Below are 72,089 nucleotides of genomic sequence, written 5' to 3'. Positions count from 1 at the left end.
GGATCACAATATCAAGTGTTCCTTTAGAGGCAAGGAAAAGTCACACCCACTCTTCTTTCCCGATGACATAATTTATGTATTACTTAGTCTTTTGTTTCATGCTTTATAATTCCAGATGGAAAGAAAATTTCAGTGACTTTTCAAGTTTAAAATTCATCATAGGTAAATTATGAATTGCAGTATAAATAAAATAGGTGTGATTCCCCCCACGTGGATAAAATCCAAACACGAAGTAGAAGATGCGGCAATGAGAATTCAAAAGTGAAAAACAAAGAAGTCAAGATCACAGCTCATTCTTTCAGAAGTTTCGATCTCAGCATCTTAGTCGCTCTCACCCACTGGGCGCCCACTGTTCTGTTGCCTGTTTGAAGGGGCACAGCCGTCAGGAGGCACGGCCAACCTCCTCTGGTTCCCCCGGCCTTCCACACCCCACAGCGTTGAACTCCAGGGTACTGTGATGAGTTCTCTGCTCCTTGCCCTCTGGCCAAGCTGGCCACAGGACCGAGATCTGTTTTGCAGCCTGGAGTCCTTATGGCTGTTTCTCCTTAGACCAGATGAGGTCAGCCAGAGCCAAGCTCCTAACACACCCAGGGAGCCGAAACAAAGAGAAAACGGGAGGAAGTTTGTGTGCAGGGGAGAACAGGATTACTATACATACGAGGTGTATATATATACATACATATAGATAAATATAATATCGTGTACATATGCGGTTTGACTCATTCAAACTAGGTGCAAAATGCTGACTTCAGAGTCTGAATTAATGTCTCTCCACATCCCCGACCTGCTTGCTGGTCAACGACGTTACGAAACCCTGAAACGACAGGACATACATACATACCAGAAACCACAGATCAGATTAGACATGATTCTCCTTTGTGTGCAAAGTCAGAGTGTCCTCGGTTGCCAGTTGGGAGCATGTTATTTAAAAAAAAAAAATACTCCATGAAATTTCCTTGCGAGAATTCTGCCTAGTTTCTTCCCAGGGTGTGTGCAGTGTTAATCAGATTCCTGCGAGGTGTTGGAGGGTCCTGTTCAAGCCGTCGGCAAGTGCGCTCTCTGGGTTCGGGCTGGAAGATTCTTTCCGGAAGCAGCCAGAGCACGTGGAGGGCAGGAGCCCCTCTGACAGGTTCTGTGCTTCAGAGCTGTTCAAACTGCTGCTTGTCCCACACATCTTGCCTTTCTTCAGGCTAGCTGCAATAATTTTTTTCTCCTGTAAAATATTTTGTAAACAACCACAAAAAAAGCTACTATAAAAAAGGGGAAAGAACGCTGGCATTATGATCAGGAAAACCATCGTCATCCCCCCATCCATCCGTCTCGCCACCCCGCCACATGCTGCTGACATGAAGTAGGTGCAAACGACCTTTTTGTACAGAGATATATTTTTTATGAAGAATTTGTAAAATTATTAAATATGCTGTAATTTTTTGATTAATGTAGGTAACTTGTTAAAAAATAAATGTTTTTACAATACAAAACTGTAATTTTCCCAATAATGTACAATGTACTCTCTCTAGCTGACGTTCAGTTCTGATCCTATTACACATGTATTAATATTAAAGTGACCTGTTAAAATGAACAGTATCCTTTTTGTCAAAAAAAAATTATACAGAGAGTGTAATATAGCCTGTGCAATGCCACCTATCTTTAAAGCAAATCAGAGTTCTAATTAAATATTTAATTTTAGATTTCTATTTTTCAGTGTGAATTTATTTTATCTTTAATAGGTGCATGCGAGTCTCTGGAAGGGAAGGAAGAGAATGAACATGTCATTGATGGGCTTTCACTTTATTTAGGACGAGGGTCGATGTTTTCCCAAGACACAGCGTCACCGTCATGGTTAATAAATAGCACATTTATGAGAAGCCGTGATACAGAGAACAGCAACGTGGAAGCTGACAGAATTCTTGACAGTTTTTGCCTTAAAGTCAATGAGAGCTTTTAGTTCCCTCCAACCCAAAATCAAGCCTAAATTTTTATGATAAAAAAAAAAATTGGGGGCTTCCCTGGTGGCACAGCGGTTAGGAATCCTCCTGCCAATGCAGGGCACATAGGTTCGAGCCCTGGTCCGGGAAGATCCCACATGGCCGTGGAGCAACTAAGGCCGTGCACCACAACTACTGAGCCTGTACTCTAGAGCCCACTAGCCACAACTACTGAAGCCCACGCTCTAGGGCCCGTGAGCCACAACTACTGTGCCTGCTCTCTAGAGCCCACGTGCCACAACTACTGAAGCCCGCGCGCCTAGAGCCTGTGCTCCGCAACAAAAGCCACCGCAATGAGAAGCCCGCGCACTGCAACGAAGAGTATAGCCCCCGCTCGCTGCAACTAGAGAAAGCCTACGTGCAGCAACGAAGACCCAACGCAGCCAAAAATAAATTTTTAAAAAAAAATTGGGAGTTCTTTCTGTAGGCCTTCACAACACTGAAAATGCCATGTAAGAAAATTGTAGACAGATTTCACGGAACATTTCAAGGATCACGAGTGAGGAAGGCTCAGAGCATCACCCCTCAGAGCACCGTTAGAGTTCAGAGCCAGCTCCCCACTCCCTCCTGGGCTGAGAGAGACAGTGCTTTCCCAGTCCTTAGTGGCCCGTCAGGCGGGATGTCTTGCAGTTAAGCACAATGATATACTAATTTTCCTGAGAATCAAATTATTACAAAATAAAAAACAACCAATAAACAAAAAAATAGCCCCAGCGTGGCGTCCAAGTAACAGTTTTGACATCCAACCTAGAGTCTGGGTCTCGGTGGACCCGCGGATGCCTTTAAATGCTAAGGATTAGGACCTACTATGCAGCAGACACAGCTCCAGATGCCCGACATACATTCAACATAGTCTAGCAAAGTGGGTTTTACCACTTTGATTTTATAGATGACGAAGCAGAAATGCAGAGACATGAGTGACATTACCCAACCATGCACAGCCCGGCAATGCTGATATTAGAGGCCAGTTTTCCCTTGCTTTAACTTTCTTCTTTTTCACCAAAAAATCGTGATTAAATTCATCAGTGTTCCCTTTTTCTGCAATTAAAAATGTCACTCTAACTGTAAATATATGTTTTGTTACGTCTGGTAAACAATGACCACAAGCTAATTTCAGGAGAAATAAATACTGCGTGTGATCAGCTGTAATACCCCCAGCACTGCTCCTATGTGATACATCTGGGAGCTCTACGATTGGCCTGTGTGATAGCCTGTCTAACACGCTGACAGCACGTGAGAGTTTACTCCTCACTGACCCCGGCCTCGGGGCGCATCTTGAAGACTGACCGGGAATTACCGAGTCTCCTGTGTCTGGAGGGTTCGGGATGTGGCCGCCCGTCCAGCACCGAGGAGGTCCTCCAACAGCCGCTGAATCTGAACCAGCTGTGGGGCTCGCACACTCGTTCTGGCCCCTTCCTGTGACGGCCCGTGAGTTTTCCACACTCTCACCGCCCGCCCGGCGAGCCCACCACCTAGTGATGCGGCCCTTCGTCCCCAGCCGGGGCTCCTGACAGCACGGGATAGAACCGGACTTGCTCCTTGTCTGGGTTGGACAGCTTCCACAGGACGGCAGGGGGCTTCGCTGAGGCGAGGGAGCCCAGAGCAGCAGCGCCCGTCTCTCTGGACGTCACCGTTCGTGGAACCGGCCCGGGGCCCTTTTCGCCTGACAGCAGAGCCCAGCGACCCCCGGGAACGCTCTCCCGATGACCGTCATTTTGTGGGGTGTCAGCGCAGGTCCCCCGCCTCCCTGAGCCAGGGCCCCCCTCGCGGGGGCGGAGCCTTGAGGGGCGTGAGAAAAGCCCGGGACACGTGCGCCCGGTCTGCCGGGTCCCCAGCATCCCCGCAGCATCCATCCTCCCCGGAGCCCAGCCGTCACTCCTCTGCGCCGCTTCCTCCCCAGGGCCGGGCGCTGGGCCGTCTTCTTGATCCTGGGCGCCACCCCACACCTTTCCGAAACTCCTTTTCTATTTTCTTCAAGTCAGTCACGCTCGGTGCTTCCACCGCTGCGCGGGAACCCGGCGGACGTAACTACAGTGGAACAGATTCAGAAGGCGCCTCCCGCTGACCCACCCTCGGGGCTCAGCCCCCGGCTGCCGTGGACGCCTCCGGCCCTGTAGCTTCGTCGAGTGCAGGCTCCACCGAGGGTCACAAGGCAGCCACTGGGGGGCTCCTCATTACGGAGGCACTGCGGTCGGAGGGGCCGCGCGGTCTGCGGCACTGCGCGGGAGGCCTGGGTGAGTTGGTGCACAGGGTCGCACAGGTCCCTACCTACCGGCCACGGGGTCCCGGACTCCGGGCTTGTTCATCCCGCGAGTGGGAGACCTCGCGCCCTTGACCGCGGCTCGTCGTCTCCCCCGCGCCCGCACCCACGGTCCTCCCGGCCGGAGCGGAGGAGGTTTGCCCGCGGGGGTCAGAGGAGGGGGGCCCCGGGCGCGCAGTCGGGTCCCGGGTGCCCGCTCCCTGCCGGCGCCCAAGCCCAGCACCTCTGATCCGACGCGGCCGTGGCTTCCCCTCTTCCGTCCCAGAGAACTGGTGTCTGCAGCCCAATGTTTCCATCAGCAACGCAGAGCTACCTGACTTGATCGGAGTTTCGTCGATTTAGCCACAGTGGCTAGTTGTGTTTGTTTTGGTTTGGTTTTTTGGGGGGAGGGGGGCAGATGGATCCGGAGCCCGCGGGCTTTGTGGGGCGGGCAGAGCGCTTTGCCCCGCGAGGTCCTCCTGGCCCCCGGCCACCTGACCGTCCTCCCTCGGCCTTCGCGGCTCTGAGACCCCAGGGCCGGTCTGTCTTGCGTCTCCTCATCGCCCGCCGGGGACGGCGAGCCCAGGACGGGGCCCTCACCTGCTGCGGGAGCGCAGCCGACCTCAGGCCTCAGGCAGAGACCGGGCGCTCCTGCAGAGCTGGGCCGCGTCCCCGCGCCGCTGCTGAGGCGCGCGCCGGGGTCCCTGGAGCCTCAGTACATGCTGCTTCTCTCGGGCGCAAAGAGGAATGGGCTTCCAGAACATGCTCAACAAATGAATCACTAAAATATCAATTTTATCCTACTTTTTACTTGCTTGGTAAAAGTAAAAAGAGTTTGGAAATACCATGTATTGTGGAAGGTGGATATAGTAACTAGATCTTCTTACAAGACATTATTGGTAGGAATTTAAATTAAGACCTTACAGGATCAATTGGGGAAATAACCGGTCCTAAATATTCTCACCCCAGAAAAGAAATGGTAATTATGTGACATGACACTTGGCACGGTGGTGATCATTTTGCAATAATGTATCAAATCAGCAGGTCCTGCGGCTTAAATCTACACAATGTTATATGTCAATTGTATCTCAATAAAGCTTTAAAAATTCCCTCCGCGGAACAATTCCACTCTAAGTAACGTATCATGATACAATATGCTCTGAGGACGAGGGGCATGTGTACGCTCCAGCCCCGCTCCTGAGAGTGAAATACTGGCAATAAGGTAAAAAAGCCATTGGTAGAGGAGAGATTAAACATGGCACAGCTCTATGATGGAATACAATGCAATTAGATAAAGAAGAAGGCAGTGTAAGGTGTGCCGATATCTAATGATGTACAAGATTCATTTAAAGTGAAAAAGCGTCACGCAGAGCTGGGTTTATGATACACTTGGATGTGTGTGCCCGCAGATGCTCTGGAAGAGTATTTAAGAAATGGCAGCAGTGGGTTTCTCCGCTAGGGAATCCGAGGGAATGAGGGGGAGGTAAGGAAGAGACACACCTCACTCCCTGCAGCTTTCTAACCTTCGAACGTGCATGTGCTGCCTACTCAAACAATTGAATACATTTTCCTCAATTAAATAAAAATAAACGCATACGCTGTTGTTAGACTCTTGTGCCTGCCTCCCATGATTTGATCGCCAATATAGGAAGAGCGATAATCCTGATTTTAAACCTGGTGCCTCCTGTCTTGGCTCAGGAGCACTAACAGGACGAGTAAACAGTTCATCACGGGGAGGCACTCACCACAGATGAGCGAGAGCCTGGGTCCAGCAATGTTCCCCAGATGGTCAGCCTTTCTCCTCCAGTGTTGCTGGAAGTTCATGGTCATTAAAAAGTCCAGCTAAACTATTATTTTCTCTCCATGACATGGTGTATACTGGAAAATTCAAGACAGCACTAGAAAGAAAATTTAAAACAAAAAAAGATTGTCAACAACAGCTACTAGAAGCCGAAGTTGGGCCAGTTAAAAATGTGAAGAAATACTCCATATTCAAAGTTTGTTCTCCATGGGATATGAATGCATCTTATCCCAGATAACTGTCCTGGCTAGACACGACTCACTCTGAGCAACTCTTTAGAGCAGATAACTTCAGTATCTTCAGTGAAGATATATAAACTTCAGTGAAGTTTATAAAATCCACTCATTTGACAAGTTTTTATGGAGCATTTACTAAATATTAAAACTTAGATTAGGTCTGGATAGCTCAACATAAAAAAAGCAGAGGCCAGGCTCCTTAGAAAATTACAGTTCAAGCAGAGGCAGATACATAAACAAATAGTTACAGTAAAGTATGGTACATGCATTTTTCTGTATTTGCACAGAGTAATGCATTATAGGACCAATGGGAAAGGATGCCTAAATATCTCTGGAGGCAGAACAGGGGGGCAGATTATTAAGGAAAACTTTCCCAGGAGCTGTGGCTATTAATGGAGCCCTTCTGTTGCTGGAATCCTAGTGTCCCTGTGCCTCCTTAGTAGATGAATGATACTAGTGTCCCATTAGCATCAAGATTCCACCTCTATTGGCTCAGTGGCTCCCCCTGCAACTTTTCAGTTTGTTAGTCCTAAAAAATACAGCCCCTATCTATTTTGGGCATCCCTAGAGCTTGCCTTACACATGTTTCCAAGGTCTTCCATTTCACATGTTCTGTGATGTTTCTTTACTCCTCCTGTTCATCAGTGATTCATGTAAGGAAAGGGAGCTTCTCTCAACATGCTTGCCCTTGACCTCATGACTGCAGACTGGCTGCCATTGCTCCAGTCATTACAGCCATGTTAGGCAGGAAGTTCAAATGTGTGAGGTAAAGAAAAGCTGACACCAGCCTTCTTTTGTTTCTTTTCAAGAAAGCCAACAATTTCACAAAGCTCCCCATCTCCCCCCACCACCTCCAACAAACTTCCATTTCCATCTCATGACCTAGAATCTGGCCACAAGCCACCCACAGATGCAAAGGAAGCTGGAAAAATAGACAACAGGAACTTCCAATAACATTAAGACTCATCACCTGGGGATCAGTCAGCAAGTCCCCAATGACAATGTGTGTTTTGATGGTAACAAAAATAACGAAGATAAATTGCTTTAAGACAGTTTTTTCCCTTTGAGAATAAATAAAGGATCCCACATGTTTACCCCTCTAAATAGAAATCAGACTCTAAGACTTAGTCGTGGGGATCAAGTCTCACTCACTCAGCGATTTTGCATCATTGTAGGATCTCATGATGCATTTTACTTCTCTCTAGCCCACCTTCCCCCACATTTTTTGATAATTCAAGGCTTTAAAACAAAATGACACAGACAAAAATAAGCTTATGAATACATGCACTAATTTAAAGAAATTTCTTTATGGGTAGTGTAGCAGTAGTTCAGTAGTGTCCCACCACTAGACAGAATGTACATAAATAAGATTTTAGTGGGAAAATGATTTACACTGAAGTTACCTTTTCTTATTGTTCTGGGGAAACGTGTGTGTGTGTGTGTGTGTGTGTGTGTGTGTGTGTGTGTGTGTGTGTGTGTTTAAAAGACTTAAGCAGATGTTTTCAAAAAGAAGAGTGGCAGCATTATAATAGTGCAAGCCTCTGTGAACATTTAAATGTGTTGGCACATGGCTTTTATTACTCAGAGAGAAATTTAATGGCTTATGGAAAAATCAAACATACATTGTTCTAGCTGTCAAATCAACTTCAGAAGTAGTTACATAGCTTCCTATGTATTTGTTCTGAGTTGCAGGTAGAAAAACGAATTCTCTTTCTCTTATTACTGTGTTTGAGTCATAGATTCTAGTGGCAAATCTGAAATAAAAAGAAGACCTGAGCTTTAGAGCTTTGTATCAATTTTATTCAAATGCCTATTGAAAATTTTCCAAAAAAATAGTCAAATATATATTTATGCTTTAAGGCATTATTCACACCCAAGTAATATTTAGCTGGTGATGTCTGTAAATTAAAACTAATTATGTAAGAAAGTCATAGACTATTTATGAAATGCATTTGCATTAACTACTAACCATGGAAGGGAAGAAAAGTTTATCGTTTTAAACAGAATGTGACAGAAACAGTGTGGCAGTAAAATAACTGCAAGTTAATACACTGAAGTGCTATTGTAAACCAGTTCAACGAGAAGAAACAATCAGCCTGTCTCCCAAAGCTGGTGAGGCTACAGTAAAACTGACATGTCTCTATATGTATGTAATTTGGAATATAGTTTGGCAATGTGGATCAATACTCTTTATGGTGTTGACATAATTTGACCTGTTGACATTATGGATGAAACCAAATCCTGAAAAATAAATCTGAAAGAAAACAAAACACAAGCCTATACACTAGATAGGTAGATATCAATATAATAGATGGATACACGTGTATATTTGTAAATGGCTAAATGGCAAAAATAAATGAAATAAATATTTGAGAGCAGAAAAATGTCACATAACTTAAAGTGAAATTGGAGAAATACTATACAGCCATTAAAAATATTAAATAAAGACCCCATAGCATCATAATGTAGTTACAAGGCACTGTGAAATTTAGAACTGATTTATGCGATAATTATAACTGGAAAGCCATCGCATGACATAAGTATAGACCAGAAAAGGCAGGAACTAGAGGCTTGCTTGTCTTATTTGAGGGAAGCAGATTATGGATGTTTTTATTTCCTTCTTAAATATTTCATTGGGTTTTCTGTAATGTTTTGTGTGTGTGTGTGTGTGAATCTTTATTTTTTTAATTTAATTTTTTTAGCAGTCATGTTGCTTTATTTTTTTTCTTTTATTTTTTTATACTGCAGGTTCAAGTTCTTATTAGTCATCAGTTTTATACACATAGTGTATACATGTCAATCCCAATCGCCGAATTCAGCACACCACCACTACCCCCTGCAGCTTTCCCCCCTTGGTGTCCATACGTTTGTTCACGTCTGTGTCTCAATTTCTGCCCTGCAAACCGGTTCATCTGTACCATTTTTCTAGGTTCCACATATATGCGTTAATATACGATATTTGTTTTTCTCTTTCTGACTTACTTCACTCTGTATGACAGTCTCTAGATCCAGCCACGTCTCCACAAATGACCCAATTTCGTTCCTTTTCGTGGCTGAATAATATTCCATTGTATATATGTGCCACATCTTCTTTATCCATTCATCTGTCGATGGGCATTTAGGTTGCTTCCATGACCTGGCTATTGTAAATAATGCTGCAATGAACATTGGGGTGCATGCGTCTTCTTGAATTATGGTTTTCTCAGGGTATATGCCCAGTAGTGGGATTGCTGGGTCATATGGTAGTTCTATTTTTAGTTCTTTAAGGAACCTCCATACTGTTCTCCATAGTGGCTGTATCAATTTACATTCCCACCAACAGTGCAAGAGGGTTCCCTTTTCTCCACACCCTCTCCAGCATTTATTGTTCGTAGATTTTCTGATGATGCCCATTCTGACTGGTGTGAGGTGATACCTCACTGTAGTTTTGATTTGCATTTCTCTAATAATTAGTGATGTTTAGCATCTTTTCATGTGCTTCTTGGCCATCTGTATGTCTTCTTTGGAGAAAAGTCTATTTAGGTCTTCTGCCCGTTTTTGGATTGGGTTGTTTGTTTTTTTTAATATTGAGCTGCATGAGCTGTTTATATATTTTGGAGATTAATCCTTTGTCCGTTGATTTGCTTGCAAATATTTTCTCCCATTCTGAGGGTTGTCTTTTCGTCTTGTTTATGGTTTCCTTTCCTGTGCAAAAGCTTTGAAGTTTCATTAGGTCCCCTTTGTTTATTTTTGTTTTTATTTCCATTACTCTAGGAGGTGGATCAAAAAAGATCTTGCTGTGATTTATGTCAAAGAGTGTCCTTCCTATGTTTTCCTCTAAGAGTTTTATAGTGTCCGGTCTTACATTTAGGTCTCTAATCCATTTTGAGTTTACTTTTGTGTATGGTGTTAGGGAGTGTTCTAATTTTATTCTTTTATATGTAGCTGTCCAGTTTTCCCAGCACCACTTATTGAAGAGACTGTCTTTTCTCCATTGTATATCCTTGCCTCTTTTGTCATAGATTAGTTGACCATAGGTGCGTGGGTTTATCTCTGGGCTTTCTATCTTGTTCCATTGATCTATGTTTCTGTTTTTGTGCCAGTACCATATTGTCTTGATTACTGTAGCATTGTAGTATAGTCTGAAGTCAGGGAGTCTGATTCCTCCAGCTCCGTTTTTTTCCCTCAAGACTGCTTTGGCTATTCGGGGTCTTCTGTGTCTCCATACAAATTTTATGATTTTTTGTTCTAGTTCTGTAAAAAATGCCATTGGTAATTTGATAGGGATTGCATTGAATCTGTAGATTGCTTGGGGTAGTATAGTCATTTTCACAATATTGATTCTTCCAATCCAAGAACATGGTATATCTCTCCATCTGTTGGTATCATCTTTAATTTCTTTCATCAGTGTCTTACAGTTTTCTGCATACAGGTGTTTTGTCTCCCTAGGTAGGTTTATTCCTAGGTATTTTATTCTTTTTGTTGCAATGGTAAATGGGAGTGTTTCCATAATTTCTCTTTCAGATTTTTCATCATTAGTGTATAGGAATGCAAGAGATTTCTGTGCCTTAATTTTGTATCCTGCAACTTTACCAAATTCATTGATTAGCTCTAGTAGTTTTCTGGTGGCATTTTTAGGATTCTCTGTGTATAGTATCATGTCATCTGCAAACAGTGATAGTTTTACTTCTTCTTTTCCAATTTGTATTCCTTTTATTTCTTTTTCTTCTCTGATTGCTGTGGCTAGGACTTCCAAAACAATGTTGAATAATAGTGGCTAGAGTGGACGTGCTTGTCTTGTTCCTGATCTTAGAGGAAATGCTTTCAGTTTTTCACCATTGATATTGATGTTTGCTGTGGGTTTGTCATATATGGCCTTTATTATGTTGAGGTAGGTTCCCTCTATGCTCACTTTCTGGAGAGTTTTTATCATAAATGGGTGTTGAATTTTGTCAAAAGCTTTTTCTGCATATATTGAGATGATCATACAGTTTTTATTCTTCAATTTGTTAATATGGTGTATCACATTGATTGATTTGCATATATTGAAGAATCCTTGCATCCCTGGGATAAATCCTACTAGATCATGGTGTATGATCCTTTTAATGTGCTGTTGGATTCTGTTTGCTAGTATTTTGTTGAGGATTTTTGCATCTATATTCATCAGTGATATTGGTCTGTAATTTTCTTTTTTTTGTAGTATCTTTTTCTGGTTTTGGTATCAGGGTGATGGTGGCCTTATAGAATGAGTTTGGGAGTGTTCCTTCCTCTGTAATTTTTTGGAAGAGTTTGAGAAGGATGGGTGTTAGCTCTTGTCTAAATGTTTGATAGAATTCACCTGTGAAGCCATCTGGTCCTGGACTTTTGTTTGTTGGAAGATTTTTAATCACAGTTTCAAGTTCATTACTTGTGATTGGTCTGTTCATATTTTCTGTTTCTTCCTGGTTCAGTCTTGGAAGGTTATACCTTTCTAAGAATTTGTCCATTTCTTCCAGGTTGTCCATTTTATTGGCATAGAGTTGCTTGTAGTAGTCTCTTAGGATGGTTTGTATTTCGTGGTGTCTGTTGTAACGTCTCCTTTTTCACTTCTAATTTTATTGATTTGAGTCCTCTCCCTCTTTTTCTTGATGAGTCTGGCTAATGGTTTATCAATTTTGTTTATCTTCTCAAAGAACCAGCTTTTAGTTTTATTGATCTTTGCTATGGTTTTCTTTGTTTCTATTTCATTTATTTCTGCTCTGATCTTTATGATTTTCCTTCTGCTAACTTTGGGTTTTGTTTGTTCTTCTTTCTCTAGTTCCTTTAGGTGTAAGGTTAGATTGTTTATTTGAGATTTTTCTTGTTTCTTGAGGTAGGCTTGTATAGCTATAAACTTCCCTCTTAGAACTGCTTTTGCTGTATCCCATAGGTTTTGGATCATCGTGTTTTCATTGTCATTTGTCTCTAGGTATTTTTTGATTTCTTCAGTGATCTCTTGGTTATTTAGTATCGTATTGTTTAGCCTCCATGTGTTTGTGTTTTTTACGTTTTTTCCCTGTAATTGATTTCTAATCTCATAGCATTGTGGTCAGAAAAGATGCTTGATATTTCAATTTTCTTAAATTTACTGAGGCTTGATTTGTGACCCAAGATGCGATCTATCCTGGAGAATGTTCCGTGCACACTTGAGAAGAAAGTGTAATCTACTGTTTTTGGGTGAAATGTCCTATAAATTGCTGTAATGTTTTAAGAATAAAAATGGGAAAATTAAATGTAGAAAATAAATGAAAAAGAGTGAAATGATAATCTTTTCCAATCACTAAATCTACTTATAACAACTGAAAATTTGGTTTCTTTGAAACAACTGAGTATGGAAGGTTCTTCTCTGTCCATATTAGAGTTGCCGATGGGAGATTACAGATCCTCAGAGAAACGTGGTCCCAATTTACAATTACTTACCTTGTCACACTTCAATTGCACAAAGCTTTCTTTTTTACAGTCTCGCTAATTTTTCAGTTCTAAGCAATTTTTATGTCATGATATGAGCTCCCAATTAATATTTATATTTGGCCAACATTTCACATAAAAGAACTTAATCTTGGAGTACTATCATAGTTTATAAAATAGTCTTACTGACTCTGATCTTTTCCAACTCCAGTGCACACCAGATGATGTCATTCATTTTGCCATTTTCCCGCAGACACACACACACACACACACACACATTAGTCTCTTCCTTGTTCTAGGCGACCTCTACAACTTGATCTCATTATTGCCTTTATATACTATTTCCCCATTATTCTCTAAAATGTGTCCTATTTTTGGTATAGAAATGGTGTTTGTAATTAGAAAATTTTGGATTTAAAACCCAGCTGTGCCACATACTAGATTCATGATTTGGGAACATTACATATTTCACTAACCATAAATATTCTCATGTATAAAATGGGGGATAATAATGCATTCCATTCATGGATGTAATGAGAATTTAATGAGCAATAGAAACTACTCAGAATTCAGAAACACTATTTTGGGGCATGGAAATTGGTACAATCTTTTCAGGGGATGATTTGACAATACCTATTTTTTAAAAAGGTGCATCGATTAGGTTAGACCAAGTTGGAGTAACACATAGATTGCGATTGCTATGTTTCAGTAAAACAGAAGTGTATTTCTTACTCACCAAGAGTCTGGGGCAAGTGTTCAGGTGAGAAGGGTTACCTTCCAGGTCACATTCTGGGACCCAGGGGGTGCCAGTTCAGCCACTATCGGAACTGTCCTCCCAAATGAGAAACAGATTAGGGAAATGTGCATGGGAGGACTTTGAAGGGCAGAATGGGAAGCAGAAAAATCACCCTACACTTTCCTCTGGAGAAAAATTAACCATGAGACCACAAGTAACAGCAAAGGAGACTGAAGTACTTAGTCTGACCCAAAAATGGGAGGAGTTTTGCAGACAGCTTGCTGTGTCTGCTACAATCACCTGCAATAATAGAGACGCATGCAAACAAAGGTATTTGCACAAGAAAATATCCTGCTAATTTCTAACAGAAAAGAACAGAACCAACGTAACTATCCATCAACAGGTGGCCAGTGAAATAAGTTACTGCACATTCATAAAATGGATTATTATGAAGCTAGTAAAAGAAAGAATGGATAGAGTATGTTGTTTTAGCACAAAGCTAAAAATGTTGTCTGTGGAAATAAAAATAAGAGGCAAAACAGTGTAACATGCCCACATCATCTATGTACATATGTATTGAATAACAGGATGCCTTATTTTTTTCCAGCTTTATTGAGATTTGACATTATATACATTTAAGGAGTACAATTTGATGATTTGATACACACACACACACACACACACACACACACACACATATATAGTGAAATGATTACCAAAATAAGATAACACCTCCCTCACCTCACATAATTACAATTTTTTTGTATGTGGTGAGAATATTTACCATCCATGCTCTTAGCAACTTTCACGTATATAACAATATTATTAACTACAGTCACCATGCCGTACATTAGATCCCGAGAACTTACTCATTTTATAATTGGAACTTCATGCCCTTTGAACATTTTCCCAGTTCCCCAACTAGCCATCCCTGGCTACACCATCATACTCTCTGTTTCTGTGAGTTTCTTTTTTAAGATTCCACATTAAATGAGATCATATTGTATTTGTCTTTCTCTGTCTGACTTCTTTCACTGAGCATAATGTCCTCAAGGTCCATCCATGTTGTTGCAATTGCAGGATTTCCTTCTTTTTATAGTTAAATAATATTCCATTATGTATATCCGTCAGTGGACACTGAGGTTGTTTCCGTATCTTGGCTATTGTGAAGAGGGCTGCAATAAGTACAGGGGTGCATACTACTCTTCAAGGTAATGATTTGATGTCCTTGTGATATATATACTCAGAAAGGGGATTGCTGGATCATCTGGTAGTTCTATTCTTAATCTTTTGAGGAACTTTCATCCTGCTTCCCATAGTGGCTGCTCCCATTTACATTCCCAATAGGGCACAAAGGTTCCCCGTTCTCCACATCCTCACCAGTACTTGTTATTTCTTGTCGTTTTGATGATAGTCATTCCAGCGGGTGTGAGGTGATATCTCATTGTGGTTTTGATTTGCATTTCACTGATGATTAGTAATTTGACATCTTTTAATTTACCTGTTGGCTATTTGTATTCTTTGGAAAATGTCTCTTCTGGCCCTCTGCCCACTTTTAAAATAGGGTTATTAGGTTTTTTGTCAATGAGTTCTATGAGTCCCTTATACATTTTGGGTACTAACCTTTTATTGGAGATGTGGTTTGGAAATATTTTCTCCCATAACATAGACTGCTTTTTCATTTTGTTGATGGTTTCCTTTGCAGTGCAGAAGCTTTTTAGTTTGATATAGTCTCATTTATTGATTTTGTTTCTGTTGCTTGTGCTTTTGATGCCATATCCAAAAAAATCATTGCCAAGACCCATGTCAGGGAGCTTTTTCCCTATGTTTTCTTCTAGGAGTTTTAAGGTTTCAGGTCTTACATTTAAGGCTTTGATCCATTTTGAGTTAATTGTTGTGAGTGGTATAAGATAGGTGTCCAGTTTTATTCTTTTGGATGTGAGTATCCAGTTTTCCCTATAACATATATTGAAGAATAACTTTCCCCACTGAGATTCTTGGTTGCCTTGTCAAATACTTGGCCCATGCATAGGGGAAAAAAAGGGGGAAATCTTTGGAAAACTTTTCTGCTCTTTATTTCTTAGAATTCTGAATTGTTGGCACAATGCCTTATGAAAACAACTTAATTAATTGCTTTCAGGGAGATTAGGTCTAGAAAGAAGCAATTCCTGTTGCTTGATTTGTGGCCCCAAAATTTCCTCAAATATTCCAGTGCAGTTGTCTCTAAAATTAACTGTGAATAAAATCAGAATTCTAGCAGGCTGTTGAGTAGCTGTGGAGTCTGAATGTATAAGGTAGACTTAGAGCTGGAACTGGGGATGGGAGAAAGGGAAGAATTATCACTGCAATAATTCTCTGAGCACCCAAGACACATGGCTGGTTGGGGGGAGGGGGTGGGCTGGAGGATTCTTCCTCAACTCAGGCACTTCCTCCACGCCTCCAGACATGTACATGTAGGATGAAATGTCATCCTCCGTAAATCAGTCCGGATTCAAGGGCTCAATACAATGTACAGGAGAATAGTTCATCCACAGAAAATGGTAAAAGAAGGGATACGGGCATTTTGAAAGAGAGAGTTTTCATGTATGTATCTAAATCCCCATCGGACACCCCTAACTCTCAGAGGATGGTCTTCTTATTGATATGCCAAACAAACAAATTAAAACAAAAGAACAGCAACAAACAACCTACTTCCTTAAATGGCTCAAAGATTTGCCAAACCCTAAAACTGGAACAGTTTACAGTGGAGTAAGTCTGTGATAAGAAATCGCTAGACTGTTTTGCCCACTGCGTTAGAAGGTGGGTGTCTGGATCTTGCGCCTCCCGTGAGGCCATTGTTTAGTCTATTCGGAGTCACCGTGTCCAGTTCTGACAAATCGGTTTTGGAATAGCATCGCCCCAAATTCGCAGTCTGCCTACTAGTTACATGTGATTTAATAACAGTCCAAAAAGTGCTAATGCAATGAGAAGAGGCGAATTTCTCAGCAAGCAGAGCAGCTGCGGCTGCCTTGGCAAAAGCCTTGACCAACTGTCAACCAGGATGTCAACACTGCAGGGACCCAGGCCAAGGGAAAACATCAAGGTAAACACTCAGGAATCTTGGGCCTGAATTCTTCCTGTACCTGGACTGTAAGGGACCTTCTACGGCATCACCAATAATTTGTGCTGATCCAACTGCTTTAGGGGGCCCCTGCCCTCAGAGCAGTGACCACAGCTCCCCTCAGGGAGAATGAAAAGCCCCAGGAGCCTTCCTTCCAGATTCTTTATAAGATAGCTCTGGAGAGACCCCACACCCCATGTCAACTTCCAAAGCCAATATTTAGGAATTTAGGGGCATGGTCAGTACAGGGCCATGGGAGACACTAATTCTGAGAAACCTTGCACTGATGAGTTGATCCATTTTTATCAGAGGCCATTGAGGGGGGAATATTTACAGCAATAAAATCCTAATGTCATTGCAAACTGGACACAGGGAACCAAAGAAAATGGCACCCCTGTAATGGTTTTGTCATTGAATTACTTGTGTGCTGAACTCGATTGATTCCAACCCTGGGAAGGAGGAGCCCCTGTGTGAATGTGAGGGGCACACGGTGCGTGACACTGACAGATGGACACGCCAACCCAGCCAGTGGGTTCCCGCTCTGTACTATGTTGTAAATATAAAACCGTTCTGCGTTTCAAGGGGAGAGAATCTAATCGGCAGTATGATCACAAAGGTAGAAGAATCTGCTTTTCCAGTCTCCCACTGAAAACCTCAGTCCAGCAGATTACGAAGTTAGAGGGCTCCTCGAGACTAACGTGGAATCCACCCAGAAATGTGGGTCTCTGTGTCAACCACGCTAGCACTGACCACACCTAGCTTCTCTGTTGCGTGGCCCTTGGTCTGGCAGCTTCATCCCTCCCAATACACTCACGTTAGCCCCATAGTGGTGTGCCTTCCCTTGGCCGGATTGCAGCTTACTTTTTTTTTCTACCATAAAAACACTTAGATTCCTCACCATATTAATATGTTTTGTAAGAGAGTACTTAAACTGATACTTGAGCCCTAATTCAAATGTTGAGTGTCCTACAATATCCCAAAGCCACAACAATGATTTGGGGGTCATTTTGTCTCACATTCTGTCCTCTCCTCTTGATTTTGTGACTGAGATGGAACAGGACAGGCAAGTATCCGTGAGCTGTCTTCATCGGGAACCTCCTAGGAACGCAGTTGTCTCCACTAGCAAGGCCAGGCGAAGAGTTTTGTTCCTGCCACTTCCTACTTGAAGGAGGAGGTGTGAAAACCACTGGTTATTGTAGTCAGTTTATCTCACACCTGGTGTTACGCACTAGTTACTTAAGCAAGTGGTTAGAAGTCATCATCCGGGTGGTGTGTCTCTAAGCCTCAAAGTGTCTCAGCAGACCCCAAAGTAACAAGCACCTTCTCCCACGCCCGTGATCCGCAGACCGCAGCAGGTGGCCCGGAGGTCCAGCCTCGAGGACACGGAGAGTCAGCCCCTCAGCCATCGGACGGCTTAGTCTTAAGACCCAGAGGAGGAGCCCTGGGAATCCAGAGACACCTCTGGGCATCCCTGAGGAAGAAGGGTTCGCGGTTTACCACTCCCGAGATCTGAGCTGCTCTCGGGAACTGGATCATTTTACTCCACTTCCATGCTTGGGACAGGAAAAGGAGATGCGCACTGCAAAATGAAAGAAGCACCTCGGGGAATGACACGCTGCCAAGAGCGTCCACAAGACCCCGTGGCTGCTTGACCACCACCCCCCGGCTGGAAGCACGTTCATCCTGGCACCCAGTAGACTCCACCATTGACTGGACCCACCACCCAAGGGTCACTCTCCTCCCAAGGGTCATTGTCTTACATTCTGAGAGTTGCTCTGTTCACGGGTCACGCCATCAGTATCACTTCCACATGGAAGTGTCTAGGTATGTTATCAGCCCAAACCAACATCACACTTCTGGGGTCATGTTGAAGTCCTGACAAATTCAGGAACGAGACAAGGATGGTCTCCTCTCCCCCATGTCACTGATCACCTTAATGGAGACATTAACCAATACATTAGACATGAGAAAAGTGAACAGTAGAGACAGGAAAATTTTATAAGGAGGAAGCAAAGAAAACAGTTGGAATAACTACGTTCTTGGAAACTCAATTGAGAAGGAATTGAGAATTCAGTAAATTAGCGAGACATATAACAAATATAAAGAAATTAATAGTCTTCACGTGTAAAAATAATGAGAAGTTAGAAGATAAATTAGAACAGAAGATCTCATTTATAATGGCAACCAAAAATATAAACTCCTATAAATAAAGTTACAAATAAAATGAACAAAACCTATATTACCATATTAATACTCCTGATGTGCCCAAGAGCAGAACTGAACAAATAGAAAGACTGACCAGATTCTTGAATAGGAAAATTCACTATCATAAATATTTCAAAGCTCCTTATATGCAAATTTATTATGAATCCAGTGAACATATAAACAAAACACTTTTTCCCCTGAAACTAGAAAAAGAAACAAGCAACAATGGTGCAGAAAAGTCTTAAGATGAAAAACTGAGTGAGGACAGGACCTACCAGGTTTTAAACATAACTACGAACCACAATAATAAAAACACTGTCCATTTGGCATTTGAATACACCAGACTGATGGAAGAAAACAGAAAAGGAGTAATGCATAGAGAGGAATTTTCTATCAGAAAAAGCCCTACAAAGCATCTGGACCTAAGAATGAACATTTCAATAAACTGTACGGGGCACACAGATAGCAATTTGGAAAAAGATAATGTCTCTTCCCTTCCTTCTACAGCCGAACCTCTAAATGGATCATACATTGAAATGTAAAAACAAAACCATAATAATACTATAAGAAAACAAGAGATTTTTTTTTAAAAAAAGTAAAATTGACATGGGTAAAGGAATGCATTTTTTACAATAATTCAATATGCAGGAGCCATAAAAGATGGGAAATTTGGACTATCTAGAAATTAAATTTTTTTACATAGCAAAACACATGATTAGCAAAGTTAAACCAGCTGCAATTCCTATCACAAATTAGGTCTAATTTCCCAAAAGTATGAAGACTCAGTGGAGGTCCAAAAGAATACACACACGTACGGACACAGTCAAGGGACAAGACCACATTCCAGGATGTACTGTTAGCTGAAGCACGTATTCACTGCATGGCACAGAAAGTAACAGCTTTGGGGAATGAAAGGAAAAAGTATGGAAGAAGAATATATATTTGTATTTGCATCTGCACTAATAAGCATTACAAGACACTCATTAAATGAATAAAAGTGTTTCCTAGAGGAAATGAGGGAGAATGTCAGAAAGGGATGAGATGGGAGCAACAGATGTTTAATTGTGTTTGTTTTGTTGTTGAACCACGTGAATCCATTTCTTATTCAGAATAGGAAATAAACGTTTAAAAGATTCTTAAAAAGAAAACACCAGAGCACTTAGAAAAAAAGGAAAAATATAGGAGACAAATAGCAAAATTTTAGATCAACTGAAAAAATAAACATGAAAGAAATATCAATACTTGAAGAAAACTGAAGACAATATTTGAGATAACAGTGGTGTAGGAAAAGACTTCCCAAGCAAAATGAAAATAACAGAAGACTTGGGGGAAAAATTCGCCAGTTTGATGAATGAAATATCCTATAAAACAAAACACTCAATAACAGAAGTAAAATTAAGAGAAAATATTTATAGCATATCCTATTTTCCAAGATTATTCATATTTATGTGTAGGTGCAGATACACTAGAAACATAACCTACTACGCAGGCAATTTAAGGAAAGGAAGACTGGCCAATAAACACATGCAATCTGCTCACCGGGACTGGGGACTTGAAAGGCGCATGAGAAGCCTTCGCACTCGCCCGTCGCGGGAGCGGGAGGCCGGGGGCTGTGATGCTCGGCGTCTTCGGGCGTCTGGGAGTGGCCTTCCGTCCGCTCTTGGAGGAAGGGCAACTGTGAAGTGCACAGCACTGACGAAATCGTCAAGCAGCCGTCGCTTCTGGACACGACCCTCCGGTTCTGAGCAGTACCCGGCACACTCAGGCACATGTATTTCAGACAACGTCGTCAGTGAAGGGAATGCAGCAGATGTGCAGCTAGAAACGCTGGATCCTAAACGCCAGGAAGCAAAGCGGGGACAATGGGTGGGAAACAGCATGGCGGGCGGTAGGGAGCCTTTGCTTCAGCGGGGCCCTGGGTGGGGTCACCCGCAGCCTGACATCCCAGCTGAAATGCTCAGGAGCCCAGGGAGAGATGCCTGCAGGGGGCAAGGCCCGAGCTGGGACCCGCACCAGCAGGCATCCCTGGGCAGGGGCAGGGGGCGAGGCGGGCGTGAGCAGGAGGGTCATGGGGCCAGGAGGCCAAGGCCGAGGCTGTCATAGGTTGTGGCGCCTCGGCATTTCGCAGAAGTGTATTTACTTCCCTGGCCCCCGCTGACCAGCCCCGCCTCTGCCGGCCGAGGGGTTCCTTCTGCACCTGATCCCAGGTCGTCAGCGCCCACCGGGCGCCCAGGAGGAAAGTCAGGACCCCGGAGCTTCCTCCTCCAGCTCCAGACGCAAACAGCGATGCCAGTGCCACAGCGATCGCCACATTTTAAGGTCAGTTCCTTCAGAAGCAAGTGTCTAATGGTGGAATTGCCGACAACTGTCCTGTGGATGAGGGAGCTAGTTCATCAGCGGAATTTGAGCTTTCCACGTGGGTCATGTCAGCCCCGCCTCCTCTGTCTGACGCTGTTGGTGCTTTTCTAACTCCAGGAAACTTATGTCACAACAGGGTGACCAGCGCTCAGTGTTCAAATCAGACAAAGACATCCTCAAACGGTGGGAGACAATCACTCGTCAAAGGCTACATGGCGCCCAGGGATCTCAGATACCTTCATGGACTTTTCCACAGAAAATGTCACGCTTATCTTTGCGATTCAAAAAGCACCTAGTTCTGCCTGGCCTGGAACACAAGGCAAGTTATCAGCATTCAAATAGATCAAATAAAAAAGAGAACTGAATATAATGCATGACGCTTCTAAAAAACAAGAATTACAACACAACCAACAAAAAGAAAGGAGGGCAAAGATACATAGCTAGCTTCATACATTAGCAGAAGTGTACGTTCTAAGAAAAGCTGTCACCCTGTGTTGTCTGAGGGCATTTAAAACACCTCCAGTGAGGAACTAGAAGCGTCTTCTTGTTCTGCCCCTTCCCCCAGAATGCCGTTTCCCTGGCATGCAGCTTGCTGCCCTGAAAGTAAGATCACAGTACAAAGACAGTGCAGTGATCGGAACACTCTCAGGTTCTGTGGTCTAAAAGGGTAACTTACACAGTAACCTAAAAAGTTGCATAATGGCAATCTGACCAGAGAGCCTTCAATTCATGGTTGGGATATTAGAACAAAATAGCTCCATTACATAGAAATTATTTTTCCCCATCATGAGAGATACTGAGACACAAAAATATTTTACAAGTTGCAAGCTTGCAAAAGGTAGGTATGGAAAAGATGTAGTCATGACGGGTGGCTGATTTCCTGTATCCTTTGAAGCATGATTTCTAGCAAGATCACCCAACCCTAGTTGTTTATTTTTAGCAAAGCGAGAGGAAAAGTATATGTTGTCTCCCCAAAACTGCTTCTGCCACTCCCCCATAAATTAGCTTTCCTCATCTCCTCACATCTTTATTCATTTATTTTTTAAAAATATCTTCCTCCAAAACCAAGCAGACAGCCTTTTCACGGCCTCTAACACTAGGACCAAGACATTCTTCTGCAAATACACAATGGAATACTACTCAGCTGTAAAAAGAACGAAATATTGCCATTTGCAGCAACATGGATGGAGTAAGTAAGTAAGTAAGAGAAAGGAAGTCAGAAGGAGAAAGACAAACGCCATATGATATCAGTTATGTGTGGAATCTAAAATAAGACACGAACTTATCTACGAGACAGAAACAGACTCACAGACATAGAGAACAGACTTGTGGTTGCCAAGTGGGGCTGGGGGAGGGATGGACTGGGAGTTTGGGATTAGCAGATGCAACTAGTACATACAGGATGGATAAACAGCAAGGTCCTACTGTAGAGCAGGGAGCTATATTAAATATGCTGTAATAAGCCATAATGGAAAAGAATATGAAAAATAATATATATATGTATAACTCAATCACTTTGCTGTACAGCAGAAATTAACACAACATTGTAAATCGACTATAATTCAATAAAATACATTTTTTAAAAAGACATTTTTCTGTGTGACCTGTGGGCACCTTACCCGGGTGAAGGTCCGTGCTGCCTTCCTGGGAGAAGCCAGACCCCAGCACCCAGCGTAAGCCTTGGCACGTAGGAGACCCTCACTCACTGCGATGGTTGTTCTTGCTGGTGATGAAAGTTTAATTGATGAAAGGGAGCATATGCAAAGCAGCGGGGCCCTGAGAGGGGTGTGATTTGTTTGAAGAAATCAGTGATGCAAACAAAGGCACAGCAACAAAGGACCCCAGTATGATAAAGTCCTTCTGTGGCTTGGAGGACACAGAATGTAGTAAGATGATGGTGACAATTCCCTAGCTTTTAAATCATTTCTTCACTTGGTTCTAAGTCCTTATCCTTCCAGACCCAGTTGGCAGTCACCTGCCAGACCCCACAGAAAGTCTTTTCTGGGACTGCAACGGCATAAAACCCCTCCTCTCTGCAAACACGGTGTCCTTGATGTTCCTCTGTAATATCCGTGCTCAGTAAGGTTGTTCCGTCCAAGCTGAAGCTTCCTTCCATTAATTAAAGTTGGAAGAATCTAGATTTCTTAATAAAGTTAGCTTCCTGTGGAAATGACCCAAAGGATTGTTTTTGAATGTGAATTAGGGAAGGCCTGAGCAGACTATTGTTAAAAAATATTAGGAACTAGAAGAAGGCTTATTATTGAAAATAAAAATAAAAGGTCTGGGGCCTGTGTTCTGAAAGCTATTTTGCAGAATCCTCATCGTCTTCGTCGTCATCACCATGGCTACTGTATTATTTACTGAGTGCCTGGTGTGAGGTCAACCTCCGTAGCACCGACTATCTTCTGCTTTGAAAACAAAGATTAAATTAGAGGACAAACTGAGACAACAGAAAACGTCACATGTTCCGTCATATTATACTAAGTATTTTAAAAATCTCTTTTCCCTGGTAGGTAATAGACTCCCTGAAGCTCAGGAGGAGAAGAAAAAAAAAAACCCACCTGTTTGGCCCTAGTGGTGACAATATTTAAGTTATATAAATAAAAGTGCGTTTATTAATTATACTTTGTGGTGGACGGTTGCCGATTTGGGTCCGGCTTCCCTTCCCTTCCTTTGCTAAGAGCACCGGGATGTCTGTGTCTGCCCGTCACGGCCCCGCGCGCCCCACCCTTTGGGGCGGCTGGCTGCACCTCTGTGTCCACGACCGCACTTGTGACTCAGGCCTAACTTATCACAGGAACCCGTGTTCTTGGGCATGGCCACTGCCCCCAGGGCAGGCAGGCGGCTAAAATGAATACAGAGCACCTTTCAAAGCTTTTGTTTAAATTTTGGTGAAAAACATTCTCTTTCCTGTGCCCAGGCATCCGAGGGACAGCCCAGGTGGGCAGGTAGCTCCCTGGGGACCACAGCTGGAGAGCCACTGTTTAAGGTCATCGTCAGACCCTGGGCGGCAGAGCCGATGGTGGGACACAGACGGATTTTGGATTAAAACTCACTCCTCTAGAAGAGCCAATGCCGCCTTGCGAGCTGCCAAGGCAGCCTGGGTTGGTACTTTTTTTATTACTTGAAATAAAACGATTCCTGATGGATACAAACAGCAAATAATTCAAAAACTCCTTGCCTGATGTATTGTCACTTAGAGTTTTCTCATCATCGTACAGGTTTTAAAATATTTCAGAAAACATAAAAATTAAGTGTGAGTACAGAGAAAAATGTCTGGAAAATAGTTGTTTGACAAGAACGGGAATTGGCATCGGGGCTCTGGCTAAAGTCCTACCTTCCGTAAGCTTTCAGCGGCCTGAGTCCGCTGGCCTTGACGTGAAAGGATAAATGTTCCCCTTGGAAATAACACTAAAATTTCTAGCGCCGACCTCTATTTATTTCAGTCTTAGAGAGGAAATTTGAGCGAATGTGCAATAGGCACTGAAATTTCAACTTTGCTGAAGGTGATGTTTACAGCACAGAATGATCCGTTGCCCATTTTATAGAAATCAACCTGGACGGGGCTGCGCTGGGGATGGCAGATCACTTAACCTCCTCCTCCCAGATCATAAATCTCTGCTAAAGTCAAACAGTGGCCACAAAAGGCTGTGGGTGATAAGAAACAGGGGTCCCTCTGTCCCTTGTATCTCCTTGAAATGAAAAGCTGGAGACGGCCATCACAAGCAAAACATGACAAAGTGCTTTCATTACCTGGGCTTCTAAGCAAACAGGCCATATCAAGTGGCTCAATAAGTCTCTTACTAAAGAAAAGGTTCTTGTTAGGGCAGTGAAATAAAACGCCACTGTACATCATCAGCGTCGCCTCTTAAAACTGTCACTGCTGATGGCATCATTTCCTCCATGCTTTCACATGAGTGAAATGACTAAAACATACACACAGCCACTTAACATACAAGGTGATACTTTCTTACTGGTTAACCTCTACGTTGCGAGTCCCTGGTGATGGGGAGTGGGGTCGTAAAATAGTAGTGAGCACCACCGCCCCCCGCCGGGCCAGACCGGATGCCAGGAACGCCGCAGGCCCTCTCATCCTCCCGTCCTCACCACCCCGGTGCGTTCCCTCCTCGTGCCTGGTGTCACTGGCCGCATTCAGGCGCCCTGCTCTCTCCCAGCTGGGCCACTGCAGCAGTCCCCCCGCTCGACTCTGGAGCCAACGTGTCCCCCCAGAGCGCCCCTTCACTGATGCCGCAGCCGCTGTTCTCTCACTCACGTCTGAGCTGCTGGCTCAGCTCGGCATCCTGCAAGGCTCGCTGTGGCCGAGCACCTGCGTTTCCCCTTTGTAACGGCCACGACACTTTTTCTACAGCACATGGCCCTTGGAAGTGCTGCTTCTTACACAGCCAAGGTTAGGCAGATGTGTAGCAGACGATTATAAAAAAATTCAGGTTCCTTAATATCGAGGGGTCCTTCAGCTGTGACTCAAAGTTAGAACAGAGGAAGCACCCTCCTGGGTCTGTGTCGCCCCGTGGGATTTGGGGTCAAGGGCAACCGATGCAAATACGACGCTTATGCTGATCGCTCTGCCGTGATTAACAGAGTTTTTGTCTCTGATCCAGGAACGTGATGCATCCTTGCCGGCCGACACGTTAGCTGGCCCGTAGGGTGAAACCAGGCCCTTCAGAGTTCTTAGAAGTTGGTGAAGAAGATGATTGTGAGCAGATGTGACTTTGTGGAAGGGAAGAGATGAGCACCTCACAGACCGCTAGGGGATGTGAAGTGACTCGGTGAGGTTCAGAAGCAAATGCTCCAGCCCAAGCCTAGAGGGAGGGGGTTGGACGAGTGAGGATCCCACAGTGTCCTGCCTGTCTCACCCTAATGTTTAGGGACTGAGCAGCAAAAGGTAGAAATGAAACAAGTTTCCCTCATGGTGCTTTCATTGCTGTCACTCTCCTCTGTTAGGAGAAGACATGTTATCCTACATGGATGCCGCAAGCCTTGCAGCCTGCACCAGAGGAAGGGGGCTGTAGCTACTGAGTCAAGGCGTCCCCAGATCTGAAATAAAGGGTGTCTGCCATCAGGACACAGAGCTGTGGCTGCAACAAAGGCGTCAGGAGTTCGCTCGGCTGAGCTCTGAGCAGCCACCGGGCCGCTCTACGGCAAAGGCAAATGTGCTTTGCTTACGGGTGAAACGTTGGCCCCCCTAAGGCTACTGCAGGTGCCCCCCCGTGGGTGACACTTTTCAGATTACAATATCGATGTCCCAGTCCCAGTGGCCGGCACCAGCCACATCGCCTGGGTCCCTGGAACCAACCAGTGTCATGTGTTCTTTGCAATCTGACAGCGTGCACACTTCATCAAAAAGATGCTCAATCCTGGGCTGATGGTCAAGGCCGTCGCTGGGTATTCCAAGCTGCCTGTTACCCAAGGTCCTCTGGTGTCAGTGAGCGTGGGAGAGTCCTCCGGAAACATACACTCAGAGCGACGTCTGCATCCACTGCTTCCACTTCGCCTGGTCCTGAGCCTTGCTGGGTCCCTAATTAAAGCTGCGCCCAGAAGAGCTCATCTCGTCCCAGGTACTTGCTGAGTAACAGTCAGGACAAAAGGAGGTTCTAGAGACCTACGTTTAAATTGGAGGATTTCCCTCAGGCGGTTCTTGGGTTTTTCTTTATTTTCCAGGTAACAACAACAGTTGGGCAGCCTGGCTGGTAAATGCTCTGGGGAGATCCCAGCTGACAGGGCTCAGCAGGTGATGCTGGCTCAGCCCCCAGATTCTCCTGTTGGGCGGACGTGGTCCCATCTGTGCTCAGCACGCCCCTGACAGCGGCGCCCGTGGGGTTTGATGGGTGTCCGTGAAAAGGCCGCTGTAAACATTTATAACAAAGGCCTTTTCCTCTGGCACCTGACCTTTAGGGATGAAAGGTCTGAGTGTGAGTTAAAGACAGTTGTTTTTAATAAGGTGCAGGTTTAGCTCCTGGCAGGCTGCACACCTGTCCTGTGACGGTCGTGCTGCTGCAACAGCCCCTGTACCTGGGCCATCACCAGCTCAGAGGGTCCGCAGAGGGCGGGCATGTATGTGCGCAGGCGTGTGTGGGTGCACGTGTGTGTGCGCGCCCAGAGTGAGGGGGACGGTCAAGGACTGACAGGGCAGAGAGAAGGTTCTGCCGGGGCTGCTAACCTTCCATGTCTTTATCGGGGGCTGACGGGGCTGACGACACAGGTGCTCAGCTTGTGAAAGCTGGTCAAGTTGTAAACTTACAGCATTAACTTTTCTCCATGCAGATTATCCCCAATGAAAGATTTACAATATAGGAACGGCCTTTCATAGGAAAGTAAACTGTGGCTCTCACAGATGTAAAAATGCTCGACCCCGCTCATAATTAGAGAAATACAAATTAAAAGTACAGTGAGTGGGACTTTTCTGGTGGCGCAGTGGTTAAGAATCCACCTGCCAGTGTAGGGGACACGGATTCGAGCCCTGGTCTGGGAAGATCCCACATGCCGTGGAGCAACTAAGCCCGTGCGCCACAACTACTGAGTCTGCGCTCTAGAGCCCGCGAGCCACAACTACTGAGCCTGCATGCCACAACTACTGAGCCCACACGCCTAGAGCCCGTGCTCCGCAACAAGAGAAGTGACCACAATGAGAAGCCCGTGCACCGCAGCGAAGAGTAGCCCCCGCTCGCCACAACTAGAGAAAGCCCGCGTGCAGCAACGAAGACCCAACGCAGCCAAAAATAAATAAATAAATTTATATATATAAAAAAAGTACAGTGAATGACCATTTCTCACCTTGGTATTGAAGAGAGAAAAGAGTATGATAGGCAAGGGCAGTCCTGAGAGTGTGAACACAGATTTCACCTTTACTCTTGGCTGTGAGATTGTGAGTTGGTGCAACATCAGTGGAAAATTTCTCTTAATATTAAAAATGCTTTTGCTCATGAATTACTATGTTTTTTACTTGTAGCTATAATTGTATGTGTGTCAGTGTCCTCTTTAAAATATATTTATTGCATCTGTTGCATTTAACAGCAAAACCTTAGAAATGGCTCCATGCTCTTCAGCGGGGGAGCGTCAGGAAATGACGGGCATCCACTAAACAGGCACCAAAATGAAGCAGCTCAGCCTGAACTGGCAAAGAACACCTTTGAGGTGCATGTTATGATGGGATAATAGCAAGACATGGGTGACTACATATGGAATCCTAATGCTGGTGTAAAAATAGGAGACATAGTTTCACTGCAGATACAGGAACCTGCACAGCGAATCTCCAAAGGGTGTATAATGAACACGATGGTGAACCTGGAAGGGAAACTGAGTGATGCTGGTGGCTATCCCATGTTTCAGTGAATCTGACTCAACACCAACTTTAAGATGTGCCACTAAAAAGGAAAATCAGGAAAGAACAGCGTGAATTACAATGTCATGAATCTCTGGTTATAAGACATATCCCCATATTTCAACCTCAGACATGTTAAAACGTTAAAAAAAAAAAAAGCACAGTGTAGAATCTATGAAATTCTATACTTTTCACTTTATACCCTTTTAGTCTTTTGAATTTGATATTACCGATTCAAAGTAATATACTAAGATCAGTTAAATCTTATTGTTTATAGTTTGACTCCATTTAAAATGGAATAAATATTATATTTAAAGAGTTAAAAGTGTGCTGGGAATACCAACACAGGGAACGGTCAGAGGGACATAGTACAGTCAAATCACAGAATAACCAATCAGAGAAGATAAAACGAAACTCTCCAAGTGCTGACGCTGCAAAGGAGAATAGGCTAGTGTATTTATTACTGCTAACCATGAGACTGGCATGGCCTTGGTTGGTTACCAAAACAGGAAAATAGTGAAGCATTCTCAAATGTAATACAGACAGTGAGCTGCTTCATTTCAAGAACCTCATTCTGATAAAAAAATATTTCAGAAATAAAGAACAAAATAGTACTCATTTCCTTAAAGTGAAAAGTGTGCAAAAAGACAGAAAAGAAAGGCTTGTGACTCTACAGAACATGGAGTTTATTTGTATAAACCTCCTGCAAAGTAAATAGCGGCACCGCTTCTGGTTTGGAATAATGATTATAATAGATAAGATTTACGGGGCATTTATGATGTGTAATGAACTATTTAAGCTGCTCATACCTATTAACCGATGATTGAGGATCCAGTGTGTAAATAAATCACTCCTCTGTTCATTTTCTTGCAGAGCTACAATCTAGTTAGTTAATTAAAAATAAATGAAAAATTCTAGACCAGAAATGGAAATCTGACTCACGATCCCAGCTTAGTGGTTTAAATGACATTGCAGAGAAATCACTGCCTTCAAAACAGCATTTCGCTATTCACGTGGAGAATTTCCATTATTCATTAGCCGACCTTTTTATTTCATTGTGCACTAATTGGCTGTACAATTTAATTATGCATAAAACTCTAATTGATGATATTAAGGGTGCCCAAATGGCTCTATCAATCAGAAGGAACAAATTGTGATGATTATGTGGTTTTGTTATGTCACACACCAAATAAAGAAGCATATTTCACCATGTTGTATGCATTTTATTCCTAAAGATAATCAGGGTCTCAGAATCATCAAATGAATTATAAATTAAGATTCAGACGTGTGCTGGTCACTCACCTCATGAGCCTAGTAATTAAGCATATATTTCCTCTGTATAATTCAAGGGTCTGTGTCTCCTGATGCTCTCACTCTATTTTAGAAAACATTAAAAAAAAAAACTTAGGAGACTGTTTTGTCTCTCTGATCCACGTCCACAGCTAGCTCTCATTCTCCAGTGGAAGTAAATTGAGCTTAAGGAAATATCTGAACTCTTTATAGCCACTAGGATATCACTGTGTTATTTTCTTGCTGTTTTACTCTTAAGTCGGCTTTTCTTTTTAGTAGAATTATACTTGCCCACAATTCAAAGAGTCGCCAACTTTCACAAGGTACAGCAGCCCCTGTCCTCCCTCCCACTGGCAAACAATTCAACCCTTTTAATAAATTTCTTGGTATCTACCTCTAAAGTGTAAATATTATCCTTTAATTGCTAGTTATTGACTTTCATTTTGTGACAATATTTATTGCATTTTGAGTATGGAAGATGGGGATTTAGCTCACTTTCACCCCTCCTCTTCCCCACAATACTTTCCATTTCTTCTTTTTCCCTTTCTTTTCCATCATAATTTGCTTAGACCAATATTAACTCTTATGTTACTATGACAATGCAAATGCTATTCACAGCCAAGCCCCGTATATCACAAGACTCCTTTTCATTTCCTGAACAATGCTATTGCTTTTAAGATTTGTAAAAAATTAATAAACAGAAACTTCAGTTAAATAGATTTGGGGGGCCAGAAGGGGAACTCTCACACTCTGATGGTAGCAGAGCCCAACCTCTTCTTTCCTGGCAAGGACTTAGCCGATGAAGAGCCATGGGCTCTTTGTTCACTACGGCCCTCCCACCTGCCTTTGCCCCCTGCATAAGAGTGTTCTCCTTCCCGTGCCAGGCAGGGGCTTGCACGTGGCTCGCCATGGTGGCAGACCCCAAAATGCAGTCTCTGAAGATCCCAAATAAACCCATCTTTGCTGGAGAAATATCTGGCATCTATTTGTTTCAGGTCAACAGATTCTAACTTGCCCTCTCCACCCCATATGTACTTATTTATGTAGCCCTATACATTTCCTTTCAATTTGGTATTCTGTCAATTTCCTTCTGTATAACAAACATTGCCCAGAGGTTTCTGACCTGTTTCAATTGGAGCTGGTCTCCCTCGAGGTCTGTTTCACAGATGCTCTCCTGGATTTCTCCACCACCATCCTGAGGGCTACCTCCTCTTTTTTCCTTTATTGGATTCCCAGCTTCTCTCAGTTCAAGCCTTTTTGGAATCCCCTCTGGTTTTGGTAGCATCTACTTCCTGTATCATTCCAAATATAAGCATTTAAGAATTACACTTTTTGAGAGCTGGTTGGCCCAAATTCTCTTTAAATATCATCATACTTCATGAATCCCTGCAACTGCAAGCTTTTCTCGTATTCTTACCAGTCTCACCACTTAATGGTGCCGGGAATCTGAGTCATGGCCCGGCTGGATCACGAAATATTTCTGGCTCTGGGCATAGGTATTCCTACATTCTACTTGCTCCCCACCAGTCCACGCCGCAAGCCTCCATTAAACATTTCTTCCTTACTCACATGCCCAAAGTAGCACCTGCTACCTGAGAGCTCTTCCTCTTGTCACCTGCACCTGCTCTGTCTGTACCAGTGTCTGCCTCAACCCACGTCTACACTTGGTCCTTACCCAAGACCCTTCCTGTCTGCTTCTTTCCACATCAGTTTTCCAATTCCTAAAAGAGCTGGGGTTAAAACGATTAAAGGACCTCAGATGTCATACTCAGAAAATCATTTATTATTTCAATATGTGTTCATTTATTGGTAGTAGTGACAGAGGTCACATTAGATTAACAGCCCATTAAGAACCCTGCCACGCTCATGTATAACAACATACAATTATCAAAATTTCACCATGTTTGGTGAAAACGGTGGCACTCCTGTGCATTTTCCTCAATGTGAAATCAGTATCTTTAAACATTTCTCCCCAAGACCCTGTTTTCTGTATAAACTACTGAAACTATAAACATTATAATGACATGAATGCTAATTTTATTAATTCTGCTTGGTAAAGTGACTTATTACATTTTCTGTTTATTTGGAAATCTTAACATTTCAGATCCTGTTGGTTGATTCTGTTGTTCAGAGCATGTGCAAGTTTGTTGTTTTCTTGTCTAGTAGTTCTATCAGTTGTGGGGAGGGAGATGCTTAAGTCCTCAACTGTAATTGTGAATTTGTCTATTTTTCCTTTCAGCTCTATCAGCTTTTGCTTCATGTATTTTGAGGTTCTGCTGTTTGGGCCATAGACATTTAGGATCATTATGTCTTCCCAGTAGATGACCCTTTTATCATTATGTAATGTCATTCTGTGTCTCTAGTAATTTTCTTTGCTCTGAGGTCTATTTTATCTGATATTATTATAGCCACTTCTTTTTTTAAAACTTCAAAAGGGTGAATACCAAAGAAAAATAGATAAAAATGTACAATAGAATACTGCAGAAAAATTAACCAATGCAAATAAATAGTTAAGGAAATGTCTAATTAAGCAAATGCATAAAATATGAACCAGTTAGTAGTCTAGAACATGCTTACTTGTATATTTCAGTCTAAGACCAATTAGCTATGGATAATTTAACAATAGTTGTTGCCATATGTAAAATTTCAGATTAGATGTAAAAGATATACTATCATTCCATTTTGTCTGTGAGTTTTTTTCTTGATTTAATACTGGTGTACAATAAATAATATAGCTCAATTTTCTAAGTACAGCTTTGACATTTTCTGATTTCAATCAATTGTTTAAGTCTACCTGTTATGCATGCAAAATCCAATGAAAATGGAAATCTTTCCATAGTAAGTGCCAAGGCACATGACATTCTATCAACTAGATATGTAGACATTTGATATCTTCCCTATGAATCCTTAATATTTTAAACTCCATGTTACATACTTTTTTTTGCAGAGGAATTCATTTAGACTTGCGAACTACTTCTCTTTCATTCCGCATCCACAAGGGAAGCAAGGAGATGAAATATTGTAAGTAATTTAACTTTAACTTAACTATAATTGGTTGGCATCTATGGTCTTTCTCAAGTGATGGATCCCAAAATTGTATAATAGAATAAAATATTATCAATATTAATGAGTATCACTTTATCTTGAAGAATGATCAATTATTCAATTATCATATATTTGAACAAAAAAATATATCTAAAAGAGAAATGGGATGCCATCTATAAACCAGTAAGAGTCAAATATTGATAGTAGTAGAAATTTTTAAGTAAAGTTAAATCTTACAAACATGATAGGAGAAACTGACAACTACCCTATGCATGTGAGTTCATCTACTGCATCTCTAAGCTTTTATCAGGTGGAGATTTTAAATCATTTTTGTGTTTCCTTGATCAACAGTGAGAGTAGCCAGTAAAAAATGTGTGTTTGTGTGTATGTTTGTGAAGGGGCTTAAGATATTGACTTACTCCTGGTTGAGAAAGAATGAACACAATTTCCTTAAGACAATATGAAGGTACTTAGACTAAAGTGCAATGTAATGCATGCTAGTAGGGGGAATATATTCTTCAAAATGGGTTTTGTTGGTTTTCTGTGACAAAATGAAGCATCTTGAGTTTTATTGTTATTTAATTGATGGCCAGGTTTAGTGGGCATCTGCTAACTTTTCCAACATGCTTTGTGCCTTTTTGTCCTCCCGATTTCCTTGAGAAAATGCACGCTTCCAGGCCTGCCTGTGGTTCTTGCGGTGTGAACCCAAGTATCTATCCTGCTCACAGAGATAAGGCTGTAACCTAAACCAAAGCAGACCAGGACTCATATGTTGCCATCTTTTCAGCAGTAAAGTGTAGAATAAAGACAGATTGGGAGTGATGACCTCCTCCTTTGGATCACAAGTTTCAGGCTGTGAGGTCAGCCCCTGTCCTCGAAGTCAGAGGATGTTAATCTAACACACAGCAGAAGAGAAAGATATAAAAACATGAAGACAGAGTCCAGACTGCCACGTAAAATCAGTTCTTAGTTGTAGTCCTTAGAAATGATGTATTTTTTCCGTTCTATGCTTGCTACATTCCTCTTTTTTTTTTTAAGCTCAAGCTTCTGTCACTGGCATCCAAAAATCCTGACATACGTACTCAGGGCAGAACCAGGAGTTCCACAACTCCTATGTGGGGAAAGATTGAACTAAAATTAGATGCCCACTTCCTTCCTTCCTTTTTCTCTACTTAAAGTCTACAACATTTGTGGAAAGCCATCAGATGCTTATGTGGCTGAAGGTCAGGATCGCTTTCCTCTTAAGGAATAAGAGCCCCTTGTGTAAAGGTGATGACAACGTCCTAGGGGAAAGGGCAAGGTAATGGGAATATAAAACTTGGTCTCTCCTCAGTGTAGTTATTTTCTGAAGTTAGCTGAGCCTTGAGTTAGGAACTGTGTGTGTCCACTAGCAGCTGGAGTCCTGTATTTGGCAAATCTTAAAAGAAAAAACTCAAAATGTTAAAGGGAAGAATGAGTGCCTCTTCTACCCAACTTGATTTGGGATCAAGAATGACACATGGGACCTTTGGATAGATTGAAACTCAGAACCCCACATGGCTCTCAGCAAGAGCAGAGCAGAGATTCACAGTGTTGGAGCAAATGAAGAGAATCTTGCAGAGAGGCCACAAGGCGAAGCAACTGGATTGCCTGGGAATTGGGTAAAACGTCCACCCTTTAAGATGGGAAAGCAGAGGCAGCAACATTCAGGTTACACAGGAGAGTATCACCTAAAAATTAGATAAAGACTCAGTTGTGCATGGAAGACATAGCTAAAGAGGGTTGAAATCCTTCTCGGAAACTCCCGCCCCCCCGTGGAAGACCTCAGGGCATCTGTGGGGCCCGAAGCGTCTTAGAACACAGCTTGGAAAACACTCACCTCACCCAAAAGCCTAACTGGAAAGATAGTTTTAATTTTGAAAAATTTGTACCTTTAGAGAAGTCAGGTGAACAGCCAAAGTTAACAACTACCTTTGGTCGAATAAAACAACTGCATCTCATGGATACTACCTGTCATGCAGCTCATGTTGAGTTTCGGTTTAAACTCGTACAGACCATTTTGCCTCCAGTTCATCAAATACACAGGAAAATGTTAGACCCACCAAAAAGGAGCTTTGGAAGCTCAGATGTGAGCAGAAGCCTGAAGATACAGCTTGTGGAACAGCCTTTCCTTGAGGTGATTAAATCCATCTGGGTAGAGTGGCGATTTCTAGCTGTCGATGTTGGCAGCTGTCTGGCGAGCAGTGTCCGTTCTTTTCTGGGGTCCAGCGTTCCGTAATGGCCGCTGAAATGCCCGTCCAGAACATCACAGGTTTTTATTAACTCATTACGAGGAATCCCAGTGGTTTTCTGCATAATCAGTTGCATAAACTCATATTACTCTTCAGGAAACTGTGTGTGAATTGTTCCCTGCTCTGGACTCCTGCAGAAAGATGGTCATAATTCTAGCAGAGCCTTTACCAGCCTCTGAGAAATTAATCTGTTTATCTGCTTCCATCCAATTTAGACGCTGTTTTCAGGGAAGAGCAACATTTTATTTGTGTTCCTTTCCCTTTTCCACACTCGGCGCTTGTCACTGGGTAGGTAATGTATATTCAAAACCTAGCTCATTTCTCAAAAGAGAAAAAACTATATATATATTTATAAAATATATACGTATTTAATACATATATGCATGAGTGTCTAATATATATTTTAGAGAAAATACATGGTATAATTATTGTTGTTATTGATTATTTTATCGTGTTATTGTTATAATGAACTGACCACCTTTGAGGCCTGCAAGCTGAGATTTAAAGAGGCCTCACAAGCCATTTAACACCCATTCAACTACTGAGCCCAACCAATACATACGAATTTCTGCTCCAAAATACATTTGGCAAATATTTATTAAGAACACTGTCTGATGAGGCCCTGGACTGGGGTTTGGGAGTCGCAAAGCGGGGGACACCCCTGCCTGCCCTGCCGGGCCCGGGCCTCCCCCGTCCCTGTCTGACTTTGGGAGGAATTCCCACCAGAACTTTGTTAGGGAGGATCTCTCAGGACGGAAATGCTACGGGCTCCACCTCCTCTTACCATGCTGAGGTCCTGGAAGCTTTCATTTTCAGAACGGTGAACTCAGAGGGAAAGACTGGCAGTGGACGGTTTTAGCCCACGGAAATGGCTGCTTTTTCTGAGCCTTGTGAGACGCAGTTGTTCTGGTGAGGACGTAAAGGCTGTTAGCAGATGATTGTGCGCCATTTTGTTCCTTAACAGACTACGTAAGATGTCAGGACGGGTTTTCTGAAGAACAAATCTCAGCCTCCCCATTCCGGCTCAGCCTCTCTCAATTATGTTTTTGAGACTAGAAATAGGATCTAAAACCCCAGTTACCTGAGCTTGTTATTGGTTGTCTGCCCTGTTTGGGTAGCTCATGCCAGGGGTGACAGGAACCACTGCCTCAGACCCAGGGACCAGGTGCCCTCACTTGTTTCCCCAGAAGCCACCGAATTCCATGAGCCCAGCTTGTTACCGTAAATGTCATCACCCATTGGTTTTCTAAGCTAATTTGTCCAAGCAAAGTTCAGTACTTTATAATTGAAGAACTAAACCTCAGCTTTTATTTTACCTTCTAGTTAACTCCAAGTAAGAATAATATTTTAAAAAGAATAGTGCATGTGCATACAAACACACATGCAAAGAGAGAGAAAGCAACTTCTTCACAAATATTTCAGCATAAGCAACATACATATTTTTCCTGGTCTTATTGGACCTTCCAAAGCTTCTCTGAAAAGAACTGCTGGTCCTGATTCTATTAACAGGCTGGAAGGTGATGGAGAGAACTTCTTACTGTCTCTGTTCCCAGGGCTCTCCCTTTCCAGTTTCTACTCCAAACGCACCTAAAAACAATCACTGAAGTTATGCAAGAAAAGTGTAGTATGCATTTTTCCATTAGCAGAAAGTTCCTTTTGAATACACTGTGAGATGCAGATGTTCCCCTCAGCAAACTATCCACACGAAGGACCAGACGTTGCTTTTAGAATGTGAGGCCTTTACCAGGCCTCAAATCATTTAGCCCCCTACAAGCTGCAAGTAAATTGATAAATTAAAATGAATGCAAAAAAACTGAGGTCCAGAAAGTTTAAAGCACAACCCCAGGGCTTCCTTACTTCTCAAGCTGTTCCTCACGTCCAGGAACACTTTCAGAGTTTCGTACATATAAGCCTTTATAATCAGAATTGGGGAAGTTGCCCGGCTTCTGTTTACCAAGTAAAAGAAGAACCAAAAGTCAGTAACAACCACAACAAAAAAACCCACTTCCAAATGTTTCTCCCTGTTCCTCCCCGTCAGCAATCTGGCTTCCTCTTCCTTTGCTGTGACAGAACCCTTCTCTTTTCACCAAACCTTTACAAAATTGAGAAAAGAAGCTGGAAAGCGATGCTTCTGTGATCTCTGGTCTCCAATGTATTCCCACCCCTGGTGGTTCAGAATAGGACTTCCTCACCACGAAGAACGTGGGGAATTCATAGCTCACTGGTTAAGGTCAGATAAATGTCAGATGTTTGTGTGCCCGCCAGCACAGCTGCACAGTGAGACTCATGCCGTAGGTACTGGGACACGAATCGTGGCACCAGGCTAACTATCACTTACAAAGATGCAGCATGCGGGAGCCCTTATCACATGTGTGTGACTGTGTTTGTGAAGAGAACCCTGTTCCCTAACAAATACAAAATGGCATATTTGTAGAACCATGACATAACATGTCCCACCTTGGATAGTTCTGCACATCTTCATTGATTTTATAGATGATTTCATAAAAGAAACACACCTATCGGATCAATCATCTTACATTATCACACCTGTAATCCCAATCATGAAAGGGTATTTTTGTTCCTTTGCTTGTGAGACAGGTTATGACTGTTCCCAGATTCACCTAGCAGGATACACATAGGATGCCAGCCAAGACATGATAAGAGCAATTCTGAAAGAAGAGAAAAAAAATACAAATTTATTAATTTATGTGTTAAAAATTAATAATTTAATACTAATCTCGATGCAGTATATTCCGACAATAAGTAAAAAGAGCCTAACAAGGGTCAGGGATAGACAAATCATTAGGACATATTTTGGATTTCAGAAGTAAACCCACGCAAATGTAAAATTTTAGCAGGTCATAGAGGCAACATTTAAAATTAGATGTAAAATCTGGATTGTTACATAAATAGTGTGGAATTATTGACGAGTCACTTGGGGAAATAAGGCTGGATAAAAATATCCCTGCTCTATTACATATTTGGGTATACAAACAAAACGAAGCACAAAAATAAGAGAAGAATATGTCGATAAATGTGTTTACAAACAACTCTAAATTATGGTCTGCCCAAAGGCTAGGTTCTCACATATCTTCTCTTCACTTCTTTATCTGTCCTTAGTCACTAAGTGTTTTCATGGAATCGCACGGCTTAAAAACAATATTTAATTGGATGACTTCTGAATTTCTATATCTGCTGCTTGTAACTCCCTGAACTATAGAATCCACCTGGACACTCTCTCTCCTGCCTAGATATTTCGTGGACTGCTCATCTCAAGGCTGCGGCCCTCTGCTTCCCTCTGGATTTCTTGGTGTCCCTCACAGACAGAAAGCAATGACATAACAGCCCACTCCTGCGTGGAAAGCATGGCATTTACACCTTCCCTCCTTCCTATGACCTGTATGTGGTCAGGATGCCAGAGTTTCTGAACCAAGGTCAGCCAGGAGCAGCCAGTTTGTGTTAGGGGTGTGTATTCTTTCATTTTCAGCAAAACGCATTCTGATTAATATGTCTTCCCAAACCTGCGCCTCCCCGCGGTCTCTCTAAGCTGAGTAAATGATGCTCCGTTTCCCAAGTCGCTCAGGCCCAAACCCACGTCCTCGTGGCTCTCTACCGGCTCTTCCCTCCGTGCAGACCATCTTCTCTCCTCTAAGCTGAGGCAACTGCCTCCCGTGTGTCTCCCTGCGATGACCCCGCAGGCTGGTCTCCTGTAGGCAGCCAGGGCGATACTTTATGAGGAAATCTCATCCTTCACCCCCTGCTCAAAACTCTCATGACCTTCCCTCAGGCTGAAAATAGCATCTGAGGTTCCTTCCATGACTCACAGGGTTTCACGCACGTCACCTGACCCTGGCCATCCCTGCAAACTCAACTGCACTCATTCTTCACTATGAGCAGCCCTCCTTGGTTTCCCTCAACACAGAGTATAACCTGTCTCCTGCTTGATACATTTTCTGTCCCATCCACCCAAAAACGTTTTCCCCGCATGAGTCACTTGGCCGATTCACTCAAGGCTTTGCTCACGTGTCATGTTGCCAAAGAGCCCTTCTTGATGGCCACAGCCCTAGACTATCTTTCAACTTCTGTTAATAAAGTGAAGTCACAAAGCATCAATTTGTCCTCTCCACCCAACAGGGTTTTGGTTTGAGCAGCCAGAGTTAATTCCTTTTTTTTATTTAATAAATTTATTTATTTATTTTTGGCTGTGTTGGGTCTTCGTTTCTGTGCGAGGGCTTTCTCTAGTTGCGGCGAGCGGGGGCCACTCTTCATCGCGGTGCGTGGGCCTCTCACTGTCGCGGCCTCTCTTGTTGCGGAGCACAGGCTCCAGATGCGCAGGCTCAGTAGTTGTGGCTCACGGGCCCAGTTGCTCCGCGGCATGTGGGATCTTTCCAGACCAGGGCTCGAACCCGTGTCCCCTGCATTGGCAGGCAGACTCTCAACCACTGCGCCACCAGGGAAGCCCGGTAATTCTCAATTGATGAGTAGAGTTACCGTAATTAGAAAAGATGTTTTTGTTCTCTTTTCCTGATTTCACTATTCTAAAGGCAATTTAAGATGTAAGCCAAAGTGATACTTGCTCCTGGATTTGAAGAAGTGCATATGCATTTGAGAACAAACAGGAATTATTAAATCCTCATGCTGTGGAAATAATTAGGTAAATGAGTGAGTTGAAGCTAAACTCTTCCATCGGCTACATGATTGCTTTTTGTTGCTATTGGGTATAGGCAGGATCAAGTAAAGCCTGTTCATTCTTTATTTTGATCCTTTCCTCCTAAAAAATTCTAAATATATAATGTCTCAACAATGGTACAAACTGTGTGCTCTTGACTAGACGCACACAAGACAGGACCCGGTGTTGGCACAGGGAGGAAGGTGCGGGGTGACACACTGGAGCCTCACTTACTAACACCTACGCTTTGGAATTGGTCCAATATCTATAGTACCTGCATAATTGAATCTGATCATTTTCAGTAGCAACTTTGAAAAATTCTTTTAGAAAAACGACTTCAGATGGGACTGTGGTTAAAATGCATTATCTGCTTCCATGTCTGCTCTCCAGGAGTACCGCAGGGAGTCATGAGGGGCATGTGGATGGTCCTGAAGCTCAGGTGGCCTCCAATGAGCCTCTGCCCATGGCCAGTTCCCGCGGGTCTTCTGTCCCTGATCACTCCCTTCCAGATATTTGTCCAAAGTGTTTGACTGGGCTCTTGAAAGAAAGATCCTTTATTTTCATTATTTTAGTTTTAGAATTTGGCACAGTTCCTGGCATACATACATTATTTTAATTGTTAATTGAACTAAATTAGTATTCATATTATTATTAATTCAATTGTTTTAATTGAATTAATTATTATCTAGAAAGGACTCACTTCCACCTACAAAACATATTTAGAATATATAATATATATCATATATGTATAACATTTTTAAAAATCATATATAGAAAGCATATATTATACACACACACACACACACACACACACACACAGGTTATACCAAAAGTCGTAATTCACATAAAATTCTAAGCCTACTGGCCTTTGGCTTTGGAGTGAAACAAATATTCTCTGTGACAATGAGTGCATGGTCTTCATTTTTAAAATAGACACAGGCACGCACACACACACACACACACGTTTTCTGTACTAACTCTCTATTCCTGGGAAACAAGAGAAAGGTTAGAGAAGACTGACTTCTAATAAATGGAATATATTATAATTATATTTTATAAGTAATGATAACACATTTTTATCATAAAATATCTATTATGTAGTATCTATTTTTTAAATAATTTACCCAACGAAGTCATATTTAAATCCCCAGAAGTAAATATGTTTCTGAGGTTGTTTTCAAGCAGCTGGGGCTCAGGACAGTGGAAATCATCCAACCCAACGATACGTTACCAAAGAATAACAATAGTTATTGCTGAAAACAATTCTTAATTATAAACCAAGAGCAAAGTTTTATACTGTATTTTGTTTCCAAGCTTAGGAATTTGCAGAGCTTCTAAAACTCCAATGTGCCTCGTGCCTCCACAGGGGGGTGGGATCCACCATGTTCCCCTCACTGACCAGACGATGGCATCCTTCTCACAGAGCGCCTCCCGGGACCGGCGTTAAAAAGCACACTTCAGGAGACTCTGATTTGGACAAATCCAGTCATTTACTGATAAAGAAAATGAAACCAAGAGAGACACCACCAAGGGGGGAAAGTGGTGGTGGGATGAACTGGGAGATTGGGATCGACATATATACACTAACACGTATAAAATAGATAACTAATAAGAACCTGCCATATAAAAAATAAATTAAAAACAGAAAAAATGTTTCAAAGCCACATCACTAGAACTGAAGGAAATACAAATTGTTTTCTTCTCTTTAGTGATCCTTTCACTATAGCATTTCAGTGTAAAATATGTATTACATATATGTATATATATTTATATACATATACATTTATTTACAATACATTTATATCTATATATTTATAAAGTTATAAATATACATACACAGAAATGTTCTAACTTACTGTTTCTTTAGGACAAGCAACAATCAGAACAATATGGTTATAATCAATAATCTTACCTTCCCTAGAAAAGCTCTAATATACTTTTTGAACTAATTGTACCTTAATTCATAATTTAAAATTACATACATAGTTTATAAAGACTGCCAACATTGTTTATCTTATGTTGTCAATAACATAATTTGAGAGAAAGAATTACGTTAGTAACTTATATAGTTATTGATTTTAAGAATAGATTCCTAAAGCAAGTGATAGGTAATGAGCAGAAACTTTGGGGGAAAAGTGAGGGTAAACTGTGCATACTTAAAAAGTACTTAGCACTGTAATTTAGGTTCAAAGTCTGCCACTAAGTCAAATAAAAATCAAGCTTTCATTGTCAGAATATGGTTACTTCCATGGCAAGTCCGTGTTAAGTATACTGGAGAAAAGCGTGGGCACAAAAACGACCACTGTGAGGTCACCAATGAAAGCATCACAAGGAATCTGCTCTCGATGCTACATGGACAAGCAGAGGCTGGGACGAGGCCGAGAGGCAATTCACACCTGGAGCAGGTGTGTCATTACGTGGTACCGTACCCTGCCTGCCGGGCCTCGCTGAATTATAACTTGTAATTCTTACCTAACAGGAAACAGCCAAACACTGCATTTTATTTAACTCCGTGTGAACTCAGCCTAAGTCTCAGGGGTTCTGTGATGTCAGGTGACAACAGCCCAATAAGGCTTGGCCCGGAAACCCTCTCAGGGATGCTGTGTGATAACAGTACCTGCTCAGACGATTTCAAGTAAAGCTCCATTCTCTACAGGAAAGTCCCTTTTCCTATGTCACAGATTCTCATTTTATTCTTCAAAACAAAAACATTTAGTGTTAATAAATATTAGTGTACTTAGCATTCTTAAATAAATTATGTGCATAATTGATAAACGATATATTAATGTCAACACAATCCATTCTAAAGCTTAAAATAGTAAGTTCAGACTTTGAGTACCTGTTGGGTTGTTTCGGGACCAACTACCCAATGACAAGGGGGAGACTCTCAAACAAAATGTCGTCTCCTTTCTCTGAACTTTCAAGGTTCCACGATAATGTTCCAGAAGGACATCATGATGCTGCCGTTACCATGTCCACGTGGTCTTTCCCTCCAGTTCCTCTCTGGCTTCCTCACCTCACTGTATTCACCAGCATAGCTTGGGCTTCCAAAGATGTAAAGAAAAGTATATGCTTGATGTCCCTGAGTAGAAAAGCTTGCAATTTAAAATCAATTGTTTTCTTTCCTTTTTTAGACAAGCTTCTCCTTTAGTAACCTAATGTTATTAGGGTACACATCTCCTCAATAGGCATCATCTTAAAGGGTTATATTATGATAAGTAAATGTTTCACCTCATAAGGTCTCATATAGTGAGGAAAGAATTGATAGATTATGGAAGAAAGAATGAGAGAGAGAGGATGAAAGGAAGGAAGGAGGGAGGAAATAGAAAAAAGCATGTAGTTACCAACTTTGGGAAAGAGTCAGATGAGAAAAAGACAAAAAAAAGAGGAATGACTCACATCTTGAGTCTGCACAAATGTGGAGCTGACATTATTTACAATGAAAGCCAGAGATGATGGCTTTAGGATAGAGGCTGAAAGAGTTGACGAGCATTCTGTAAACACAACAAGTAATTTACCAGTCTAAAATAATAGTGTTCCTGGAATATCTATGACTATCAAGCAGTGCGTTATCATTTGGAGAATCCAGAAGTCACTGGGTCCAATAAGGCTCTAGAGTCTTCTTTTCAAAGGCCAGTTCTCACAGGGCTGTGGGTCTCTGGAAGTGCCAAGTGGAATGAATAGCACTTGAAGTCCTCTAATTGGGTCCTCAATCCAAAAGTCGTCAATTAGCATATGAAGTACTTTAATAGGAACCAGCACCTTAAAGGTTGGTCACTTAGCATCTAATGTGTCCTTACTGAAATTTAACCAGATGGCAGATTATCATAAAGGCTGTGAGAATTTTTCTGTTATTGGTGAAATGAGTGGTGTTACGAATGCTGATTAGGAATAATGTCCAGACCCTGGCAGTCCAGCAGGCCAGAGCCCTTGGAGCAGCACCTGGGTCTAGAGGTCCAGTGGTCCGAAGTCGACTTCCATCACAGCACTGACTTCAAGAGTCCCGGTTTTGTCATTGTCACAACATCTGCTTCCAGCCTTCCTAGGACACAGAGTGGGACCTCTCCCAAGCGCAAGGCAGATTCTGGACTGTTTTTGCCTGGTTGTGTCACACCCCCCGTTGCCATCACTCCATCTATTTAATGATCCCCCTCTGGTCCTTCCCACACACTGTTTACACGCCAGGCGCATCTTTAGGGATGGTCTGGATTCTCATTCTGTGTGTAGGAAAGAGACTTTCACAACATAAATCTCAACATTCAGGCACAATGATGTGTAGGAATTTCTGGCCATGCCCCATAACTGGGGCAGGGAGACCAGAGAGGGGACCCCAGGGTGGGGTGGGCTGGATACTCACCCTCTGCACGGGGACCCCCAGGGAAGAGTAGCACCGAGGGGAGGGGAGGCAGGAAAGACGTTGTCAAGACAGGGCAGCTCCACGGCCGACCTCGCCCTGAGCATCTTTGAGCTTCTCTCCTGCCATCTGCCTGTCACGCGACTGGCACGGGGGCAGTTCCGGGAGCCCAGGGGTGTCAGTGTCACTCATCCTCTGCCCCCTGCTGCGTTCTTTCTCACTTCTCCTCTACTTGCTCCTGTTCTCTTCCCTCTGTGATAAAAGGAAAAGGAAAAGGTAATAACAATGAGCCACGCTTGCAAAGGAGTACACTTTGTTCTTCTTTCTCTTGGACTAATAAGATGCCTGATGACGTAGAAAATTTTGAAGTATAGCTTCCCCTCTGAGATCTGTATTTGGAGGCTACAAGCCTACGTAGAGCAGACTTTTCGTTAATTATGGGATGATTCCTGTGCAAAGGAAAGGAGGCCTGGCCTCCGTGGTCCTGGGGGAAGGATGATACTTTGAGCCTTTCGGGTCTGATGACCGTGCTCTTTCCCGGTGTCCTTCGGTGAGTACACACCCCGGGGTGGGCGGGAGAGGAAGCACCCTCCCTGTGTGTCTCCTTTACACAGCACTTCTGGCACCAGAGGTGTGGGTTTTCCCACACCAAGCAATTCTGCAACACCAGCTGGGCAGCCTACGGTTTAACTCAATTCTCACTCCATCTCCTTGGCGTTAGCCTCTGACCCCACAGGTTAAGGGCTCAGTCCCACAAGACGCCCGCCCCCCATCCCTTCAGATGCCAATCACGAGTCCAGGTTGTCACCTGTGCTTCTAACCGATTGGCCAGAGGTCGGATGTTCCGATGTCCCTCCTCAGGTTTGATTAATTTGCTAGAGCAGCTTACAGAACTCGGAAGCCTTTTACGTCCTAGATCATCGGTTGACTCTACGAGAATAGAACCAGGAGCAGTGATGGAAGAGATGCACAGGGCAGGGTAAGCGGAGGGCACAGAGCTCCCACACCCGCTTGCCTGGCACCTCGACCTGCTCACAGCCCAGAAGCTCTCTGGACCCCATCCTCTTGGGTTTTTACGGAGGCTTCGTTACACAGGCGTGTCTGATTAAGTCATTGGCCATTGGTGACTGATCCAAGCTCCAGCCCCTCTCTTCCCTCCCCAGAGGTCAGGGGTGAGGCTGAAAGGTCCCATCCTCTAATCACCAGGTTTGTTCCGCTGGCCACTGGCCCCATCCTTCAGGGCTTTCCAAAAGCCACCTCATTACCATAAGCTCAAGTGTGGCTGAAAGGGGCTTGTTATGAATAACTGAAGACATTCTTCTGTTGTTATCACTTAGGAAATCCCAGGAGTTTTAGGAGCTTTGCAAGAGAAATGATGGGGCATCTTCCTGGCAGGAGAGGGGCCTCTTCTCTAGATTCAAGCTTGGGGAACACTGGTCCGAGGCCAGCTGTTGGAAAGGGACACCAAGGACCAGGACGGAGAGCTCGCCCTGGGGCTGGGGATCTGTGTGGGAACCTCCACACAAGGAGGACCTGAGGTGGCACCGAGGATGCTGGCACCACGGCTCGTGACTTGGGTCTCAGTCCCCTTTAGACCTGCCGTTCTGGTCTGAAAGCGTGTTCTGAGAGTGAACACGACGCTGGTGCGGGTGGGGTGGAGGGTCCACGCGAGGGGACAACTCGCCTGGGGGTCGTCCTGTGTCCCCAGCTCTCTGAGCTCTTTCCTCTCCTCCACTCAGCTGTTGTGAGGAGACGGTCATTCTTATTTCACCAAATGTGCTTTGACCTGATACTTGCCTCTAGGTTTATTAGGACTGAACTGCCTTCCCGTTAGGTACTGCAGACCACCGCTCCTGCCACCGCGGAGGGGCCAGGCCCTGTGCCCTCCCCTGTGGGACCTGGCACGAGGGTGGCCCACAAAAAACACGCAATAAACACTGGTTCCCTCAATGAATTACTGTTCTTTGTGGATCTGCAGGTACTTTGGGAGCTTCCCATGCATGATAATAAATTTGGTTTTGTGGTATTTCTGATGCCTTCAACAGCTGTTGAGTAAACTAAGATTTGGGTTCGCATTAATCTCATAGAATGTTTTTTAAAAGAAGATATATTAATGAGATGCCTTACCCAAATGTCATCCCATTAAGGCACCATTTTCGAAAATGTCAGGTGCAAGTCAGCATGATCGCCACAGTATTTAATTTTGGGTTCATTTCTTTTATCTTAAGACAAAATGTGTATTTCTTCTAGAAGGCATTATAAAAAAAATCAAAATCAAATATGTATGATTCACTCTCCTTTAATTCCAGTGGACATACCCCCAAGATATACACTGCCATCCTTAAAGTTAGAACATCTTCAGCAATACACGCAACAGCTGATTCCTCTCACTCTAAAACTTAGTAAATCTGTTAGAAAATACTAAATCTTGGCAGCCTCACTAGCAGGTTTTAATGTGCTTATGAATTGACTAAAATTAAGTTGAAATTATTTTAGGGGATTCTAAGCTGATAGTGTAAGTTAAATTCATTTGAAGGATAATGATGTGTCAGAGGTAAACCACACAGAATATTATTTAAATTGATAGGCACATTTAATGCTTCATTTCAGTATTTTTGGTTTAGATTCAGCATAGAACCGCAGTCAGACAAATGGTAATGAAAATATTATTGGAATAAAATTGGGAGAACAGGAGTGTTTTTCAACATAGTAGGTGGGCAGTCACAAAAGGGAAAATGCTGAAACAATGCCACAGACTGTTTTTTTTTAAGAAAAGTGAAAACTGAACATGAAGGTACTTTTCTTCAAAGTCACATTTGGAATACACTTAGTTGCACTTAGGCATTTGCCAGATTTAACATTTGTCTTTTAAAGCCTCAAGTTCCTGGCATAATTAAATTATTCTTTGGACTATGTGAACTAGAGTAGCAATAGTTTTTTAAAAATTCAAATGTAATATCCAAATATTTTTTGAAGTTAGTATCCATACTGTATGTGCCTGTGAAATGTTTAAAATCTGCATCTTAATCTTCAAAGTGAAAAAGGTGATTCCTCATCTCTAGGAACATCGCTGGCAGAAGAATTAAATTTTGTCTAAGCAGCAGATGCACGAAGTAACAAGAATCCACAGAAACATTTCTGGGAAGAGCAAACAGTAGGCGCTCTGCCCTAATTGCTGGGGCAGCCTGGGCCGAGCAAGCGTCCTCACTGGTCCGTTGCTTGAAGCCCTTCTCACCTCCGGACTGGCCTCAGCCTGAGAGGCCGCCCTGCGCCAGCCCCTCCCCTACCCGCCTGCATCAGTGCGGGTCTTTCATGCACTTATGACAAAAGAGCTACATTAGTGATGTTTTCACATCTCCTCTCCATTTTTCTCCCCGAGACCTTATGGACAAAGGTGCTTTTGTCTGTTCACTGAATCCCTGTCACCAAGAATCGTACTTGGAACCTTTAGACATTCCACACATGGCTCCGGAATGAATGCACAAGTGAGTGAGTGAATATGGCAAAAAATCTAAACAAATTAATGTATTTGAAATAAACACAAAGATTCAGTTTTCTCAGTCTGTTTCACTGATTGTCACCTTGACTGATGAACGCATAAAATTAACAGGTCTACTTTAGGACACACAAGCATCGTCCTTCAGTGAGACAGAGCAGCAGAAGGGGCCCAGAGGACACCCTGGTGCCCACGAAGGGCAGAGGGAGGGGGGGATGCGTTCACACTCGTTCAGAGACAAACCGACCACAGCACCACATGCAGTGCGAAGGTTGCTGGGTTATCAGCAGCTTTTCTCACAAAGGGGGAGCCACAAAGCAGGGTGGGAGCAGAACAGGAGAGAATGTGGGTGCGTGGGGAGGGAAGGGAGGTGGCAGGGAGCCTTGGAGAGCAGAGAGGGGAGGGATGGGGTCCTACCGAACCCGTCAGACGTCTCCTCCCTTCTTTTATTATTTTATCTTCCTAATCTCTGGCAGTCAACCTCTGTGCTCCTCATCCCTGACGATACGGTATAAAATGCTCCGTGGGCCCTTCTAATCTTGTTACATATACACTTAAATGAGGGCGGCAAAGATGACCGGGTAAACGGAGCAGCAGAATAACTTTGGTTCTGGGTCGTCCACCTGAAAACAACCCCCCAGCAGGCACCGCGCCCTCTGCAAGCGGAAGCGCAAACACGCCCTGACCGACGGCCTGGGTCCCGGGCGGCGCCTCCAAGCACGTCCGTCTCTGCCCGTCTGTCCATCCTTCCTCTCCCTCCATCTGCTCACTGAGAACATCCTGGAGGGGACACGGCACACCGGCCCCACTGCAAATAGCCTCCTCTCTGTTCTGTACCCCTGGTTAGCACGGCACTGACCCCCAGCATGGAACAGACCCTGCCTTTCCTATGACCCTGGGTGGCTCTCGGGCAGCCAAGGCTGGGAGGCAGCTCCGGCCGCAGCTGTCCCCGGGGCCCGTGGGCGAGGATGGGCTGGCGGCAGCCTCGCCTCATCCCTGGCTGGTCCTATCTGAGCCATCAGTCAACACGGCAGAGAAGCTCGCCTCCTGGTGAGCAGGAAGGCTGCTGAGGGTGCTTCTGGACTTTGGAATGACAGTTCACACTGAACGTTACAACGTTCTGCATGATGGAAAGAATCCCATGACAAGGCTTTTTTCCTTCTTTCTTTTTCGCTTTTAACAAAATGCGTGCTGGAGGAATGCAAACTCTGGGTGTAGCTGCAGTGGGGCTAAGAGCACCTCTGTGACTTCTGTGATGGAACACAGGCACTGGCGTCCCACATTCTACTGAGAATAAATGACTACTAGGCTAGTCTCAAGTATCCCAGTGCACTTATGTCCCACTGACTGAGTCATTTACTTTATAGTTTCCTTAAAATAATAAGGAAAAAATAACTGGAAAAGATATCTAGCCTTTTCACTGCAAATGTCTGGGTTCTAGTTTCAATTCTAATCAAAAGTGTACACATCAAGGCTGTCCTGTGAATGTGAAGGGGGCTGGGTACCTGGGGTGAGACCTCTTCTCTCCTTCCTAAAGAGGATGCTGTGGACCTGCGCTGGCAGATGAAAAGCATCCACGGAGAGACTGGCTTCTCAAGTGACGTAGTAGTGACCCATAGTGTGACACAGGGACGAAGGACCCAGGAAGCAGGGAGAGCTGAGAGTACAAGAAAAGGAACAAAGAAACAGTAAAAGAACCAGGAGGATTGTTTCTTCCCAGAGTCTGAATCTGCGAAAACAAAGAGGTTGATCCTAGTTTTATAACACACTTCAAATTCCACAATTTTGGTGTCTTTTCTAGTAACACTGGATTTAGCTTCTCTTTTTCTGCACAAGTGTTTTATCTGGGGCAACAGTCAATGGATGGAACTCCTTGTCTCTCAGCAATACTTCAACGATGGAGCCTCCCCAGATTAAAACTAAAGACTCAACAACTAGAATATTTATTTAGTAGTTTAGGCTTAATTTCTTACATCAGGAATTAATGTTTTCCCTCAATTTAAGTAATACTGATTTTAAATTACCTATATTTAATCGTATGTGTTAATTCTTAAGTTTCCCATAATTAACTAGCATTTGCACATAAAAAAGGATTTTTTTTTTCTTAGCTAATATCTCAAATCCCTAGCATAGTGTCAGGGCCATAGTAGGTGCTCAATAAATATATGCTGGGAAATAGAAAAAAATATAATAAACTAAACTAAATAAAGTTTTCAATGACCTACAGCAAGGAGCACCAGGAATACAGGAGAGTGGGGTACGTACGCTTGATTACTTGTGGCAACAAGAAAAACCGCACACTGAGGGAACCATGGGTGTGTCCATAAATTGGGATAGAAAGGGTTTATTAATAAGATTGGGGCTCATGTAAGGTAATCTGGGAGAGGGAGGGAAGCAGGGCTGTTCCCTGGACTGGATGCTCTCAGGAAGTAGAGGTAATTCTTTTTTTTTTTTTTAAATTAATTAATTAATTTATTTGTCTGTGGCTGTGTTGGGTCTTCATTTCTGTGCGAGGGCCTTCTCTAGTTGTGGCAAGCGGGGACCACTCTTCATCGCGGTGCGCGGGCCTCTCACTATCGCGGCCTCTCTTGTTGCGGAGCACAGGCTCCAGACGCGCAGGCTCAGTAATTGTGGCTCATGGGCGCAGTTGCTCCGCGGCATGTGGGATCTTCCCAGACCAGGGCTCGAACTCGTGTCCCCTGCACTGACAGGCAGATTATCAACCACTGCGCCACCAGGGAAGCCCTAGAGGTAATTCTTGATCCGGTATCTCATCCTCACAGATGAACCTTATCTGTGAGGCCTAGGGATGAAGTGGGACTAAATCTATAATTAGAAAAGAAGCACTGGATACTCCTATTACCCAGGATGGGCTGCTTGGTCATATTTGTGGTTTGACAATGCTCACGCTTTTGATATGTTCAGATGTGATTATGGTTATATTTGTTTCTAGGGCTGTCATAACAAAATTCCACAGACAGCGGGGCTTAAACAACAGAAGTTCATTTTCTCACAGCACTGGGGGCTGGATGTCCAAGATCAAGGTGTCAGCAGGGCTGGTTTCTCCCGAGGCCTCTCTCGGTGGCGTGCAGACAGACAGATTCTCGCCGTGTCCTCACATGGCCTTTCCTCCGAGAGCACACGTCCCTGGTGTTGCCTCCTTTTCTTAAAATGTCGCCAGTCCTATTGGATTAGGGCCTCACCCTCATGGCCTCATTTTACCTTAATCGCCTCTTAGAAATCACCTCCAAATATGGTCACATGCTGAGGTCCTGGGGTCAGGGCTTCAACATATAGATTTGAGGGTGGAGGTTATGTTCAGTCCTCAACAGTAGTGAGTCTGATTTTTGATCCATCACAGAATGGTTCTATTTCCTGTTGGCTTCTGTGAAATTGTTCATTTCCAAGAGGTCGGTGTCCGGTTCTGCAATTGCATTCTGAGGGTCATTCCGAGGAGCTCAGCCCTTTCAATTTCCTCTCCCAATAATCTCACAAGCATCATGTTCACCGCATTAAAATATATCCCCTTAAATCTACAGTTGTGTCTAGTACCTGCGACCAGATTCTCACTGATTTTCCCAATGAAGACTTTCCAAGGTCAGGTTTCCTTGTGGAGTCTCCAGGCTGGCAGCCTCTATGCTTCTTGAGATTTCCCTGCCCTCATCTTCCTCATGGTTGATGGGTGTGTATTTTCCATGCATATTTCTAACTCTCACTAGGCTTTAAGTTGCTTTAAGAAGAGGGGCTCCATTTTATTTATCTTTGCGATTTTAATCTCTCAATGCTTTGCTTACAATAAAGCTCCATCAAGTACTGAATAAATAATATAAAAACAGTCTTTATCAGCATATATTACACATCAGTATTTCTTAACTAATTTTGATAATATCATAGTTTTTTTTTTGCAAACATGCCTTAAGGATTAAAATAACCTCTTCATATCAGACATTAAAATCAACTCCCATTATTTTCAGTATAAAGAATCTTTAATTTAAGATGATTCGTTTTCCAAAAGCTTTTGTGTAATTTGAAAAATGAGACAGATAAAAGAGAAGGCAATTTCTCATGGAAACAATACAAAGAAGGCTTCTAGGTTTAGGCTTACCTCAATTTAGGGAAACTCAGTCTCTGTAGTATTGCTAGAAATTCGGCTCTCAGAATAGGAGCAAAGGAGGCGGGTAAGCAGCAGCCGTGATCTGACTGGGTCACTGGTGAGGAGACCCAGATGCAGGGCCACACCAGCAGGGGCTCCTGGCCAGCCTGCAGGTTCACAGTCTACTCATGCATAGCATGGCAGAGGTCACCTCCACAACCTTTACTCAAGTGTAAGCGCCGTCATTTTGTACTCCTAAATGAACCTGTGTGTGTACCTGGGCTAGAGCACCGAGCTGCGGGCAGGCGCACCAGGGCTAATTCTGCCCACTGCAGGGATGGGAAGACATTTGTCCAAGGCTCCAGCTGTGGTCATTTCAGGGCTGACTTTTCAACTTTCGTGAGATGAGATTGGAGGAGATGTGCCCTCAGGACGTTTAGCAGTCCCCTAAAGAAAACAAGGATGCCAACAATAAAAACAATTTTGATTTTCTACTTCTCCTTTTTCGGGCACTATTGTCTCTTAGAAAGAGAGAAAGATAGCTATGATGGAGTCTTTGGTTTTCCCTTCTTAAAATTAAAAGAAAATGAAAACAAAACAAAGCCAGAGGCTGTTGTTTCCTGAAGCAGAAAATTAAGAGTTTATGATTCTGAAAAAAGAGTCTGTGATTCTGAAAAGGAGAGCAACTCTTTTCTTTGGTTCTAGTGGGAGAGAACCCTGTCTCCTCCTGAGAGGGGCTATTTTCTTTGAAAACTGATTTGCTAACTTTGTTCTTGAAAACTGAGTTGGATTAGGAGTTTGGCTATCTAGTTCCAGAATGCCTGTTAACACCAGTTACTGAACAGGAGGTAAAAGTGACGGAATTCAGAATAGTAAGAAAACTGAAGATGAGGTTTGGCAAAGGGATTTCTCTTGATAGGAGATCTTCCTGCTTTATGTATCTCATTAATTCATTCAAATATCTACTAAGAACCAGGTGAGGGCAGGCCATGGAGCTACCGCCAGACTTTCAAAAATAATGAGGTTAATCCTCTTTCCTACCATTCAGAGCAGTGGTAGAAAGCGCTACCACTTTCCTAATTTCCAGATTCCTAAACAGGCTGCAGGATATAGGGACTTACCTACTAGTTGGCCTCTGAACACAGAATATCGACGTGAACTTGAACTAGATGTCCCACCACTTTGGGCTTGGTGTTTTCGGTACAATGAGGTCGTTGTTTAAAGCAGAGGACCTCTGATATCTCATATCTCTAGGATTCCTGAAATGAAATAAGAGAAGAAAGTCCTATATCGAGTAAAATAACACAGATATTAGTAATTGGGACCATGTGACATCACTTTAAAAGTTTTAGAATTCACTCTCTCTAGTATTTGAAATGCTTTTATTTATTTGATATTTCGATTGTTTCTTCTTCTACTTAAATAATTATTTATTTGTTTTGGCAAACTCTAAAGCATATACACATTTCTCAAGACCCTTCTTGTTTATCAGGAATACTGATTTTCCAAGAGAGCTTTCAAGCTGGCTCTCGCAAGAAGCATAACAGGGGATTTCACCCAGGTCTCTGGGAGCACACTCAAGAATCTTCTGGAGTTCTACCTTGGGAAGGACCACAGCTACCTGCCGGCACCAAAAATGGCGGCCCTTACCTCAGGGAGGTCTGCATTTAACTGCTGCTCTACCCATCAGAATCTGTTCTCACTGTCAGCTTGCTTTTTTCTTTCACCAGAGTTTCAGAAATGCCTCCACATTGTTCACATGGTAAACATATTTGACATTCGCTCTGAAGAAAGAATAAATCAGTGTATTCAGCATATCACACAATATTTAGAAAATAGATTTGTTTTCCCTCTTGCGGACTTTGAAGTCAGAAATATACAAACGGCTGTGAAACATCTAACTGCCATCGAAGGCCGTTTTCTCTGAGGGAAAAAATGAGTGTGCTTTTACTAAAACAAGTTAAAGAGTGATTGCCAAAGAGCATTGGGTGGAAACTCGCCTTTCAACTCTGTGGTACCTTTTTCATCTCTACTGGAAACTGGATTAACTCAAAGGTTTTCCTTTCTCTTTTCTCGTTTTTTTTTTTTCCTATTTATATTTCTAAGACCCTGAGCAAAGTCTTTCATCTGAAAATTCACAGACTAACCTCCTTAAAATGCATGGCAGAAGATCTGAATATCCATTTTGGCAGATGTTCCTACAATTTCCTCTGTTCAGTGCTATTTGAATTCTTCTCAAATCAGTTCAAAGAAGTTCTACAATATACAGTATGCTTAGAGTCCCCAAGACTGAACCGCAGTTTTGAAGTCTCATATTCGTTAAATGGGCCACATACATGGCATGAAACAGAATGGGAAATTTGACCAGGAACAGTAGGAAATAATCTAAATCTTACAACCCAAACCAAGGAATCTTGTTTGATATGGAATATTTTGGAGCTGACTCTTATTATCTATTTGTCAAGTTTGAAATAGTATTATTTTTTAAAATACTGAAAGTTCTACCAATTAGATTTTTTTGTTATCCTGTAGACGGAGGCCAACCAGAATTACGACAATAATTTTTAAAAGGATATTGAAATTAGCCCCGTATGCACCACCTAGTTCAAAGAAATTCGACAATTTTATTTTACTTCTATTCTATTCTACCCTAACTAGCTTACACTAATCAGGTGCTCAGTGTGTTCAAGGCAAAACACTGGAAATTGTAGGAAAAAAGGGATTATTATAACACTACCTGTCAGAAAGTGAGTATTTTTATGTTTCTGCATGGTTAGAGCATTCTGAACAAATTTACTGGGACCTTGGTTAAAGGATAAGCCTGGAAGCTGCTGAATCACTGGTAAGGGACCTGCCTCCCTGAAGGTATGTGTTTACAGTTCAAGGAGGATGAGATTTGGAGCCATGTGGACAGTCCTGAGGTTGTAAACTCAGAATGCTTGTCCCGTCTCCCTCTGAAGACATTTATTTATATTCTGAAGAGTGAGAATCCAGGACCCCACCCCTTCTCTTCTGAAGAAAAGTGTTTACACCAGGAAGCAAAGGTTTTCCTCCCTTTATGAGAGGCGAGGGGTGGCTTACAGGGGGTGCCTCTCCCATGTGCACTCCCAGCTTCATGTTTTTGGGATTTCTCACCTATGGCAGGGACCCTGATACATGCAGGGTAACAACAGGTTCTCATCACGAAACCCCAGACATGGGACAGATTGAGAAAGGAAAACCTGTGTAGTTACAGCTCTAAGTAGTAAATTATAGTCTATCGCTGGATCAGAAACCATGTGTCCACTTTCAGGATAATACAAATATATTGATTGAGTGACTGATCAATAGATGAATGATAGGTTGGATAGATAGATGTTGGCTCCGTAAGTGGAGAAATAAACATCAAAGAAGGCAAATTTTAAGTGTCCTAAGAAAAATGACTAACTGTTTTGGAGGAGATTTAAGGAAGGTTAAATTACAAACGGTAGAGGGCAATCTGAGGCGGTGCCTTGAAGTCATTTGCTTTTTCCACTGGCCTAGAGTGCTAACAAGAGTCCTAGGACTAGCTCGAGGGTGGAGGAATACTCATCCAGATGGGGGGATAACCGGAGCAAAGCAGGGTCAGGGCCGCTGCAGAGTCTGCAACACAGCACGGTATCTACGGAGGAAAGGGCAGAACTAGAGGCCACGTTTGAATCACATGCTGGAGAAGCACATGCAGTTTTGAATAACTTGGGAGCTATTTCAGGTTCTTCAAAGGAGAATGACATGATCAGAGATTTTTTTTTTCCTTAAAGAATTTATCTGGCATATCCAAATGAACATGGCATTCTATAGGCTTATGTGTGTTATTTAACTAAAAATTAAATATCTATTTCAAGTTAACCCCCAAAATTATCTGATCTTTTGTGTCTGTTCAATCACCTAATGCTTTCAGAAGAAACCCATTTTGAGGTCAGTTGCTGAAAAACACTCTGAAAGGATATTGACTCACCTCTCAAAATGTTTTGAACCCAACTGAACTGCAAAATTATCAAATTCAGAAATGTCTAACAATTAGAGTTTATCTCTTCCAACAGTCTGCGTTGTTTTGTTAGGGCTACCATAACAACACACCACAGACAGGGTGGCTTAAAAAACAGAAATTTATTTCCTCACGGTCTGGGGGCTGGACGTCCAGGGTCAAGGTGTCAACGGGGCGGGGGAATTCTCTCGTGTCTTCTCCCAGTTTGCAGATCTTGCTGTGCCTTCACGGTCTTTCCTCTGGATCCATACCTGGAGTCTCTTCTTTTCCTTTAAGGACGTCGGTCATTTGGGATTTGGGACCACCCTAACTTAATCATCTCTCTAAAGACGGGCTCATGTTCAGTAACCTCGGAGGGGGTTAGAGCTTCAACACATGAATTTTAGGTAGGGGGAGAGTGCACAATTCAGCCGATCACAGTCTCTTGTGTATTTAAAATCCTTAAGCCCTGTCTCCTGAAATCCCCTAGCCAATCTTTCCACAAATACAGCGTTGTCCTTTGCTAGAGTGCTTGTCACTCTGGCATAATTCATACCATTTTACATCTAAACCTGATTTGCATTTTGAAGCATGAGTGGAAGGAACAGAATATTGCAATTCAGTAGGATGCTAAGAGTCTCTTTTTTTGTCTGTTAAATCTTTTGTTTTGGTCCCTTTTCTTCTGACATGTTATCTGAGGCTTGTTGGCAAATGGACAGACAGATTTTCCATGGAAGTGTATGAATCGTCTTCAAGGGATATGTAAAAGAAAATAATTTTCCAACTTTACAAACATCAGGGTTTCGGAACATTTGGTTTAGATTATGATAAAATAATTTATGAGAGTAATTTTCTTTTTCAGAACCTCTGTGTGGGTTGCCTTTATTTTTCAGCCTCTCTACTGATGAAAATATTATAGTTATTTAAAACCCTCTGTTCACTCCCAAATTAAGAGATCCTTTGTGTAGACCCCTGTGTATATTGTATAAACTGACAGATATATACCTAGTGCCTGAATCAACTACATGGCAGGTGATCAGGAAGAAGAATTGGTCTCTGCCTTAAAGTAACCTATCGCCTCGTGGCATGCGAAAAATCATTATGAAATTCCCTAAAGCAACAAAAATTACTTGCAAACGAGTAGTTTTCATTAAGTTACTAAGGGCCTCATTCTTATGCTGGACAGAAGCCTTATGAATTAAAAAATGCAAGTTATCCACTTGGAAATGAAAATGAATCTATTTTATCTCAGTGTGTTTGCAAACAAGTGCTTCTCTTATAATATGCGACTGTACAGAACCTGGGAAGCACCCAAGGCAGAATCTGAGGAGGGAGGCGCATCTGCTGAACTCCATCAGAATAATGAGCGTAAATGGCGTGTTCTCTGCCAGGTGGTTGGGGGCATTTGACCAAGACCATCAATTACTTAGTGACATTTTTCAACATTTATAAATCTTATTGTTTAAGTTTCCAGGGAAATCGTTTCCCAGGTTTGGAAGAAGAAAAACCTCCAAGAAAGAAAAGCACTTGTTTTCCCTGGGATCTGCTATAAAAAGTATCAATTATGGGAGGACCGCCCAAACCCAGGAGGAGCTGCAGGGTACAACAGTAGGCTGGTACAGAAGATAGAAGATGTCTGGATTGGAACCAAATAATCTCTGGACCTCGGTTTTCACTTCTTAGGCAATGGATTTAGAGAATTTCAAACACAAGAAAGTTAAATATTAATGAAAGGGAACCACATGTCTTCTGTTTCTGGCCACAATGAAGTAGCCAGTATCACACTCAGCCTCTTGAAATAAATAACTATGAAACCTGGACAAATATGTATAATAATTGTTTACAGGAGATGGACAACTACCTAGGCAGCCTGCAAACGTGGAGAGAAGGCTTGGTGAGCCACAAGCTCCGCTTGGAGATGCTTTCTGAGTCAGGAAGGCACAGTCAATGTGGAAAGCAGCTGTCTCACTGGGTGAAGATGACAAAGACCAGAGCAGTGAGGTTCTAGCACAGCTGGGATTTGGGGGGAAGAAGTACTTGAAAAGGGAGCATCATGAGGAGGGAATGGCAAAAGTCTACGTGGAAATTCGTCTTCAGCCCTTGACGGACTCCTGAGCTGCACGCACAGGAGGTCCAGGACACCTGGGGGACGTGGCTCCCAGGAGAAGGTGAGATTCCAGAGCCCTCACCTGCTGGAGAGACACTGCAGTTGGTGTCCAATCAGACGGGAAATTTTGTTGGCTATTCTGAGAATCTATAAGGTAAATATTGACATTGCTAAAAGGAGACAGAATTCCACAATTGTAGTTGGGAATTTTAATACAAGCACCACAAAATTGACAGAACAAGTAGATAAAAATCTGTTAACTATATAGCTCTGAACAGCACTATGAACAACCTTGTTGATATGACATGATATGATATGATACATATACACACATATACATATATAGGTGTATGATATATACCAAACCCAATAATTATAGAACTCGAATTCTTTCCAAATGCTTTTAGAGCATTTACTAATATTTTCCATATGCTGATTCTTAAAGCAATCCTCAACAAATTTCAAAGGATTGAAATCATTCAGACCTTGGTTTTTGACTAAGGTGGGTTAAACAGATAAGGGGAAGTTCACCCACAGATTAGAAATTAAACAATACATTTCTAAATAAGTCATAATTAAAAATTCAAAGCAAAGTTTAGAAAAATAATTTAATGAATCCTAATGAAATTTCAAAATATCAGTATGGATAGAAAAAAGTAAATTAATGCTCAGAGGGAAATTTATTAACAATAAATATATAAGAAAAAGATAAATGTCTAACCTTCCATCTCAAGAATCTAGAAAAATGGCAGTAAACAAAACATAAAGCATGTATAATTAAGAAAATAGGATAAGAACAGAAATCAATAAAATGGGAAAATAAATGAATGCTACAAAGGAAACCATAAACGAAATGAAAAGATAACCTATGGAATGGGAGAAAATATTTGTAAACAATGCAACCCACAAGGGATTAATTTCCAAAATATTCAAACACTTCATACAGCTCAATATCAAAAAAACTAACAACCCAATCAAAAAATGGGCAGAAGATCTAAACAGACATTTCTCCAAATAAGGTGTATAGATGGCCAACAGGCACATGAAAAGATGCTCAACATCACCAAGTATTAGAGAAATGCAAATCAAAACTACAATGAGGTATCACCTCACACTGGTCAGAATGACCATCATCAAAAAGTCTACAAACAATAAATGCTGGAGAGGGTGTGGAGAAAAGGGAACCCTCCTACAATGTTGGTGGGAATGTAAATTGGTGCAGCCACTAGGGAAAACAGTATGGAGGTTCATTAAAAAACTAAAAATAGAGCTACCAGATGATCATGCAATCCCACTCCCAGGTATATATCCAGAGAAAACTAGAATTTGAAAAAATACATGCACCCCAAGTTTCACTGCAGCACTATTTACAAGAGCCAAGACATTGAAGCAACCTAAAGGTCCATTGACAGATGAATGGATAAAGAAGATGTGGTGTATAAACACACACACACACACGCACACACACAATGGAATATTATAAAGCCATGTGCAGCAACATGGATGGACCTAGAGATTATCATACTAAGTGAAGTAAGTCAGGCAGAGAAAGACAAATATCATATACTACTGCTTATATATGGAATCTAAAAAAATGATACAAATGAACTTATTTACAAAACAGAAATAGAATCACAGACATAGAAAATAAACTTATGGTTACCAAAGCGGGGAGGGAGGGGATAAATTAGGAGTTTGGGATTAAAATATACAGACTACTATATATAAAATAGATAACTAGGAAGGACCTACTGTATAGCACAGGAAACTATACTCAATATCTTGTAATGACCTACAATGAAAATGAATCTAAAAAAGAATATATATATATACACTATATATGTACAGCAATGTGATTCAGTTATACATACATATACATATACATATATATATGTGCCACTTATTAATTTTTTTCTGGCTGTGTTGGGTCTTCGTTGCTGCTCGCGGGCTTTCGCTAGTTGCGGTGAGGGGGAGCTACTCTTCGTTGTGGTGTGCGGGCTTCTCATTGCGGTGGCTTCTCTTGTTGCGGAGCACGGGCTCTAGGCGTGCGGACTTCAGTTGTGACACGCAGGCTCAGCAGTTGCGGCTCGTGGGCTCTAGAGCACAGGCTCAGTAGTTGTGGTGCACGGGCTTAGTGGCTCCGCGGCATGTGGGATCTTCCCGGACCAGGGATCGAACCCGTGTCCCCTTCATTGGCAGGCAGATTCTCAACCACTGCGCCACCAGGGAAGTCGGGCCACTTATTAATTTTTAAATGTCATGTAAGTGTTTGAGAAGTCTTAACTACCAAGACAGAGCAGCATGGCACACATGAAATAAAATGGTAATATAGCTGGCATGTATATCGTGTATTCTACATGCCAAGCACTGTTCTGGGGCATTTTGTATGTGACAAACCCAGTGAGGTAGACAGTTTTCTGCACTTTCAGATGAGCAACTGTACATGCAGAAATACTAAGAGTCTTGCCTGCTGTCATATAACTAAGAGAACAGAACTAAAATTTTAACCTTGACAGTGTATTTCCTGTGTATTCTCTTAACCATTAATATTACCTCTTTATTCACGAGTTTTACACCTTATTGTGCTATTTGGGCCAATTAAAGTATTTATTTTCTTGAATTAATGTATTACTCTAGTACAGAAAATTTCACATAGCATTAAATGTATCTTTCTGTCTCGGATTTATCCCTTGATCAATGCTTTGACAGAAGGGAATAGTATGTTTCTATCTTTGAATAACCTTAATTAATGTATCACCTAGCACATGATATTATCTGTCTGTCTGTCTATCTATTATCTATCATCTATAATCTAGCCATCTGTCTTTGTTGAGTAAAAAAGAACAACATGTTTCTAGGGGTCAAGTATCTAAACACACAGTGAAAGAACTTCTGAAAAGGAAGGAATTATTTTTGATCCAAAGTGAAAAGCTTTTCTGAATAATTAAAATAATAGAACATCGGAAATGGTTAGCAATCAGTGATTTTTTTTTTTAACGTGGCATTCATCATTCTAAGTACTTTTTAGTCATCTTCTGAAGTAATGGGAAAAATTAGTCCATGGTTTTACATCCCAAATAATGCTCACCAACAAAAGACAAATTCTACCCAATCTTAATGGTCAACTAGGTTTGTTTTCAATAAATCAATAAGCTAAAAATGTCATTCAAAGGATGAAATGCAACAATTTTTAATCTCATTCTCACTCAGCTAAACATTTTAAATTCCCCTTTGGTAAGCAAGATCTGAGGATCGGGGTTGCAGCCTGTTTGAATACAGAGAGAAGATGTCAATTATAATTTTGTTCATTTTTCCAAAGGATGAACCTCGAGGTTAACAGAATCACACTGAATAATGAAGGAGAACGTCCAGACACATTTTATTAAAAACACGAGACCTCTTAAAATTCAATTATATATGTTCTCAATAAAGAAGTTTAACTCAATTTTAATGACTCATCAAAACAATGTAAAATGAATCATTCCAGGACTCCAAATTCATTATGGAATTATTCTGAAATCTGCTCGCTTTTAAAATTATGTTGGAAAACCCATCACTATTCTTTAAGCTAGCATTAACCTTTCAAAAAACTAGTAAGTCAAAATTTTTGCAAAGTATCTGCCTCCTCATTTTAAATTTTAATAATCCTTTAATAAAGACGTAGAAATATTATGGTTTCACTTATTTTCCTTTTTAATTGCAGATGCACAGTAGAGAGGTAGCATATTCACGGTTAGTGGCATGCAATCATCATATCTTGCACACTTAGTTTTCCCAACTTTTCTCCATTTTCCACAACAATATTATTCTCCCACCTATAGCTACCCATTTCTTTATGTAATGGTCATTCTTGTTACTAACCTACCATGTGCTTTATTTACAGATATAATTGCCTGCTACAAGAGTTATACTATCTCTGAATCACTCTGTGCTCCAGTGATGACTTTTCTTGCCTTCTGACCTTCACATATATTTTGATTCTGATTGGAAATATTTTTCCCACCTCTTGACCAAGCAGAACCCCTAATCCTCATTCGGGATTTAGTTAAGAGAACGCATTTTTCTCAAGAAAGCATATTCTGAGGCCTAACATGGCCTTCTATGTGATTCTCTATCTCAGTCAGATTATAACATTTTTATACAGAATCCAATTATTTCTGTATTTTGAATTCCTTGTACCCTCGTCTGCTTCTATCACTAAGCTGTAAGGTGACCGAGCAGGCGGCCTGACTACCAGCAGTTCGTAGATGCCCAGCACAGAGTAGGGTTTTAGTAACATCTAATGAATAAAGAAATATTGTATCTGTGACACCTCTGCTATTATTGTTTTCATCACATAAGGCCCCTCTGTGACCTGAACCTCCTGCCCTGTTTAAAATAAGTAAACCTCAATTAACCTGCTTCATTTGGTTCCAGGTTAAAATAAAAGATCAGAGTCTGCAAAAATATTTGGTAGTATCCAGTACCTAATGTATTCAACATTAAAAGAGCTATAACGATGTATTTTTTAAAAATTTATTTTATTGAGGTATAGTTGATTTACAATGTTGTGTTAATTTCTGCTGTACAGCAAAGTGACTCATATATACATATGTGTATTCTTTTTCATATTCTTTTCCATTACAATTTATCACAGGATATTGAATATAGTTCCCTGTGCTATACAGTAGGACCTTGTTGTTATCCATTCTATATATAATAGTTTGCATCTGCTAATCCCAAATTCCCAATCCATCCCTCCCGCACCCCCTAAACAATGATATACTCTTGACAAAGAATTATTATAATAAGAAAAAGTTGTTACTTTCCCTTAAGATTTTTAGAACTTACAGTTTGTACCAATTATATTTTAATTTTATTTCTAAATGCCTTTATGGAAAAAACGTGGATATCATCAACAGCTATGAAACAATAAGCTTATGTATATAACATGGGGAATTTATTTATTTTAGGAGTATTATAAAAATAAATGTTTTGGTAGCTATTGCATTTGAAGCTCTCTTTGGGGCTAATGGGAAAAATGTTTCTTTTTTTAAAAATCTATCATTCAGAAGTTTCTTTATAAAACTTTTTTTGAAATGTGTTTTCCTACTGACATTTCACCCTGAACATTAGCCTGGATTACAAATACACATTTTAAAATTCATATCAAGTGAATAATTATTGCTTTCTTTCTCCCAACGAAGCTCAGTACTGTAGTAAAACTAGCTATTGCAAAATACATGTTCTGCATTTTATATCACTAATGTTAGGGAGAAGGAAATCTGTAGTTGGAATGATTAGAAAATTGGTCCTTGGAGGACCCACCTTCGTTTGCCAACATCACTTTGACCTCAGTGTTCAAATACTTCTGAGTTGGAATCCACTTGTAATTTAATAGCTTTGTGTCTTTCAGGATTTACATCAACTCTGTTCATCTCAGTGTCCTATGCAATTGAACTGCTACCCCCTCCCCGCCCCCAGCTGGCAAGGGTTTCATTACAGGAGACAAGGGGAAGTGAAATGACCAGCCCCGGGCTCAGCCCTCCAGATGCTCGGGAGATGCTGCTGCCACTCCTCTCCACCCACTCTCCTCAAGCCTGGTGTCACCTCCCCTGTCCACCCACTCTCCTCAAGCCTGGTGTCACCTCCCCTGTCCACCCACTCTCCTCAAGCAATACAACACACACAGTTACCCCTGTCGAAAAATACTTTGGTGAAGTTACGTAACAAAAGCTGAAATAAGAGAATAGTTTATGCAGTTTAGGATTGGTAGATGGAGAGAGGAAAAACAAAATTATGGAAAGAACTTGCAAGAGTCCCAGAAGGAAAGAGATGGCGGAATTCCTCCATGAAATGGAGGAATTGAGAAGCATTTATTAAAGGGACTACATGCAAAGAAAAATCAGCAAGAGATGGTAAAAAAAAAACCACCAGGGTTAGCACAGGAGAGGAGTCGTTTCTTCCCAGTGGGGTGGGGTACGGTGAGGGCGGCTCCTGGCACCGGTAGGGTCTCCAGCTGTAGGGGTCCTGGAGGATATCGGCCTTCATTAGAGGCCCCCCGTCCACCCTCCCCTCACGCCCTGAGTGTGATCTGGGGGCACCTCCCCTTGCCTGGACGTCAGCACACACACGAGGGCCCGGCAGCCCCACTGACTCAGGCCAGAATAAGCAGCCCTGAGCCCCAGGCAGGGTCATGAGTGGACTGTTGGTCCGGGGGCTAAAAGGGGAACATGGAGCACAAATTATGAGCACTGATCTCCATTTGGTTTTTCTACAACTAGAGCAAAACACTAATGTCCAGAAGAGCCTGTTTCTTAACTTCCACACATACAAAAAAGAACGATGAAATTTGGACTGTTGTTCATTGCCTCTATTTCCCCAGGAGTTAGATCTTTCTTGTTCTTCTTTCTAATTAAAGGGTTGTTAGTGGTATCACTTTGCATGCGGTTGGAAAGAGTTCCTGGACCCAATTCCAACATGTGGGTGGAGGCATCCCTGCGCCAACAAGCAATTTTCTGATGCCAGCAGGGAGTCTGATAACCCACCCCAATTCTGAGACTCTCCACCTGTGGTCAGCGTTGGGTTCCACAGGGAAGGGGCTCACTCCCATAAGACACCCCCCACCCCGACTTCAGATGCCAGTCGAAAGCTCACGTTAACACCTGTGCTTCTGACCAACCAGCTACCAACTGGAGGTCCCCATGACCCCCTCCAGTTCAGGATCGCAAGTCCAGGTTGTTACCTGCACTTCTGAACTGGCTGTAAACCAGAGGTTCCCATGACCCCCGCCTTGGGTTCTATTAATTTGGTAGAGTGGCTCAGAGAACTCAGAAACATTGTACTCATTAGATTACTGGTTAATTATTAAAGGATATTAAAGTATATGAATCAACAGCCAGATGAAGCGATACACACGGAGAGGTCCTGGACAAAGGAGCTTCTTCTGTCCTCTTGGAACTTGGGCCCTGGCTTGGTGGTACCAGGGAACTTTCTGGTCTCCTTACCTGGAAGCTGGCAGAAAAAAGGGGGCCAAAAAGCTGTCCTTGTGGGGTTTTATGGAGGCTTCACTACATAGTCATGATTGACTAATCAGGGACCAATGGCAATCGATTCAACCCCCAGCCCCTCTCCCCTCCTCAGGTCAGCGGGTGGGACTAAAAGTCTGAACCCTCTAATCACAGGTGGGTTCTCCTGCCAACCGGTCCCCACCCTTGGGTAGGAAAAGCATTTTCAGAAACTGAGGACCAGGGGCCAAATATGATCCCATTGCTCTTATTACACAGGAAATTCTAAGGTTTTGGGAGCTGTGAGCCAGGCACTATGGATGAAGACAAGCTATATGTATTTCCTATAAATCACAATAGCACAACAGTCATAGAGCAAAACTCCCCTGAATAACGTATGTGATTTAATTGTAATAGCTGCAGATCCAGGACACAGGAAGAACTCAGGAAATACTTATTCAATAAATTAATGAACATGTACCAAAAATGTGACAAAAATATTTATAATTAAATGCTATAGGGTCATCCAGCAGATCACATATATTACCTATGGTTAAGGTCATGTAGAATCCTATAGTTAGCCAGATTAAGACATGTGCATCTAATACACTGTTGATGGCATTTGTTGTGCCCTCTTCCCATATTTCTGCCTCTCCCCAAATAAGAACAAACATCTTCCCGAGCGTGTACTCTTCCCCTTCCCCTGTAACTAACTCTTCTCTCCGGGAGAAGTGCTGACCTGCCTGATCAGGGACGCGAAACCCGCTGCCTGCACTTCACAGGTGTGAGGGTTCATAGTAGAGCCATGCACAGCCGTCCTGCTTCCTTATTGAACAGAGGTCAGCAGTCTCTTTCCTGGCTTCCTCTTCCTGTTCCTGCCCAGTGGACAAGTAGCTCTCGCCCTGCTCTCTGTTCTCATTCTCTCAGGTGTCCTGGCCTCCCGTTCTGGCTAAGTGTTCTGTGCTGGCCCCTTGCTGGGCCCCCCAAGCCAGCACTGAGCAGTGCAAGACTGGTACGTGGCCCTCACATTACCGTGGTGACACCACGTCCAGATCAATGGCCACATGGGCAGATTCACAGGAAGAGAGCAAGGGTCCCCCGAGAACTCTAGACTTAGGCTGCATTTTCTAAACCAGCTGTTTACGGGGCATTGAAAAGGTGCCTTTGTTGCTAGCTCAATGATTGATAAAATGGGACTTCGTTATCAATTTAACTATGAATCTCAATGGATCTGCACATGAATCGGGACCCCAGCATAGAAGAGCAGTGAATGGAAAGCCCTGAATCTCTAACTGTGGGTATCAAGTATTTACCATCAACCAGCTACTCTGCTTTTATCAAATCATGACTAGAGCTAAGAAATCTTTAACTTTTCTTCCAACTCTAAAATTCTGTGAATCTATGAATTATTAAAGTGGGGAAAACTTCTGCCAAATGGATGTGAAACACAAAAAAAACTTAATTATTGTTGTTAATTATTTGTGTTATTATAGGATAATTAATTATAATATTAAATTTCAAGAGCCTGACAGCTGACTTTAAATATTTTCAACAGTATTTTGAAACAACTTTTTGGTAGAATTTTACAGTCTTAGCTTTTAATCCATCACCAATGGTTGACTTTTCCCCAGATATTTTTATATTATCCCTATTAACATTCTGTCATGAACTAACACTTAATTAAAATATATAATCATGTTTTAGTTCCTTGGTTGTTTTCCTAAATTCCTTGCTATTTATTAATACATAGCAGACCATAATATTTGCATCTTAATTAACTTTTTCATACTTAATAATCATTTGTTATTGCCTTTGTATCTGTTCACAAAAAATAGCTAATTCCCTAATCAGTTAATGTGTACTCTTACTCCATGATTGCTTTAATTTCTCACTAAACTGAGAAAATATTTGCAAAGGCTTTCTTTTGCTAAATGTTTTTTGAAAATTATCACTCTGCTTCAGAAATGCTCACCATATTATGCAGCAAAATCCACTGATTTGCTTAAAATTTATGTAGTCTGGGGGGAATGGGGCCACATAAAAATTAGTGGGGTGCTAACCAAACCCCTTAGGTGATTTAATCACTGCATCACTTTCCACAGTAGGGTCCCTTCATTTTATGATATGCCAAGTCAATACTGCTCCGATATAAATTATAATCTATAGCTTTTCTGTTCTGGAGTCTTAGTCTTCAGGGCAGCTAGTGCTTCCTTTTTCTTAGTAATGAATCAATTCTGAAATGTTCCTAAAATATAATCTTGAGCAATTTGCCTCACTACTCAATGAAGAAGGTCACAGTGCTGTAGTCAATAATAACATCCAGCTTGACTGGTCCATACTCGGGCGCTAGAACATTTTTTAAAGGCTGTTTGGAACACTCATTTAGAAAAACACAATTTGATAAAGATACATTGTCTCATTTAACTTTCAAAATATTAGAATTGTAACTTTATACAAATATAAGATAAACCCATGAAAAGATTTTATTAAACTCATTAATTAATGAGTGAACCAGTGAGGTGTTCAAATTAATTCAAACACTGTTTTGGAGAAGGTGTATGTAGGGACCGGTTAATAAAGGAAGATTAGGGTAAGATTTTTGAGTTAGATACGAAACTGGTTAATGAGAAACAGGACAATCAAACATCACCATTCAGTTATCTTCTCTATTATACAGAAATTATTTGCATCTCCACAATGTAAGTTCATTTCTATCCCTACGAAGTTAAAATAGCCCATTCAATAAAAAATTAAAGGTTCAAGCCAATTACTGCCTTTTTCAAGTATCAGATGATTTTTATGACAAAGCCTTTTTAACAAGTAATAAGAAAAAATGTATATTACAATGGAGATGGTGGGAACCTGGATGAAGCAGGGAGTGCATGACAGATCCAATGGAGCTTCCTGTTCTTGGCTAGAGCCTTCTTGTACCTTGTGGATACATAGTCCCAGCGCAATCTGAGTCTCTTATTTTTTTAAATAAAAATCTAGAAAACAGAGATTTTTTGCAAGAAAACCCTTGATTTGTAAAATGCTAAGCAGACCGGAAAAAAACAAAACGAAACAAAACAAAAAAACCGTTTCTTTGGGTACAAGTTTTTATCTCCTAAGCTGTTCAGGATGAATCTGCCCTGGAGGAAACTGCTCTTGGATGTGAAACCTGCACGTCTGGACACCGCCATTGTTTGCACAGTTTGCCTACTTAGCTGTTGTTAGTTTCCCCAAAGGCAACTTACACATTTACTATGTTTACTTCCAGCCTGGAGGGCCCCCGGGTTGACCCCCTGAAACTTAAATGCTCTAAACTTACAGTCAAAGACCTAAAGCTGTTATTCCTCGACTCTCTGGGTTTCCAGACACTAGGAAAAGTACTGATCTCCAATGTTGGGGAAAAAAATATTAATCCCTGTTACTGGTTGAAAAGCACTGGCTTTCTTTTGTATAAAGGAGGAGTCTTGGATATTTCAGAATTGACAGATCAAATTTAGAGCTCACGTCTCATAACAGAGTAGAGATTCTGACCAAAAGTTGAAAGTAATGCTGACCTAAAACAAATCGACTGGCAGCTATGTCTCCAGCAATGACGCATTTACTCGGGATCAGCAGAGAATTCATATTTGGGGTCTGCAGTCATGGGAGGCTTGTGCAAGTCCCTGCACAGCAAGGAAGGAGAAGGCTTTTGCAGAGGGGAAAAGGCCGGTGGGAGGGCTGCCCTAAACAAAGGGTCAGTGTCTCTTCATGGGCGAGTCCTTGCCAGGAAAGAAGCAAGTCTGTCTTCTTCCTGTTGGGCTCCGTTATCCTTACGAGAATGAGAGCGCCCCTTCTGGCCCCGACTCTATTTAACTGAGGGTCCTGTTCGTTGATCTTACAGTAACAACAACTCCTAGTAAACCTGTTACTAGACGCCATGGTGACTATGGGACAGACTGGTGAGGGTGGAGAATCTGGCTCCTGGTGTACGACTCCTTCTCCTCGTTCAGCACAAGGGAACTTCGTAACTGGAGAGAGGGTGGCATCTGGGGAAGATGCAGCCCTGGAACAAGGGCAGGGGCGGCAGACCAGGCCACTAAGTGTAGTGTAGCCAACAGCCAGCAGGCATGTCCTCGTTAGGACATCATGCAAAGTCTCTGCTGAAGCCTGGCTCCTGCAAGGAGGTTACCCTGTTTGGGGAGCCGAGGCTCCCCATCTCTCCCCTCCTGTTTAGTTCAGGTAACCTGAGCCACGTAGGACGTTCGTAGCGCTGTATGAGCACTGCCACGTGTAGCGCCCCACCCCCCCCGGTCAACATCCCCAGCAGGGTCACTTCCTCTAGCCCATCACATCACAGCTGGGCCGTGACACAGCCCGCCTGCAAGGGATCCGAATGCATAAATGAAACAGTAACCGATAAATCGCACATCTTCCCACAGGGTATTCTACAACATTACAAGTGTTCTTAAAGCAATCGTGATGAAATCGTGCCGCCTTGCAGCCTCAAGCACTCCACCTTCTCCACTGTTTTAGCCACTCTACGTATACTTTTTAATTCCAAGATAATTTGATAACTATTAGATTATTCAGTGACAGTAAATATGAGAAACTGTCACAAATAGGTGACTCCTACAAGTGTATTTTCATTTATACACTGATATTTATTGAACATTTAATTTGTGCCAAACACAGTACTTGCTGTCGGGGTTCAGGGGCTCCTAAAGGACAGAACTCATGCCCTCACAGAAGTCACCTCTAGCGGGAAAGGCAAGCAAAGGACATACCATGTAAGTTCAGTTAGTGAGCATTCTTGCTCTGAGACTTATTCACTCACTGAGCTATCAGACATCCTCAAACTGACCTTCAATTTGTTTATCATTCTCTCAATGTTGGGTTCACAGATCATCATCTTCCCCCTTTCTCAACAATCTTGGCCAGATTTCCAGTTTTCAGTAGGCTCAGGAAACACCAATCTGTCTTCCATTTAATCAGAGTAACCCATAAGGAGCAAATGATACAACTTTCCACACGGCCAGCCTGGGGCAGGGCTCCTTTGTCCTCCTAACCAAGAAGGCCCTTTAAAGCTGCACCTGCTGGTGGCTTTTAGACTCCCCAGTCCTCGACCCTCACACCATGTCATCTCCTTCCACTCCTCCACTTCCTGCCTCTCCAGGGCAGGCCCCATCTCCATGAGTTTTGTTTCTAAGTTCTGGTAACTTCTCTACTGCAACCCCCTAGGAGAGCTTATTAAATGTCACTGTCACATTTAACTCTGTAATCTCCCTCAGAGCCCAGGAGCTCTCCACAATCTTCATATTCTCACACACCTTACTGGGCTGTCCTTCCCTAAATTTCCATTTTCGTTCTTCACTGGTCAATGAACATAAACTCAATTGCTAAACAGTAGTTAAGAGTAGATATCATATCTTGCCATTGCAATGCTTGAGATGTTAACAGTTCACCAATAGTAACAGTTAACCAATAGTTAAGAGTAGATATTATGTCTTGCCATTGCAATAATCACAGGTTAGTTGATTAGTAATGCCCGACACAGTAGAAAATTAAGTTTAAAAAAGACTATAAACTCAGTTGCTCACTTATCAAATGGGAATACAAATCTCTACTTCAAAGGGTTATTATAAAACTTAAATTAGATAATTCAGAGTTTTCCAATCAGTGCGCCGCTGTCCACCCGTATGTATCCCCCAGTGATCCCATCAGGAACCCACTCCCCACCCCTGTGTCTCGAAGCCTTTCCCAGTGTCCTCTAAGAATATCATATTCCATGTGATGTAAGAAAAAAACAGGCAGGAGGCACTGCTGTGTACAAAAGTCTTGGTGACTGTGCAACACCAAATACAGTTGTTGGATTAAGCTGTGTGCTAAGTTGGTGGAAAGTGTGGAAAGATGGAAGGGATTTAATAACTAAGCGATCTGAGCAAGGCCATGGCTCAGTTCCTAGGTGGTGAGTGGGAAGTCACAGCCTAGGAAGGGTCCCTTTCCTTGTCATAGTTGAGCCTGGGACCTGCTGACACCTGCCCTAGTCCTGGGTCACCTGTCCAGTCCTGTGTCATGCCCCCTGGACTCTATTGTTGAAGGTCATAAAAGAGTCTGGCTGCCTACCGTTCTCCTACCTGTTATGGGACATTGACATCATTTCTCCAGTTTCTAGCCCCTGAAAAGAACCATATTTCACCCCCAGCTGTAAGACTTTCCTGGGATGCTTCTGAATATAACACAGTGATCGGAGGAGACTTGACTACAATTCCTCAAGATCACTGGATTTCTCTGAACTGAATGTAGGCGAGATCTCATTTACTAAAGACTCCTTGCTCTTTGGAGGTCCCATCTCTCATATGTCCCTTCATTCAGGACATCAGAAAACGGAATTGCCAACTAGAGAATCAATATCACACTCTCACAGCACCCTTCTCGATGCACAACAGAAATCAACCACAATGGAAATAAGCTCCTAACCAGCTCCGTGAACTGACGCACTTGATTCATCGATGCTCACCTGAGCCCAGTGTGGACCCCTCTCCGACTTCTCCGAACTTGCCTCAGCGCTCACTGAAGCTGTGGATTGACTACCAGCCCAGCTCTGAACCTTCCTCCACCTTCTCAGCTGGGCTTCCTCTCTCTAAGGGACTCAGCTGCCCTGCGACGCTCCATGGGCCTGCTTCTCTCACCTCCTCACTGCCCTGGGCTTGACAATAGTCTTCTTGCTTCTTACTGCTGTTTTTAGACCTTTTCCTCCACCCTCTCCAATTTACCACAAGTTAATTTAAAAATGAAAATTTCATCGTTATGCCACTGCTTACATTCTATCAAATTTCACCATTTCCTTCTAAGTGGCCACTGTTGAGGTTGTATGCAGTTACTTAAATGAGGAAGAGATGGATTCGCGATTAACAAGATTTCATTGTAAGCCTTGGGTTTGACTTTTCATGTTTCTTCCAAAAAGCAGTCTTCCTCATTTATTCTCGTTAGCACGTATTCTATCCCCTTTAAATAGCTCCCTTTCATATCGCTCCTGATAAATCCTTAATTTATGTCCAAATGCTTTAAAAGGTGCCATCACTCATTTATTGAACAGCTCTTCGTGTCAGCCAGAGCTGTAGGAAGTGCTGAGGATGCAGAAGTCTGGGCACAAGTGAAATGGGTTGAATGCTTTCCAGGTCCTCGTTTGGGTCCTTTTTGCTTATGTTTGCGGGACAAGAATGGTTTCTCTCTTTATGATTCTTCCCTCTGGAAGCTGCCCCTGCCCTTCCCACACAGGGGGAGGGGCTGACCCTGTCACCGCCCACCTCCCCACCTCCTGCACCGCATCCCGCCCCCTCACCCCCGCCCCACCCGTCCCGGGAGAGCACAGGGTGGGAGCAAGATGCCACCCCACCCACCAGGCTTTCTGAGACCT

The 72,089-nt window shown here is 42.5% G+C and overlaps 1 protein-coding gene and 2 long non-coding RNA genes across 5 annotated transcripts in view; 2 read left to right on the top strand and 1 right to left on the bottom strand.

Moving 5' to 3' along the window:
* The window catches only part of CSMD1 (CUB and Sushi multiple domains 1), a 1,790,960-nt gene extending 1,787,403 nt beyond the window's left edge, over positions 1-3,557 (top strand). The window contains exon 68 of the mRNA XM_082374695.1: positions 1-3,557. This exon is cut by the window's left edge and continues 1,119 nt beyond it. The gene's annotated coding sequence lies outside the window, so the exon portion shown is untranslated.
* Positions 3,558-27,638: 24,081 nt separating this feature from the next.
* LOC309619781 lies at positions 27,639-44,031 on the bottom strand. Of its 3 annotated transcripts, none has more exons than XR_014239222.1 (3): positions 34,824-44,031; positions 29,710-30,989; positions 27,639-28,450 (listed from the first exon to the last, which is right to left on the bottom strand). It is a non-coding gene; the product is annotated as an uncharacterized lncRNA (long non-coding RNA). The 3 variants fall into 3 exon arrangements; XR_014239223.1 differs by having other exon boundaries at positions 27,639-30,989; positions 34,824-36,958; positions 37,560-44,031; XR_014239224.1 differs by having other exon boundaries at positions 27,639-30,989; positions 34,824-42,376; positions 42,521-44,031.
* Positions 44,032-49,885: 5,854 nt separating this feature from the next.
* Positions 49,886-53,793, top strand: LOC309619801. Its single transcript, XR_014239245.1, has 2 exons — positions 49,886-49,966; positions 50,283-53,793. It is a non-coding gene; the product is annotated as an uncharacterized lncRNA (long non-coding RNA).
* Positions 53,794-72,089: the final 18,296 nt, after the last annotated feature.

This window comes from Balaenoptera borealis (assembly GCF_965194805.1).
Source record: "Balaenoptera borealis genome assembly, chromosome: 21".
Lineage (NCBI taxonomy): Eukaryota > Metazoa > Chordata > Mammalia > Artiodactyla > Balaenopteridae > Balaenoptera > Balaenoptera borealis.
Note: the sequence above shows the minus strand (reverse complement) of the source record. Positions and strands in the feature narration are given on the sequence as shown.